A 70,819-nucleotide genomic window follows, 5' to 3' on the forward strand; every position below is an offset into this window, starting at 1 on the left:
CGATTTATAATAATTTACAGGATTATACTAATCTGTTCCAGGTGAATATCAGCCCTGAGGGTATGTGTGTATGTACACAAATAACAGAAACAGGTTAAGATATTTTTGTAATCATTATCAACATAAACTGAATACACTCAACAATTAAAAGCAGATACTTAGATAAATTTTTTTGAATCTTTAAAACAAATTGAATATCATATCCAAGAGACAAACCTAAAGAACAACAGAAATAGTGGGGGGCGAGGGGGGAGAATATATGCTAGACAAATACTATCTTAGAACATTAATAGCAGGCATAATTTTTTAAGGAGAAAAGTATTAAGAAAGAAAAGTCAGCAAAAGATAAAACAATTGTGAACTTATATGAACCTAATAATTTGCTCTTAAAATTATAAGGCAAAATTAGACCAAATTATGGAAGGAATTGATAAAAAATTGTTAACTTAAAAATAAAAAAAAATCTTTCAAAGCAAGAGACAAACAAGAGTTTGAGATCAATAAGAATTGCTTTATGGGAATCATTAATTCAGTCAGAAGCCCGAATAATGTTTCAATCAGGAGACAAAAGCAATGGATATTTATGAGAAGAGGAAGGGGAACAATTATACCAATAGAAGGAAGGCATTTCTATTGATGCAGATAACATAACATAATAATGTTAATTCTAAACAATGTTTTAAATTTTCATTCTAGTTGTCATCAGTCCAATAGTCATAATAACTGATTTCTTATTATCTTTGCAAGACTTCTTTGGGACAGAAGGTTGCTCGAGGCCCAGTTCGAAGATTATTTTGCCCTGCTTTTAACATTTCAAGGTTTGAGTCATAAGACATGGAGGCAGTTCTTCTGGCATGGCAGCTCCAGCTCTATTTTAAAGTGGCACCATTTATGTTATTGTTTACACTACAATAAAAGTAGAAAATATTAAACCAAATAAACAATCTAAATAATCAGATTAGCAAAATGGATGCAGAGATGTAGAGAGAGAAACTTGGTGCATGTAAAGAGTGAATACACATTTACAAAAACTGGGACATTTGAAAAAAAGTATGTATATTAGGCCACGCGGAGTCTCAGATAATTCTGAGAGCACATTTTTCTCATCTCCAAGCATTAAAGTTAGAAATCTAAGGCAAAATGTTTTTTAAAAAGCCTTAACTTTGAAAACAAAAATGAAAACCACCTTTCTAAATAATCCATGAATTAGGATGAAATCTTAATGGAAAAAAACCCCTCAAAATAGTTATAAATGAGAGATGACAAAAGCATGACATATTAAAACTTGTGATATGTAGCTAAAGCAAGATGTAAAGGGACAATTATAGTCTTATATACATTTATTAGAAAACAACTAAAGATTCTGAAAATAAATGATCCTAATATTCAACTCTAGAAACTCGAAAAAGAGCACCAGAACAAACCCAAAGAAGTAAGAAGGAACAGAACTTAAAGATAAAAGCAGAAATTGAATCGATAATTTTTTTAAAGAATTAACATAATTTTTAAAATTAAAAGTCAGTTCTTTGCCAAATCTGGCAAGCCTTTCTGGATCAGATCCTCTCACCTTCCTCTCGCTTTCCCTAGGGATCCTTTTGCAAGCCTCTATTATGTGGGGTATTTACGATTTATTAGTTTCTCCATTTAGACAAATACCTTTCTATAGAGCAAGGGAGTATTCTTTTGTCCCTCTTTCAGTGGCACTAAGCATAGGGCCAGTCACATTGGCTGTACTCAACCATTGTCAGTTGAAGGAATCAATGTAAGAAAGATTATAATACTGTACCGCTCAGAGCTGTATAGCACGTGACCTTTATTTAAGGCACTTACTTTTCTTTATCTCATTTGATGTGTCAGGGCCCAGGGCAGGCTGCCCCCAAATATTCCCCAATGGCATATTATTTCAAATTAAAATCACCTAAGAAGCAGCAAGAGCAGGATAAGCTCTCTGACTTTCCTCTGTCTCCCTCAAAGCAGGAAATAAATCTTCACGATAGGTGCCCTCCTTGCTTCTGAAGGACTGAGACGTTATCACAGAAATATAAAATCCAGTGTTGAAAATGCATGTATAAACAAACCTTGTTATTCCTTTACTACCCAAGGCGAAGTTTAGATTCCCCACTAACAAATATCCAAACCTTTCTTTGATTCCTTTCTAATGAACATTTTTCATCTTATCATTTTTTCACAAATTTATTGTTTCTTTGTCTAAAAAAATATACAAAAGGGGCTTAGTTTATCATTTCTTTGAGCCTCATTTTATAGTCTGAGCATCATATTGTGAGTCTCCCATGTGCACATGTTAAACTGTTTTTTTTCCCCAGCTAATCTAGTCTCATGCCAATCTTATTATTACTACGTCAGTCGCAAGTGAAAAGGAGGGTCCTTATGATTTTGATTAAATTTAGTTTTAAATCCTAGCTCTAGAGATCCTCTCGATAGATAGATAGATAGACAGACAGACAGACAGATAGATAGATAGATAAATAGGTAGACAGATAGACAGACAGACAGACACCCTACAAAGATCTAGCCTTTCTCCTAGATAATCAGCACTGCAGAAGCAGCAGAATACAGTAGCCAGGTCTCTAGGTCCACACCTGTGGTAGGCTAAAGATAATATTTTGACCTAAGTTATGTTTTAGCTCCTGAGCCCTAAGGTGGAATGACCCCCTGGCTACTTTCCCATGAGATCAGACAGAGAAACAAGGAAAAAGACCTCAGAATTGTTCTCAATACCTAAAGAAATGATTTATTAACCTTATTTCACTTCCAAGGAAACAGTTCTCAGCATGACTCCCAACACCCTACACTTGCCTTGTGATTTTGCCCTTTGTAACCTGTAAGGTACAGACAATGCTATACTGCAAACTCCTTCTGGTGTATTTCTTTGGGCCAATGCATGCTGGCAGGCTAACTCAAAAAACAAAGCAAAACAAACAAAAAATATGGGGAGTTATGGTAACACAAGAACTAAAGGAGGGCAGGGGGTGATTCTCTCCCCAAAAATTTGTTTATATGGGCCCTATTGGCCCTGAGAAGCGACTGAAGCAAGGGTTATTTTTATGGATTTTTATAGATCACTTTGAAGATTTTATAGGTAAGAAAATCAAGGCTGGAAGAACTCATCACTTCCAAGGGGCAGAACTGGAACTAGAACCCAGGAGTTTGAACACCAAGTCTAGAATCTTTTTTATTCACACAGTTTTCCCACAGAGTTGGGGAGTCAACACATTTGTTGAAAATAAATGGTTGAATATCATAATAAGGTGAGCACAGTGGTAGCTATTCACTGTTCTGGCCTCGAGGCAGTAATGTGTATGCTACATACAAAGGAATTCCACCCTAAATGATTTATTATTTTTTAACGTAGTATTTAAAGAACCATTCACTTAGCCACAAGAATAGTGAACCATTCAAAGAAGCTCGCCTTTGTGGCAGAGAGGTGAGGCAGCAGAGAGGCTGGGTGGGCGCCAGGTGACATTCATGGACAAATTCCGCGCCCCACTCTGAGGGTTCAGTGGGGGCTTCGCACCAGCGGCCTAAGTCTTCCAGCTACTGCGCCGACCCCGGTGACCCCGCCGACCCCGCCAGAGTAATGACCAATCTGTGGAGAGATCTCTGGTGCCCTCGACCCTCCGCTCCTCCTTGCAGCAGGGGTGAGGAGTTCGGGAGAGTGTGTGTGTGGGTGGGTTGTTTCCTTCGAGTTGCTCTGGGGCCTTTGGCCCCAGTTTCGCCTTCACCTGCTCATTCATCTCCAAAAATGCAGTCCAGGCCCGAAAAAAGAGCCGCGCCTTGGAGAGGGGGCTGTTGGAGAGGCCACAGAAGATGACTGGGTCCCTAGGGATCATTGTAGGGCTGCGCTAGGAGCCAGAGGGAGAGGGCGCGGTTTCCATCCAGCATCTCCTCCTCACCACCAGGCAAAGCAGAGGCAAGACCCTCCAGCTCCTTGAGCTTTTAAAAGGCAAACAGGACCAGCAGCGTTGTTTGTTTACAGCCACAAATAGGTAATATCCTAAATGTCCTTTGGAAAGGCGCTAGGTGATAAAAAATAGTGACACGTACAATGGCGCATACTGTGCAATTCTTAGGAAAAACCAAATTGAACCAGGTGCACTTGCATGGAAAGACCCTCCAAGGTATAGTGAGTAAAAAGGCAAGTCACAGAAAAATATTGCAAAGCTGCTTTGTAAACACTATATCTGATATCGGCCATCATTTATAAAATGTGCTCACAGAATTTTTAATCGCTTTCTTTCCTTTCCCTGGGAAAAAGCCCCTCGCCTTCAAACTCAGGTAATTACTCTGAAACTTGTAACTCAGGTTATTGATTAAGTAGCTCGGGTCCTCAGGTTATTGACTCAGGCCCTCTGGTTATTGATTAAGAATCACTGAAGCTTAGCATTCTTCTCAATCCATTGTAAGCAGAAATCACCTTAGGTCAGGCAGGGCCATTGTAGTTGTAGGGAGGAAGGAACCCTTAACCCAGGGCTTTCTTTCTTCGAGTAATGTATTAACCTAGTCTGTCTCCCCTTACCAAGCTTATTCTTTCCACTTAATAAGAAAATCAATACTAAGAAAATTAATAGATATGTGATTTAAATAACTAGTTTACATCTTCTTTTCTTCTTGTCTAGGGACAGGGCCGCATTTTGGTGGGATACATCCTTTGGCAGGAGAACTTGAGACTCCATTGTGACTGAGACAGGAAAAGAGCTCCATGAAACCCCGATAGGCAAGGATTACGACCCTCTTCAGCAGGAAGCAGATATAGAAGAAGAGACTTCATGTCCTTCAACAGCCACACTAATAAGAAGGGGTTCGTGGCTCTTAGAAAAAATTTAGGCAGGAAAGATAGGGGGTTTTGGGTCCCCTACAAAATGCTGAGGCCATCCTGTTCTAAAAAAGGCCCACACTGTCTGCCCACAATTAAGTAAGCCAAAAGGCATTTTTAGGCTAAAAAGTAACTTCCACAAAGAAACAGGTAGGCAGAGAATTAGGTACCAGTTTAAGACAGTCACTCGCACCATTATGGAGACCATAATGACCAAGGAACCCCAACTCACTTGAGCTTCATTATGCCATCATTATAATATAATGCACAAGCCCCAAAGTTCATTAATATCATTTAACAGATTGAATTCTGGGAATGAACATGTGCAGAAAGTAAATGATGAGTCACTGAGTCCTGTCAATCTTAGTTGTCAATCAGGGAAGCCCACTCCTCTAAGAAAAGTAACCACCCACAGTTAAGCAGGGATAAAAACCCCAAAGGTTTTGTTACTAGGCCCATGAGTCACCCTTCTTGTTTTCCAGCCGCTTCCACGTCTGGAAGTGTACTGTTGCTTACGTAATCTCCCTTCCAATAAAGCTATTCTTTTGCTGCTGCACTTAGGTGTCTTGTTCCATTCTTTGTTCAAGACATCAAGAACCTGGACAACATGTAGAGAAAGGAACAGAACCCTCACTCCCTGGTAACATATCTACATGACTATGCACACACATAACACAGAGTTTGTTGCAGAGGGAAAGATCTGGAAGGGCACACCTAAAAAGTGGGTTAGGGGACTGAAGAGTGAATCTCAGTTTTAAAAAAATATTTTATCATAGGATAAAATGTCTATTTCCCAGGAGCCCATCCTGGATAACATATTATATTTAGTTTTCGTATCTCCTTAGGCGTGTCTTGGCTGAGACAGAGTATGTCTCAGACTTGCCTTGTTTTGATAACTTCCATGGTTATGACGAGTCCTGATTAGGTATTTTGTAGAATATTCCTCAACTAAGATTTCTCTCATGTTTTTCTTATTAGACTGGGATTATGTAATCTTGGAAGACCATACTGGTACATACTAGCATTGTCGTTTTATCACTCTTGATGATGACCTTGATCACCTGGCTGAGACAGTTTGCCAGATTTCTCCACTATAAAGCTCCTCTCACCACCTCATTTCCGGTACTATTGGGTGATCTTTTTAATGTAGAAAGTTTTCTTTAAAGAGAGTCATGAACAATGGTACACTGGCCTGGAGGGGTTTTGGGAATCCCCTCCCCTAGAGTATAGCACTAGCGGAACCCATCATAGAAGGGAGGGGGGAAAAAAGGAGCTCCACGCTGACTTCGGGGAACTCCCAGCCGGGAGGAGCAGGGTCAGCGGCTTCCTTCCTATGGCTCCAGGAGCCGGCTCCTCGCCCAGTGGGCAAGGAAGGCTCTCACCTGGAGGCGGAACGGCTCGCAAACCATCCTCGTCAGTCCCCTGGTCCCGCCCTAGAACCAGCGGCTCCGCCCCGGGGTGCGTTTCCGCGGCAGCGCCTGGAGAGTTTTCCACGCGTCTGGCTCCTCCTCCCGCCCCTCCCTGACTGCTGCGGAGCCCGCGGGTCCGGAGTTCTCCCAGTGCCCTGAGTGCCCCCAAAGCCGGAGCCGGACCGAACTCCAGGCCGACCCAAGGCGCCGCGCTTGGGACGCCTGCGGAGAGAGCCGCTACTGCCCGCGTCCCCTTTCGCCCCACGCGGCCCCCCAGCTCCGTGACCCGAGGCCAGGTGAGTGAGGGTCCCCGGCCGGCCTAGGGCACGGGACTGGGCGGCGGCGGCGCACCATGGGCGCGGCGGTGAGACCCAGGACTACCCCGCCCTCCTCCTGGCTCGGCCCTGCGGCTTCCTGGTTGGCACAGCAAGGGTGGAGGGGAGAGGGTGCGGGTGTCGGGCCGGGCCAGGCCGGGCCTGGACGGGCTGCATCGGCATCATCAGCTTGATCAGTGGAGGGGACTGCCCTCCCGGTGGGACCCCCCCACCCCCACCCGCACCGCCTGGTCAGGGCCACATAATTGCGCCGAGTGGCCGGGGTCAAGGGCTCAGCAGGCTTGGGCCGCCCTGGGACCGGGTGATCCTGCGACCAGAAGACGACTGGCTGGTGTGGCTGGTGTGGCTGGTGGCCCTGTCCCCTCTGACACAGCTGAGTTTTCGAGCGTGTGTGTGCCTTTCCGGGAAAGGCTTACACTAAGGAGAGCTAGTAGAGGAGACTTCCTGTACGAACTTTCTTCCAGAACTGGAAGGGCACAAATTCGTGGAAACTGCTACTGTGGGAGTTCATTGTAAGGCACTTTATTTGAAGGAATGCGGGGTTCATCCCGGGTGCTGTGTTCACCTCTGTGTTTACCTTCTCTGCCTTTACCCCTTTTTCACTTTGGCGACAATTTCAGGGAAGAATTCTTGGACGTTTTTCTCCCTTGGGGTCCCAGCTCAGCCCTCTAACAAGGTAGAAGCTCTCTATTGTCTTAAAGGAGAGTTGTGAGGTTCCTCATCTAGAGAAGTTAAGCTAGCCAATGCTAACCCAAGGGGGAACAGTCTGTCAGGGACATTTTTGTCCCTGCCTCTCTAATCAGTGACCTTTCTGTGGAGATGGGCGTTTTAGGATAAACCCTGTTCTCTCTCCTAGCCCTTCAGTTTGTTCCCTGTTGCCCTGACCCAGGCACAGTAGTGGCATGAGGGGCAGATCCTCTGCCCTGCCCACACAACAGAAACAAACATTGCAGGGAAGGGCCAGGCTAAGTCTGGAAGCTGGACAGGCAGGGCATGTTACCTTGCTCACCCCTAACTGGCTCTCATTAAGGTCCTTCATTTCTTGCTTCAGTCAATTGTTGGGAATTCCAGGATTAACAGGTACCTTCCCTCAAGGCACTTTTAAAGCTGCAAGGTATTCCCCAATTAGAGAGGCAAGGCGAGGTGCCAGATCAACAAACATTGGGTGTCACCTTGGGCTCCTCATCCCTCCCTAATCTTATCTCTTACTAGTCTCCCTGCCTTTGGTTTCCTCCTCTTTAAAATGAGAGTCATAACAATACCTCCCTCACAGGATGATTGTAAGGATTAAATGAGTTAATATATTTCACAACCATATAGCTCAGGCACTGAACTGAACAAGTGGTGACTGTTATACCACACCTATGTGTCCCAGGTGGATGTCACTCAGATTAGACATAAGCTTACAGCAGACCCTGGTAACAAGTAAATATCTGTGAGTGTCAAAGATAATAATGTATTGCTATCACTTCCTTCATGGAGCCGAAGGTCTAGCGAGTTAAACTGCCCTTCTGACCCGTCCCTCTGTCTTAGCTCATGTTCTTCCACCCTCCTGGAATGCCCTCTCCTTCATTTCCACCCATTATTCACCACCCTCCTGGGAACCATCCCAGTGCCTGCTCCCAGCAGGAAAGGACAAGACATGCTGTGAGCCCATGCAGCTCTCTTTCTCCACTCCTTTGGCACTGACCTACTTCTCAGTACTAGCTTTGTATAGTATTTGTATGGCCACGTGTCTTATCTCTGTTCTGTCCTTTGTCTCCAGAGGGTGGGGACTGTTTGTTACTCATCTCACTGTACCCAGGATGGGCCTTGCCTAATGCGAATGCTCAGCAGATGCTAGTTGAGTGAAAGAGGCCAGGGAAGTAAGGTTTCTCTGTTGTTAAAATATTAGACCTTGAGATGGAAATGATTCCAGACTGAGAAGTGGGAGTAGGAGCTGACTGAGAGGCCAAATAGTAGGCCCTTTGACTCGTTTAGGTAGCTGGGGCAAGGATGACAGGGCCCTTTCTGGATTCCTGTTTCTAGAAGGCCAAGATAGATTAGTGATGCCTTGGTCACGTGATTTGGGGGAGGATGGGTAGTTTGAGATGAAAGAGTGAGAATTGAGTCAGAATAGGTTAGTGTGGGTTCTTTTTGAAAATTCACTGCAAAATGGGGGGCGGAGGGAAGCCACTGTGGGCAGGAGATGAGTGTGAAAACAATCTGTTCTGAGTGCTAGATGTTAGAGGCCCCAGGGCCTTTCTGGAGCTCTTCCTCCTTCTTTCCTCCACTTAGCTGCCATCTTTTCTCCTTGTAAACCTGAAGCAGTTCCTGGCACTTGGTCCTATGGGGACACTTGGGGGAGAGTCTGTATGAGTGTACCTCACAGTCATAGCCAAAGAAACACACTCGAGTTTCTCAGTTTTTTTTGTTTTTTTTTCTCCCTACAACACCCTCTCATCTCACTGCCCCAGGATATCAGGAATTTGAGTTGTATCTAGATAGGAAAGCTCTTAGAGGAAAGGAAGAAACTAAAGTTTCCTTGTTGAGAATTTGCATTTTTAAAAAGAGTTATTGAAATTCAGTGGCACTTTCTAATAACCAACAAAACAATGCCACTTTCGGCCTACTGACTCTGACCCATGTATGCTGTGGAATAAAGGTCCAGTGTTACCTAGTGGTTTCTGTTTGGGAGGATCCTAACAGTACAGCCTGAACGATGACTTGAACCACCGCTGACTGTGCTTCACCGATGTGAGAACTTAATGAATGAGGGCAACCAAGAAGTCAGGACAAACCATGTAGCCACACAGGCTCCCAATGTTCTGGATGGTAAAATGCCTACATCAAATGATTATTTGCAGAATCCGGTGAGAGGATGTTTACAAAAGTGTTTGAGATAAGTTGGGGCTGGTGATGACAATGGTGATATCTTGGGTGCATTACTGCAAGGAACCTTGAAGCTGGGGGTGGCATGTGCAGATGGTTGACGTCTATCTCTGATTCCTTAGTGTCTGGTCTTCTAGGGCAGCGGTCCCCAGCCTTTTTTGTCACCAGGGACTGGTGCTCCTCTGGGCATCTAATGCCTGATGATCTGAGGTGGAGCTGAGGCAGTGATGCTAGTGCTAGGGAGCAGTTGCAAATACAGATGAAGCTTTTCTTGTCTGCCTGCCTGTTGCTCACCTCCTGCTGTGCAGTCCAGTTTCTGACAGGCCACCGACAGATACTGGTCTATGGCTTGGGGGTTGAGGCTTGTGCTCCTGAATTTACCACGGCTTTAGCAGAACGGAAGGGAGGGATCACTCCTGAAATTGAGAAGGAAGTCAGGCGTCCCCAGCCTCTTGGAGCTGGAGCATGGGGAGAGACTGGCTTGAAGGTCAGTGAGATGAGAGCAATCTGAGGGGAGAGAGGAGAAGCTCAAAGGTCATTAACAGGGAGGTGGAGGGAGCATATGGCAGATTAAGCCCAGGGAGTGGCATCTCTGGGGGAAAAGGGTATGTATGTGGGGGAGCTGGTGGTAGCAGATGTGAGCTTGTTGTGTCCACCTAAAAGGTCACAGTTATTTTTAGGAAGTGGGTGACAAGGCTTGTTTCTCTTGAACTCAGCATTAGTGAGTACCCACTGTTTCCCTAGCCCCAGGCTGTGTGTACAAATGCAGGAGCCACCCCCACCCACCCTAGGTTGTCCCCCAGTTTGCCCTTGAGACATAGGACACAGGATGAGAACCTGTGTCTGGAGATGGGGAAGATCATGAATTCATTTTGGACATGTTGTGCTTGAGGTGCCTTCTGGATACCAAGTAGGCAAGTGGCTCTGGGGCTCAGGAGGGATCTGGGCTAGAAGAATATTTTTGTCTAGGTTGTGTCTGATGTTAAAAGCTTGGTGAAATTGAGGAACTCACCTGGAACAACTGTGAAAAAGAAGATGAACCGATAAATGAGCCAGAAAATGAATAGTTAGGGAGAAGGAAAACCAAGACATTATCCCACACAGAAGCCAGATGAGTCTGCTTCAGTAGGAGGGAGTGGCCAGCAGTGGCCAGGAAGTGACCTGAGAAGTAATGTGAAGAAGATTGGGCACCTTAGCTGCCACTTTTTGTGGGATGATTAGAGCAGAAGCCAGGTGGAATTAATTGGTAGGGGAGTAGCAGGAGGTGAGAATCTGGGGGTACTAAGTGTAGACAGCTTTGAAGGTACCATCAGCTTTGAAGGGGGAGAGAAAGATTGAGTGGTACTGGAGGAGGACTGCCTCGAGGGGTGTTTTTTTTTTCCCCCTCAACCCATTCTCCTCCCATTCCACCTGAGAAGTTAGCAGTGTGAATGACCTGTAGCAGAGGATCCCTCCATTCTCTCTCCAAGTCGTAGAGACACAGGCACCTGTAAAACTGCGTGTTTCCCCATATGGATTCATGCTGTACACCACACTCTGTAGCTTGTGCTTTTGATTAATTTATCATAGACAGTAACTCTGGGTGCTATTACTTCAGGCCAGTAGCAGCTGTGGAATGTTCTATATATAATGTTCAGATGTACCATAATTTATTCAACCTTTCCCTTATTGATGGATATGAGACCATTGACTATTTTTAAAACTTGGAACAGTTTTGAAGCAAACAACCTATAGGAGCTCGATTGGAATGTTATCGAATGTATTTATTTATAAGGATGAGAGAACATTTTTATATTAAATTTTCCAAATCAGGGACAGATCACAGACCTTGTAATATGTTTTTAATAGATAATTGTGAATGCGATTCTAACTGGATATGCTGGAATATAAATATATATAAATATACAGAGAGAATTTTTTGTATCCTTTCTACTTTTTTTGTGTTTCTCGGTCATTAATTTCAAACTTTATCTTTATTCATTCCTTCTTATTTTTGGCATATTTTGTTGCTCTACTTTTAATATATAAATTGGTTCATTTATTTTTAGTCTTTTAATTTAAAAAGCATATAAAGCTCCACATTTTCCATTGAGTACAGCACTAGCTAATGGGCTTTTGTATGAAATGGTCACCTTTCCATTGCTTTCTAGTTGTGTTATATAGATAAGTTTTGATCCAAGGATTATTTAGAAGATGGGGGTCCTGAATTTCTGAATAGTTTTGTGAGGTGTAGGGTATGATCGTATTTTATTGTTGACTGCTCTATTTGTTGGGTTATAACTAGTGAATGTGATCAGCAAAATCTCTTATCGAGCTGTATTAAGATTTTCTTTGTGGCCAACTACATGATCAATATTAAAAGGCTTCATGGACGTGAAAGAAGACTACGTCTTCTCTGTGGGACACAGACTTTAGAGATATCTGTGAACTTGAGCTTGTCCTTCATCTTGCTTATTGATCTGTTAAATTCTGAGAGATGTTTCAAAAACTCTCAGTAAAAATTCTTTTTTTAAGTCAGGCTCTACTCGTATTTGTTCTAGCTTTATGAATTTGGCCTTCACGTTTGATGGATGAAGATTTATCAAGCTATTCTTTGTGGATTGCACTCTGTGTCATTTGTTGCTTATTTAATGCTTTTGGCCTTTGGCCTTAAATTCCATATTATCTGTGTTTTAGGATAATATATTGCCAAGGATCTGGGAGAATCCCTTTTTCTTTACAGTCCAAAAATTAATAAATAAGTGCATTTTATAAGACAGTAAGTAAAAGGCTTAGAAATTTAGAGGCAGGCGTCAGTCAGAAGGGGATCAGGCATGCCCTTTGAGTTTCAATTCTGATTCATGTGGAGTTGGCAGTACTGGGTCTTCCCCATCTGCTTCTTAGTTCTCGGATTATCGTGAGCTCCCCCTTCTTGACTGTCCCAGTGGTCCCCTCGCCGATAACCAGATTTTCAGGAGGAATGGGTAAAATATGAGATTTGCCTGCAAACCCTCGGACAGGCCTGGTCCCTCTTTTCTCCCTTTGCGGTTTCTGCCTGTTTCCCTTAGGTACACGGAAATAAACAGCTCTGACTTGCAATTATATGTTTCCTTCCTTGTTTTGTGGCAGCAAGATGGACTTTCTCTGTTCCCCAAGGGCTATGACAATATAGTACACACAAAGGAGCCAGGGCCCAATGTCTGATGTAAAGACCTGGGCCCCAAGTCATACTCTTTTCTGTGCTGTGTTTTAAGTCACATGAACTGTTTAAAGGGTCTAGGATGGCTAAACCTTGTTGCACCATGAAATTCTAGTGAGTAGTTTTCCAAGTTCTGTTTTTTAAGATAAAGGCAAATGGCTGGAAAAACTGTCAGCCTCCTGAGGCAGTATTATTGAAAAATCCTCAACATATTTTTAATGTTAATATTTCCACTTCTAGTTTTCCCCTGTGTTTATTTCTTTTTGCCCAAACCTTAATCAGCACATGACTGCGGCCGGGGGAGGGAGAAAGGATGGTAGAAGACTGTGATGATAACAACAAACCTAATGAGGTGGCTTGTGTTTTTGGTAGAGAATTCAGACTGTTCACATACTAGATAGTCTTGATTTTATTTTTTACATCTTGTTTTCTGTTTATTATTATACTTGGATGTTATTTTCTGATTTCTGCTATCTTGGTTACATTTCTCATCATTGCTTTTTCCCACTCACCTGCATTAGGATTCAGGTTTGGCCATGAATTAAGAGAGGAGCTTATCTCTTTAGAAATTAGAATTCAAGGTTAATAGCTGTCTGTTCCATAAGGTTGTCCAGGCACCACACTCATATGTAGAAATGCTCCCAGCATTCTCTAGGGCTATGGTTTTCAAACTTGAGCATATATAAGAACGGTTTGGAAGGTTTGCTAAAACAAATTCCTGGGCCCCACTCCTAAAGGTTCTGATTTAGGAGGTCTGTGGTAGGGCCTGAGAATTTTCATTTCTAATAGGTGCCTAGGTTGTACCGATGCCACCAGTCTGCGGACCACACTTTGGGTTTCACTGCTCTTCGTCGTTTGAGGCACTTCGCTTACCTGTCGGGCCCAAGACGGCTGACTTTCACATCTCCATGACAGGGCCCTGCGTGGCTGCCAGGGAGGCTCTGAAACAGCCCATATTTGGGGTTGCCATGTGCCAGACTACAGTTAATGTACTGTTGTAGAAGAAAGAGGGACAGATGGTTTAAGGGGGGACAGCCAGAAGTTTCTGGAACACCACCCCCGCTGTCCTTAATTTGAAGCTACTACTGTGCTTTTCAGTGTTGCCATTAGCTAAGCCAGTGTTCCTCAGGTTAGGAAGTAGGAATGATGTCTCATGACAGTGACGAACCAGTAGGCAGTGCAAGGCGTGGTGGCCTTCGGTCGTATCAGCTGGTGAGGGAACGGGCAGGCCGCTGCCGCCGCTCTGAGAGTCCTCCCTGCTTTCTTCAGGCTGTTCCCAGTAGTCTGGCAGCCACACATTGTGCCACTTAGAGCTACCTCCTGATCTTACACGGCCCATGGGATTAGGGGGCCCCTCCAAGACCCAACTTTGGGATGGAGAGTATCTTGCTGTGCTTCCTCGCACAACTTGCCTCCCTCAACTCCAGATATTACACATATATTACTATTTCCAGTAGAGCTTGGGGGCAGAAGTCATTTGAACCCTGAACTGCACTGGGGCTGACGGTTAGGTGGCTCCTAATGCCCCAATGAGATCAGAACGAGTGGCTGCCAACCCTGTGCTCTGCTGCTGTTAACTCATAGAGAGGTGAACCTGGGGAGAAGCAATGTCACAGAGGCTTATCCGGAACAGATGACACTTTCTGTGTGACTCGATTATTTAGGAGGCAGCAGTCCTTTTCTCGTTCTGTCTTTCCCAGGGTAGCCTTTACATTTCCTGAGTTCATTCTCCAGCTGGGAAGGTGGAGTGGAGCCCAGAAGTGTGCTGAGAATGGGGGAGCCAGCCTGGGCCGTATGCATCTGCCTGGAAGTGGAGAAACATGGTTCTAGTGTTTGTCCTGCCCCAGCCAGTCCTGGAACCTCTGGCGGGCCCCTCTGCTCTCTGGGCCTCAACTCCCACCTCAGTAAAATGAACCAGTTGAACCAAATGATTTCATGAAGGCCACCTTTCAGCTTCACTGTTGTAAGGATTCCCGTGTGATCCAAATGCCAGTGCACAGGGAATTGACTTTTTATTTCTAAAAGATGTCTTTCAGAACCTGCTTGCTCAAGTTCAGTCTGTTGGTTGGACCTAGACACTGCCCAGGTGCCAGTCTCCCAACCTGTTTTGCCGGGACTTCTCCAGTCTAGGCAGCCCCAGGTACCAGCCCTGGAAGAGCAGCATCTGAGGCACTGCCTAGGTAATGATTGATAGAGGCTCCAGCTATTCTTAATTCATAATTCATGGCGTGTGGGTGGGGGGTTGAATGTTTAACAGCACCTTCTGTGGGCTTTTTGTTCAGTGCCTGGGAAAATACATTCAAGGTTGATGGAGCGCTGCCCTGGGGCTCCCTGGCTTGTTCCTGTGACCCATACCTCAGAGGTGAGGCAGAGCCCCACAAGGGCAAGGCACTGGAGTTCTGCAGTCCCTGCAGAGAGTAGCGCCACGTACCTCTTTCCTAGCAGAGTTATGGATGTTTATACACCCTTGAAGTCCTGTCTTTGCATGAGAGGGAGAGAGGGGAATGTCCTAGATGTGTCTTCTGCCCCCAGAATTCTTTGAGCCCACGTATCTGAAGCTCTGATCAAAGAGGCCATCAGAATAGGTGCCACCCAGGGTGTGGAAGAGATGAATCAGGGTACACTGGTGTCCTGTCAGTGTGTGTCAAATACCTCACTGGGCCTGGCTCTGTGCTAGCTGGTGGCAGAGGGAGGAGAGGCCTGTCCTATAGCCTGGGCACTGACTCTCACTGGGAGGCCTAGGAAAAAGTAATTCTGGCTCTGGCACTAGTTGGATGCCTGACCCTTGCTTGTCAAGAATCGTTTATGAACCTTAGTTCCCTCGAGGTGATAATGCTTATCTTATAGCAACATTGTGAAAGTTAATGAAGGATATATAATGAGATAATATACATGCCTCTTCTAGTTACTGGAAAAACAGTATTATTAGAACACTGGAGGACATAGAAAAAAAACATTTTAGGCCAAGTGCTGGTAAGTTCCAGGAATAGTGATCATTGTGGATAGAGAGATCAGGGTGGGCTGCCTGGAAGTGGGGTCTCATCAGGCCTAAAGGAAGGCCAGGATTGATATAGGTTTAAGGAAGAAGGCTTAAAGGAGACAGAACAGGCCAGTTTGAGGGGCTATCTGAGAAGAACTCCTGAAGATGCAAAGTGCTGAGGTATCAGCTTAGTTGAGCTTTGGACGTGCATTTCCTGCAATTTTTTTCATCACAGATATACCTCTGGGAACCTTCCATTTTCTTGACATGACAGGGTCATTTTCTTGACCCAGGGCCCTTTGGCAGAGCTTAGGATCCCATTTGCATGGGGGTCAGCCCATACCTGAGATCTGAAAGAGAATCTTCTCCTTCAGTACAATCTGTAGGCTATGACGGGGATTTATTTTCAGCTTCCAGCTGTACAAGGCTGGCTGGGGACCTTGTCGCCATTAGAAGAACAGCCCTCAGTGAGTGCTGTTGAAGGAACAAAGGGGTTCTATGGAAGGTAACCTCACAGGGTGATTGGATCATAAATTCCTAACTGGGCAGGTCATGGTGGGTACAGTCACACCCCTGGCCTATAACTTCTTTAGTAAAATGTTTATCTTTGCCTTAAGCAAGCCCTGTCCATTGTCTGTGCATCTAGGGTTAACACACCTTTGAAGTAAGTGGTAACCACCCTCAAGAAAGCACATAATCTGTTAACTGTCCTACAATCCAATCCCTGCCTTTATCCCACCCCATCCACGCCTTCTTGTACTCTTCCTTACGGTCCCTCCTTAACTACTAGTGCCTGAAAGAAGCTGCAAAATTATTACTCTCATGTTGTTGCCGCCAGCCCCCAATAGATACGGACCACCAGAAACCAGAGAGTTATAGGAAACACACTCTTTATTCAGCCAGCTGGGTCTGCCAGGGGTACACAGACCCCAAATTAAGCAGGCCTGAAGTATAGAGGTACAAGGTTTTTAAGCCCTAAACCCCATTTTTCATTCTGTCTGAACACAAAGATCTATTTTTCTTCTATTCACTACCTGTCAACCCACAGGTCGGATGTGCAAGCGGGGGTACAGAAGCAGAAAGCTTGTTGTTAGAATGTTATGTTCCCATGGGTGATAACCAAGCAGTAATTTACCAGCCAGCACACTCAGAGCATTTGAGATCTTGCTCTCTGGCACATAAACTCTTATAAAAATTGTCTACAGGTTGGAAGTTTTTTTCGTCGACAGTGCTGTTTGGAGGAGAGTGTTCCTGGAGGTTCTTGGCAAGACAGGGGTGCCTCGGCCACTGGGAGCAAATAGATAACTCTCTCAGGACTTCTGGGTTTAAAGGAACTGGGGTTTTCCAAATCTATTTGAACAGAACGGGAGGACTGGGTGGTGGTCGTATCAGGGCCTCCCTAGTAGAGGCCAAGGGACTTCCTGCTGCCTTTAGATCTTTAGTCTTACCCACCATCCCTCTCCCCCCAGTTTATTGTGAGAGAATCTGTGACAGACTGTCATATGAAGGTGAGGTGGCTCATGCATCTTAGCTGGCAGGGCCCTGGTGACATCTATTCCTTTGATTACAAATGCAGGTGTCTTCAGGGACAGCCCAGGTAGGGACAGTGGGCAGCTGAAGCAGGCATACCTGGCTGAAGGGAGCAGCTGCTTTAGCCATAGCTGTGTGCCACCACCCAGAAATGTAGGACCCTTGTTGACAGGTCTGCTGTTTTTCCAGTCAAAAAAAAAAATGAAGTCAGAGAGTCTCATTTGTAGCCCTGGCCATCCCCATGAAGAAATGTGTTAACTACAAACCCGTCACAGAGCCCCAGATTCTGGGCAGCACTTCTTTAATAGATGAGGGAGAGGGATGCCCAGGAGAGCCTTGAGTTTGTCCATCAGAGAGAATTGTTTTTGTAGACACTTCTACCCATCCTCAGCTCCGAAGATTGAATTTCCTGGTTCTGAACCTTATCTCCATTCTTCCTGGGAATGGCTCTTAACATTCACTGGTGTATTTTCCTGTAACTGCTCTATTCTGTTTCTCTCTCTGCCTAGAGAGAGGCTGGAGCGTGCCAGGACTTTGTTTTCCTTCTCTGTCTCCTGGGAGTCTAGCCCAGAGGTGGAATTATTATGAAGCTAATAGAAATTCAAACTCAGACTTCACCCTTTTTTGCCCCATCCCACCCCTTCACGTGCCTGTGACCCTTCCAAGGCCCTGGGAGGGGCCTTAGCAGTGAATTCACAAAGTTAAATGGTTTTGTAAAATTTATCAAAAAATGTTGTTATGTGTTCAATTTCTTAAAGAGGGCCCCTAAAACTGTACAGGTTCCAGGCCCCACATAACCCGGACCTCCCCTGTAGATGCTGGTAAACCCCAGCGATTGGTTGGTGTCCTGCCTTTTGGACGTGAGCTCTTAACTTGGGGGCAGGAGGTAGGGGTCCTGGGCCAGCCTTATTAGGATCTTGCTGTGTCACCTTGGCATGTCAGTTCCCCCTCTTTGGTTGTCAGTTTCCCCATTGTGCAATGATAGCAGAGGTGGGGGTGGGTGGGAGGTAACTGAGTCATCTCTAGGGCTGAGTGACCTTTGGTGATGCAGTTGCCTAGTTCTTGCATGACTGCCCTGCAGTCTACTGAGAACTTTTTCCTCCCTAGAGTAATTGCATTGCTGGTTGGGTGTGTCTGGCCTAGTCACATAGAGCACACTCAAAAGCATTGAGTCTTACCATGGTGATTCATGTTGACTGATAATACTAGTGAGCAAAGCTTTCTTGAGCTCTTATTGCCAGACCTGCAGGAAAAGAGAGTTCCCGGTGCCTCCTTTCTCAGTTTAGGAGGGTATTGCTGTGGTCTTAGTGGTTTGTTACGTCCCTTGTCAAAGAAAACTTTCTGAATGGGGTGACTTGTGCATAGATCTCTTACACCAAGAGAGCAGAGGCCTTTTCAAAGAAGATGCCATGGAAAGATCTAAAGGGAAGGAGAGGAGCAGTGGTCACTGTATGTATTTTCTATTGCTGCTGTAACAAATTACCACAAATTTAGTGGCTTAACAATCGCAACTTTTTTGGGAGTAAAATGTACATAGCATAAAATTTACCATTTTAACCATTTTTTAGGTGTACAGTTGTGTGACATTGTGAGTACATTCACATTTTTACATACCCATCACCACCATCCATCTGCAGAACATCTTCCCAAACGGAAACTCTGTACTCATTAAACAATAACTCCCCATTTCCCCACCCCTAACCCCAGACTACCACCCTTATACTTTGCCTGAATTTGACTACTCTGGGTACCTCATTATAAGTGCAATCATATTGTATCTATCTTTCCGTGACTGGTGTTATAAAACAAAATTCAACCAAGTAAATTTGAAGATCTAATTGGCTTTATTAGGGGATTTGTGAATCTAGCAGCTGAAAGGGTACTCTGAGGGGTTGTACAAAATGGAAGTTTTTTTGTAGGAAGAAGGGCGAGGCAAAGGAGCTATTAAGAAAAGATTATTTGGGGGCCTGAACAACTTTTTTGGGAGGAGGAGAATGGAAGGGTTTTTATCATGCAGATTGCCTCTTTCTTTGATAGGGGCGAGGCTGGGTGGAGAGGGCCCATGGACAGAGGTAATCTGGGACAGATTACCTCCTTCACATTGACCAGGAAGTTCCAGACCTATAAGATTATGTTTCTGATGGGGGGGCGGGCGTTGAAACTGCAGCTAGATTAGATATTGAATCTAGGTTTGTTATCATAGGCTTCTAGCATGAGCCATGCCATTTTGGGCCTGTGGTTCTTTTTCTTTAAAGCTGGCATATTTCACTTATATAATCAAGGTCAATCCATGTTGTAGTACATGTCAGAATTCTTCCGTTTTCCAAATAATATTCTGTTGATAGACATTTGGGTTATTTCCACATTTTGGCTGTAGTGAATAATACTGCTATGTACATGGGTGTGCAAATATGTTTGAGTCCCTGCTTTCAGTTCTTTTGGGTATATGCCCAGAAGTGGAATTGCTGGATCATGTTTAATTTTTAGAGGAACTGCCCTACTGTTTGCCACTCGGCTGTATCATTTTTACCACATGACTTTTGTGTCGTACAGTTTTGTCTCATGGTTCTCACAGTGCTTGTTGACAGGGTTGTATCTTTTCTGGAGACTCTAAAGGAGAATCTGTTTTTTTTTTTTTTTTTAAATCTTTTCCAGCTTCTAGAAGCTATCTGCTGCATTCCTTAGCTCAGAGCCCCTTCTCGCAGCCTAGGGAAAGAATTTAACACACGCCAAAGTTAAGAGTCAGGATAGTTTATTAGAAAAGGGATAACATTCCACAGAGTGTGGTCTCTCAGAGGCAGAGGGTGAGGGGGACCCCTCTTACTCTCTGGGAATTCAGTTCATACATCATTCTTTACTTTCTATGAGTTACAGTTTAAAGACTTTATTTACCCATTTCCTTTGATATGGACATATAGTGAGGAAGGGGAAGGGGAAGGGGAAGAGTATGTAGCCTGAAAGGTCTGCTGGCAGTTCCCAGCCTTTAATCCATAGGTTCCCCATGGTTTTCACCACAGGGAATGACTCTTGGTTCCTGTTTCCCCTCCCACAGGTGTGGGGAATGGGTTGTTAGCTCTCCCAGCAGAAATCTTCCTTTGTTCTGCAGGTGTCCTCCTGGCCTGGCTGCAGGGCTGATCAGCATATTGCAGTCTCTGAACGCAGTTTGAGTTAACATTTTTATTCTCTTGCCTCCTCCCTACATTACCTCTCACGCTCTTATCTTTTCCTTTTTCATCGTTATTTCTCCTTTCTTTTCATCCTTAGCACAACCAGGAAAGGACTCCTATAATTAGATAGGGCCCACCTGGATAATCTAGGCTAGTCTCCCGATCTTAAGGTTGGTAACCTTAATTACATCTGCAAAGTCCCTTTTGTCATGTAAGGTAACGTAGTCACAGGTTCTGGGGGATCAAGGTGTGAACCTTCTGTTGGGATATTTTCGAAGGACGTAATCAAGGAACCTGAGGGTAGTTTGATCTTGGGCTTTGAAAAGCCCTCCCCTCTTTTCCTTTTCCTTCCCATATTGTCCTGACCACCCCTCCCCCATGTGGGCGGGACACCTGGTAGAACAAGTTTGAGTGGTTGTCCAGGATCTATGATGACCCTTTTTCTCCTCTCCAAACATCAGAACTTGGCCTTTTTAGCCTCTTGAGAGAGAACAGCACTGGGTAAAGCTGGTCACAGAGTGAAGAGAGCTGTCCGTACTTTACAAAGGTCTTTCCTGTTTTTATTTCATTCAGCCCTCACGGTAACTCCAAGGTAGATGGGTAGGTCATACATATCTTTGCAGACAGCTTAGAAATTCAGAGATGTTAAGTTGTCAGCGTGTGGCGGAGTTAGGACCCAGACCATAGCTCCCAGGCTAATGCTTTTTAAGGAGTAAGTTAAAATTAACTGAGTACCTACTATCTGCTAATAAGCAATATGGTAGAAAGCTATATGTATGTATCAGTGCATCAGATCCTAACAGCCAAATAGTCAGATAGGTGTATATTTTCCAATTTTACAGGTAAGGAGAAAGCCAAAAAAGTCAAGCAACATGCTCAAGGTTATACAGCCAGCAAGGTGGCAGAGCTGGGATTGGAATCATTGTCATTGTACTTTAATCCCTGTGTACAACTAAGCCCCATGTGCCACCCTGGTTCCCTAGCAGCAGTGTTATAAGCTGTGGGCTGTGGGTAAAATTCATGCAGCAGAGCCAAGAAGTCTCTTGTGACTGCCCTGTGATGTTTGTGGCTCTTGATGGGGGAGTGTGAGTTGTGCGAAGATAGGGAAACTGATTTAGAGTGTGGGAGAGAGAGTAACTGGGGATGGTAGAAGGACCTGCAGAGAATTGGGGTTGGAGGTTCTGAGACCCAGTTTCGGTGATGTTTAGGCTGTGTAACCTCGGATGAGCTGCTCAGCTTCCCCCTTCCTCGCCCGGATGAGGGAGGGTTCAGAGAAGGAGCTCCCCAAGTTCCCTTCCAGCTAAGAAGAGGTCGCATTGTCCAGACAGTAACTGCTGCTGGGTTTGGAGTGTGGGGTACCTTTGTGGGCAGAGGTGATCCTGGAGAAACAACACGTGGGTTGGACTTTGCAGGAAAAGGAGGGATTTGAGAGCTAAGTGGAGCAGCAAGGGGGGCTCAGAAACCTTTGGGACTTGTGCTTGGTTAACGTCTGCTCATCCTTCCTACTCTGTCTCTCAGGCTGGTCCTGGGAGGAGCCCCTTCTGATCACGTGGTGTAATTGGGAGCAGCTCCCCCTGACCCCGTGCGGAAGTGGTGAAACAAAGACACCTGAACTGCACTTAGAAACACAGACCACAATTTCTCTTTTTTGAGGGGGATGGAGCAGAGTGTTTAGTGTTAATTTTAAGTTCTGATTACACCTTGAACTTAGGACTTGGGTGGCAGGCTTTTTCCGTTGCCCTCATTGTCTGTTGCAAGAACCTTGGTGTCTACTCGGACCGTGGCTTGAGTCCCCGTCATGTTCTGGGCCTGGATGTCAGCCATATATTGACACCATGTCTGGGTTCACCTTCTTCCCCTGTGGCCCACTTTCTATTTCTCAGGAATCCCGAATTGGGGTTGTCATTTGACTACGTGTTGGCACTTCCAGAATCCTGTTTGGTGTGGGCGGGTGTCAACAGGGACTCTCTCTCTGAACAGGAATGAGCCAGGTTTGCCAGAGAGCTGTGCTCTTGCAGGGGTTGGCAGGGAGACATCTTGTGCGAATCTTTGTGAATGTGAAAGTGGTCTTTTCTGTCTCAGTTCCAGGGACCTGGTCTGGAAAGGCAGCTGAGAGAAAATGAGTTTGTTCTTGAGGTGGGGGTGGAGGGGAGTAGAAATATAGTCGGTATTTACAGAGGATTGGTTCCAGGACCTCCAGGGATACTGAAATCCAAGAATGTTCAAGTACCTTATATAAAATGGTATAGTGTTTACATATAAGCCGCACATATCTGCCCATATAACTTTAATCTCTAGATTATTTATAATACCGAATACAATGTAAATACTATGTAAATAGTTGTTATACTATATTGTTTAGGGATCTACTTTCTGGAATTTTTTTTTTCTGAATTTATTTCATTCACAGTTGGTCGAACCCATGTGATACAGGTTAGAGTGACTCCCCCTGAAGAGAGATTCAACTCCTACACTGAGAGAAAGGAAGGGTCCTTGGCTCTACACAGGAAAGAATTCAAAAGTGAGCCAGAGTTAAAGACAAAGGAAAGTTTATTAGAGAAGAAATAACACTCCATAGACGGAGCGTGGTCTCCTCTCAGAGTTAGAAAACGAGACCCCGGGTATTTAGGAAATTGGGTGTATATGTTTCTTAGTTTCTATGCAAACTTACTGATTAAAGGGAGTAAAGAATGGAATGAATGGTTGGGTTTATCTATAACTTGTGCAGGGTACAGCTTGAGGTCTTCCTTTTCCTGTTTTTTCTTTCTGGTAAGGGCAAGCAGTTGTTGGTAGTCTCAGCAGGAATCTTCCTGGGTTCCTTGCAGTCTGGCTGAACAGCTAATCAGCCACATTCCAGGTCTAACAGCACGTAGAAGGCTCTGATTTCTACTTGGTTTAACATTTAGTCAATTTGTGTAGTTCTCATGCCTCTTCCCTATGTCATATAAATGCAGGACTTGAGGATATGGTAGGCCAAAGGTACTGACAACAGGCTCCTGGGTGCCCACAGGTCAGGAGCTTTGTGCAGGCCGAGGCCCTGCTTCTGCCTGTCCCTCTTTCCAGGCAGGTTTCTTCTCCAAGAGACCATTTCAAAGGAGCTCCCAACCTCCCCTCACAGTCAGCATCTTGTCTCTGTTCCCCACTTTCCTCATTCTTGGAGCTTGGGCCAGGCCCTGAGCACCCAGGCATGCAGAGGGGATGACAAGAAAACATTGCCAATTTCCTGTTTTTGGTTTCTTCTTGGAGAGATTGGAAAATCCAGCACAGCCATGCCCTGGACTTGCTGCTGCAGGGCTGGGCCTGGTATGGCAGAAGTAACCGGCAGACTTCACTCCTCCCATCGTCAGCCCTTCATACGATCCTGACTCTCCCACCTCTCCTGTTACTCCCCCACCCCCCACTCCATCTTCTCTCTGCCCTCACATTTCTCATCCTGAGTATTATCAAAAAGCCCAAGGTCCTCTGGGATTCTTTAGTCACGTTTGCTATTTTATACTGGGAAAACTGATACAATGAGAGATTAAGTGACATCATGAGAACATATTTGATGTGAAACTGTTACCATCGACATTTTACAGATTTGGAAAACTGAGGCCCAGAAAGACTAAGGAGCCTGCCCAAGATCACACACCTGGTAGAAAGCAGAATTGGGATTTGAACTAGGGAAGCCTGGCTTTAGAGTTCATGTTCTTCCTACCACCACCCCACACTGCCCTTAGTGTGAGGTACCTGGGATCATGGTGAAATCTGACATCTTGATTCCTGATCCCTTGCTGTTTCATCAATCAGTGTTTTTAAAGTTTCAGTCTTTGAAATACTAGTTTTTGGAGCCTGTGGGCTTTGTAAGGAGGTAAAGCCTAGGGGTAAAAGCCCTGGGCTTTGCAGACTGACTGCCTGGGTTTGAATTCTAGCTTAGTCATTTACCAGCTGTAACCTTGTGCAACTTAAGAATCTTTCCATACCTCAGTTCCCTTATCTCTAATATGGGGATCATAATCTTAGTATTCGCCTTCTAGAGTTGTTGTAAAGTTAAATTCCATGTAAAACACTTAACACAGTGCCTAGTACATAATAAGTAGTCGATAAATGTTAACTATTATTATTGCTTATTAAATTTGGGAAATTTGGTGATGAAATTAAGCAAGCTCTTTTGTTATAGGACTTCTCAGAGCCTTTATTACATTATTCTGAATTGGCACTTTTTTGGAAGGGATGTAGTAGGCAGCATTTTCCAAAATTTTTGGACAACTGTTCTTTCTCTCTTTTTTTAGTCGGGTACCTGATAAATTCTTAACTTGCAAGATGTTTAGTATCAGAGAACACAGTTCAGGAAGCACTGAGCTGTACATCATAAGTCTGTTATTGCTTGGCAAGACTAAGCTGGGGATGAGGATCTAGGTTAGACCTGAGCCAGACTTTGATTCTGTATGGAAGAGCTTGGGCTGTGCCGGGCCTCTCTCTTCCCCTCCCCATAGGTAGGTGATGTAAGCTGAGGCTTCTGAGGGTTTCTGGAACCGCCCAGCCATGAGCAATGACCTTGGCTAACCCTACTTCAAAGTACAGTTACTGCACTGTCTTCCTTTTGCTATTGGAGGAGGGATTTTGAAGTAGGTCACCAACTGCAGAACTGGCCGAGACCTCCAGACAAGCCAGCCACGCTCAGGTTAAAATGATCACAGGTTTTGCAGCATGGAAGGCAGCTCTGCTCTCAACATGCTGAGTTCTAGTGCGTTTGTGACTTGAGTAAGCCGTGTCTCTGGCATATTTTAGCTACAAAACCGAGGTGGTTGGCAACTAGATAAACTTCAAGATCCCTTCCAGTGTGGACATTTTAAGAGTCTATGAATCTAGGATGGGGGTGAAACCTAAAGAGGTGTCTCCTTCAGGAGTCATAAAACTTAAGAGGAGGGATGAGCCCTGAGAGGTGAAGCCCCCAGTTACACCCATGGGATAGTGAGATCTGTGGAGGTGGGGACCTGGCTCCAGGTCAGGTCCCTGGTTGGGATGTTTTTCTGTGTAAAATTCTTGGAACCAGATGACCTTAAACAGACATTTCTGACTTGGGCCCTATTTATGTGCGGCTTTGGGTTGTTGCCTCTCACTGTCCAGCACAGTGATCTGGGAAGGAGTGCCCAGTGCTCCCGGGTGGGGGGCTGGGGGTGGGGTGGGTATATGGAGGCCAGGAACTGCCCAGACAGGCATCTTCATCTCCCCAACAGCAATCAGGTTTGCCAGGTAGGAATGTAGATGACTAATTACAGTGAGCCTGACCAAACCTAGCTTTGTTCTGGAGCAAGGAGAGTTTGCAGATAAGCAAATAAATATTTTGTTTTTTAGAAAATTATACATGAACATACATATATATGAACATACATAAACTAATATATATGTACATATATATATACACACACACACACACAGACACTTATGCATATACATTTATGTGTGTGTATTATATTTTTTGGTCTTGAATTATACTTTAGAAAATGCTCAGTGGTGACCTTTGGGTAGGGGGTTAGAGGGGAGAGTGACTTTTGCATTTCACTTTGTACCTTTCTGTTCTGTTTGAATTTCCCTACAGTGTACTTGTATTCCTTTTATTTTTTAATTTTTTAGAGCAGTTTTAGGTTCACAGCAGAGTGGAGTGGAAAGTGCAGATTTTCCATACGACCCCCTGACCCCCTCCCCCGCCCCCCTGCCACACACATACGTGCAGCTCCCACCCCTCCTTTTTCTTCCATGTCCCTGGAAGTCGTGCAGGACACCAGAAGATGTTCAGGGTGCAGAGCCCAGCCTGTGTCTCCATCTCTCGTTGTTGAGTGCAGGTTCTTCTTCTGGTTGATTTTGCTTTTTCTCCAACACGGCACTCCTAGATTCCTGTGTTTGGGGACTCCGGCTAGTGCCCTTGTGGGACCCTTGAAATTTAATGGTATACTTGTGTATATACACACAGCTTTAGGGAATAGGCATATTTATGGTCCTTGAAAAATCCCCTATGTACCTGCTGTATTTTTTCAGCATTTCTCTAGTGCTCCAAGGCTTGGTTCTGATGGGATACTAGGTCACCCAGGCTCTGGTGCTTATCCTCAGAACATCCAGCTGGGAATAAGAGCTAGAGAGTATAAGCTAGAAAGTGCCCAAGTACCTTGAAGGAAGAGTGTTTCCTAGAGCGTGGAGCACAGAATCGCAGGGAATGGGGTACTTGTTTAAATTTCTGATTCCAGGGCCCATCCAGGTTGAAGGGCCCAGAATGACTGAAGCCCAGGTGTCTGCATTCTTACTGAGCTCTCCAGGTGATTCTCCTGCATGATAATGCAGTGTTACCCAAAGTGCTACCCAAAGTAGTCAAGCAGCGTCAGCATCACCAGGAAGCACATTGGAAATGCAGATTTGGGAGGTCTGTCCTAATCTGCTGATTCGGATATTGTGGGGGAGGGACCTAGAAATCTAGGTTTTAACAAGCCCAACAGGTGGTTGTTTTGCAGACTGTAATTTGAGAAGCACCAGGGCTACAGCTGGATGTCAGCTGCAGATAGACGGACCCAGTGAGGAAGGAAGGGTGATGGTTTTCCTGCAGTGGCCCCAAGAGAGGCAGGACCAGAGGCCAGAAGTCCTCCAGAGGCTGCTTTCTAAGAATTGGAGCAGACCTGAAAGAGACCAGCCCTCTGCCATGCATTCCCATGTCAAAGCGCCTGACCAGAACTGGCATAGAACAGGGATGTGCCCTGCCTGTCAGAATCACATCAGCAATATGAAGCATCCTATCCAGACACCCTTTTTCTTTGTGGAAGGACAGAAGTAGGAGAAAGGCATTGGAGAGTGCAGAAGGTGTGGTACTCGTGGATGCCAGAGAAAAAGCAAATCTGCTGGATTCTAATGCACTGTGTTCCCTTCTGTTGTGGACAGTGAGTGAGGTAGGACAGGCTTTGGGAGGGGAAGGTGAGCTCCCCTCTGAGCTAGGATATGGCATCCCCAGGGTCCTGAGAATGACTTCGCCAAGGACAGCAGGCCATGGTGGCTTCTACTGAGTAGTGGAGACCAAAGTTACCCAAAGACTGGATGATGAGCAGATTTCTTTATTTAAAAAAAAAGTGGTGGGGAGGAGGGGAGAATGTGGATGCATGAATCAGAGCTGCATGCAGATCCCTGCAGCTTCCTAGGATGTGTGATAGTTGGGTAGGCACTGGGAGCCAGGGTGGGGCGCCCAAGGTCACCCCAGACACTCTGGCTGGTTTGCTTTTCACCTAGGAGTTATTAGAAGTTAAAGGGGGCGGGGCTCTGAGCATGGGAGATGTGCTAGAACCCTCATTTGACAGAGACTCTCTATACTGCTGTGAATGCCATGGAGAAATGTGTCCTGGGTTGTGGTGGAGTTAGGTGGCCAGATAATTGGTTGAATACCTGTACCCACTGTTATTAGTCTGGAGAGTGGTCAGCAGTGACGGCTCAGGAGTGTTTGTCCTTGGCCCTTTCTATATCGGTGGATATAAAACAAAGCTATGTGAGAGTGCGCTGAGATGTCTGATGTAGGTCAGAATCCCAGGAGATGTCAGTAGGCTGCAGCCCTGGATGGGGAGGTAAAGGAGGAATTTAACAGGAATCCGCCTCAGGTCTCCATTGTCCGGAATATCCAGGTGTTACCAGTCAAGGAGGTGGAGAGAAAGAAGGGAGGGGAAAGGTCCTGCCCTATGCTCTCCAGACCACGCCTGGGGCTTCTGGTTCTGAAGAGACTCAGCAAAAGAAAGGAGTGGGTCACAGACTCAAAAGTATTTCAGGCAGGAAATGATGGGGAAAATGTTTTCTTCAGGAGGGGAAGACTGGAGGTCTCTTGGGGACAGGGGAAAGCCCAGGGACGAAGGACTGCGTCCTGATTAGACTCAGCCTGTGGGGCACTCCAGGGCGGAGCTCACTGCCAGGGGACAGATTCTGATGCTTGCCAGGAACTCTGAAGCCCTGGTGGGAATGAGCACAGTCACCCTGGGAGCAGGCTGAGGCTGACTTGCGGTCCTGCCCCAGGTGGGGCACCCCAGCTGCTAGAGTTTCATGGTATGTTGATATAATGATGCTAACCCCAGGCTCAGAGCTGGACTGCCTTAGACTGAATGGACCCTGTGTGAGTTATTCAAGTTTTGGAAGAACAGCCACAGCTTCCAGTGAGCTCAGAAATCCCCACCTGAATTGGGCCTTTTTAAAAGATGTTTTCTTAATAGGCAATATATGCATGTGGAAAAAATGCAAATATATAAACAGTAAGTTTAATTCTGGCCCCAGTTTTTTTCTCCAAAGGCAACCAGTGTTATCCAGTTTCTTGTTTATTGTTCTAGGCGTGTGTGTGTGTGTGTGTGTGTGTGTGTGTGTGTGTATACACCCACTCAGTTTGTTTTTCTTTTTTTAAAAAAAATGAGCTTAGTATTATACCTTGATTAATAATGATGATCATTTCGGGCGGGGGCGGGGTGACTGGGAGAAGCAGTGAAAGTTTAAAGCAGTACAACTTAGTCGTTGATAGAGGGTCACCAGGATGGGGAACACAGCATAGGGAATGCAGGTGGCAGTAAGGTAATGGCTATGTGTAAAACCAGAGGGAAGATAGAGTTATCAGGGGGATTGTTTCATAAACTATATAAATGTCTAACCAATGTACTGTATACTTGAAACTAATTAAAATAATAATGGCGGTCATTTCATATCCCCGTATATAGAGCTGGTAATTCTAAAAATAGCTAGAGTATCCATCGTATGGCTCTATTGTGATTTATTTCACCAGCCTCGTATAGGTGGAGATTTAGGGATTTGTTGTTGGTGTAACAAATAATGCTGCGGTCAAATTTGTGTGCGGATGTCATCTCACACAGGTGTAAGGGTTTGCGAAATAGATTTCCAGAAGTCCAGTTTCTGGGTTGAAGAGTGTGTCATTTTTAATTTTGACATCTCCACATTTTTAGTTGGCGATCTCAGCATATTAGGGAGAGTAAATACTCACTAATCGCCTGTTCACTTATTTGAGTTTCTCTAGTGGTTATTGGTCTTTATCGTACTGTAAAATATTTTTACGAAATTTGTCATTTCTCTTGTCATTATATTGTTTTCTTTATTTGTTTCTTGTCATGCAGAACTTTAATGTTATGTCTTTGGGATTCAGGCCACGTCTTACATTTAAATCTTTGGTCTGGCTGAAATTTATTTTGGGGTACGGAATAGGGTAGCATCCAGCTTTTGTTCTGTTTTTGTTTTTTTTTTTCCCCCCTCCCACCTGGCCGTGGCTGGGGCCTGTTGGCCTCATTACTCTGGGAGGAGATGAGTCATGGAGGGGGCATCTTTGGTGCCCAAAGCTTCTACGTAGTAGTGATCCCCAGAAAGAAAGATGTCAAGAACACAACTGCAGCTTACCCTGTCCTCTTGCAGGGGAATTCCTCCTTTCCCCCATCACAAGGTTCCTGGCCCACTCATCATTCAGATCCCCAGGGTATCTCCTCATCAGCGAGGTATGAGAGTCTGGCAGAAGTGTCTGGCTGGGGGCAGGACCTGGAGGGCTTTGTACTGATACCTCACCAGCCACAAGATGTCAGCCTGAAGGCAGCACCAAACAGCATGCCCAGTTCTTTGACATAGCTAAGAAGCCAACTAGAATTCCTGTAGGTGGATAGCAGCCTCTTGAGTGGTGTTTTTCAAAGTGGAGCCCCCAGACCAGCAGCACCACCTGGGAACTTGTTAGACGTGCAAATTCTAGTTCTGCTGACTCAGACTGTGAGTGGAGTCCACCATGTGTTTAACAAGCCTTCCAGGTGGTTCTGGTGTGCTGCAGCTGGAGAACCAGTGGCCTCTGCTGGCATGTAGCCCAGCATGGAGGGAGAGTCTCATCTGGGGCCAGCAGCTTTCCTCACACACCCTCACCTGTCATTGGTTGCCTCTGCAAACCTCAACAGCAGGAGTAGGCAGGTTGCATGACAGTTTCTGTGTGGCTGCTGTCGTGGGAGATCTGTCCTACCTGGGCAGTTTAATTGTCATGGGACACGGCAGAGGGATCTATACAAAGGGACTTTGTGAGAGTAGGTGTTCCACCCAGCACCAGCAGGTAACAGCCCCCAGTTCCAGACCTTTCTCCTCTTACTACTGATCTGCAAGTCACTTACTCTTTCTGAGTTCCAACTGCCTCTTAGAAACAAGATGGTGCAGCCTCCCTTGCCTGATTCCAGATCCCGGATCAGATGAACCCTCCTGAGGTCCCTTCTTGTTTCTGGGAACAATGCTTCCATACCAGGGTCTCTTGCTGGATGAACCAGAGGTTGGAGAATGAAAATTGTAGCCTAGGGTCTATCCAGTCTGGTGGCCTCTGTGAGAGCTTGGGGTATACAGCTTGGGCACAGGGAGACAGGGGCTCTGGTCCCTTCTTGGATGGGTGGTGATAAGGACACTGGAAGATAAAGACAAACAGATGTGGACCCCTGAGAATGAGGCAGTGCGTTCTGTCCAGGGGCGGGAGAACAGCCTTATACACATGCAGCCTCCCTTTGTCAGGAGAAATAGGATGGAAGGTTTTTCAAGAAACCCGCCCACCACTCATGGATGATAAATTCTATCATGGTGGGTGTGGACAAGAGTCTGGCTCTGAAGACAAGCCTGCCTCAATTGCTGTTTCTAGCTGGAGGCCCCAGCAGGTAGAGGGTAAATGGGTTGCCACAATCCAGCCTGATGCAACTTTTCCTGCAGGGGCCTAGCTTGTGGCTGTTGCTGTTCTCCCAAGAAGCTGCTGGTTTGGCTGATTGGGAGCTCCTGGCAGAGCCTGAGTGGCTTTCCTCTTTCTTACAGATCCAACCATGAGCTACCCAGGCTACCCACCGCCCGCAGGCGGCTACCCCCCAGCTGCACCAGGTAAGAGGGTCTGGGGGTCTGGGGAGGGGATGCCTTCTCTGCTTTGCATCCAGGAGTGGAAGGGAGGAGTAAGAATGCTTTCCAGTCATTTCCTCAGGACCCCCGGGCACAGTCATTTTTCCCTAGAGCTGAGGTCCTCCCATCTAGGCACTGAGGGCCCTGCAGGCCATTTGTACCCACCCTCCTGTTTACAGGTGAAGAACAGGCACAGAGCTGGGAGGCAACTCAGCCACTGTCACATGGCTTATCGGGGGTTAAGCTGGGCCATTTTGCTCTAAAAAAGGCTTAGCCCAGATCTGCCAGCTCTGGCCTCAGTCTTCTCTCTCCAGTAGGAATCCTGCCCTCCGTATCCTACCACTGGCACCGCTATCAGCACCTGAGCAGCAAGAAAGAGAACAGGCAGGTGATTCCAGGAAGGCTCTGACCTGAGTGTCCTAGAGCCCTAGAGCTGAAAAGCCACATTCGTGGCCCCCAAAGCCTTTTTGCTGCTGAGAACAGAAATGCATCTAACAGGCCAGCAGCCCACACTGTTATGCTGCTTGTCACAGTGACAGCTGTAACACAGAAGCTTATAGAGCACCAAGCTAAGCCCTGCATAGGTGTTAACTCAGTCCTCAGCACAGCAGTTAGTATCCTCACTTGTCAGCAGAGGAAACTGAACTAGAGTGGTGAACGTCTTGCCCCAGGGCACATACCTTGGTTCAGCTGGTTTCAGAGCTGGGGCTTTTTACTGCGGTTCCCTCATTGTTCCCCTTACAAGGACGAGTCTGTGTTTTCCGTGACCCAGGTACATCTACATCTACCTCCATCCTCCCGTCCTGCTTCTCCCTGCCTCTTATAGACCTGCGATAGCAAACAGCCACAGCTGCAGGACCCACCCCAACTCCTGCCATGCTTTTGCATTTCCCTGGATTCTCAGGCTCCCTGAGCTCATTTCAGCAGTGTCCTAAAATGACAGGTCCTGTGTCTGCACTCCCACTCTACAATGATGAGCCCAGGAGGGCAGGTTTGCCCTTGGCCCTCCTGCCTTCTCGGTACCCTACAGAGAGCCTTGGGAGTGTTTGCCGAACCCAGCCCCGCTTCCTCCCTGAAAGGAAGGAAAGGCTCCCTCTTCCTTTGGCATCAGGATTGGGTTAGATTTTCTTGCCTGGGTGTTTTCTATAGAACTGTCCCTCGGGCCATGCTTGGCTTCCTTTCCTGACCACCCGGGAGCTTGCTGTTTCTGCCTTTTTCTGTTGGGAGTCCAACCTGGTACTGACTGGCTTGGTGTTGCTTCCAGGTGGTGGTGCCTGGGGAGGTGCTGGCTACCCGCCTCCCAACATGCCCCCCATTGGGCTGGATAACGTGGCCAACTACGCAGGGCAGTTCAACCAGGACTACCTCTCAGGAATGGTGAGTCCAGCCCTCCTGCTGGGCTGCCCTGGGCCCACCCCTCCACGGCCAGAGGGATGAAGGCTGCTGGCTTCTGTGGTGTCAGTAGCGTCTGTCTGTGTGCTGGGTCCCAAGTTCGTTGAGGGGCATCTTAGGACATGTGGGTTTTTCTCAGGGCTCTTACCTGCTGCTCACTGTCCTTCTCTGCATCTTTGATTTGCTCAGCTGTGAAATCAGGGAAGGGGAAGGCATTGGGCCACACAGTCTCTCAGGCCCCTCTCAGCTGTGGGGGATTGGGTAGGGGCGGTGCCTACATGGAATGTGTATTGACAGCCTTCTGTGTGAGCTCAGCATAGAGTCGGGGAAGGCGAGAGTGGGTACGTGTACACGTGTGCATGTGCCGTGTATAAGTGTCCATGTGCATTTGTCTGTATTTGTGTGTGTGAGTGGGTATCTGGCAACGTGGGCAGACATGCAGCTTTTAAAATAGTATTATTTTGTAATCTGAAAGCAAATACATGCTGAAAGTAAACAGTGCAACCAGTACATAGTCTAATTTGTGCCAGGCCCGGTAGGGGCACTGCGGATATGTGAATATAACAAATCACAATCTTAGCCTCATGGTACTTCTTGCCACTGGGAAGAGACAGGCGATCACCATAAGTAAGCTATGTGGTGTTAGAGCAAGTGTGGGGGCTTTGGGCACAAGAACAGCTTAGTGGGTCAGAGTGCAGGTGAAGGGTATGTGGGACAGTGTCCTGGTTCTCAGACTCGGCTTGAGCTTGAAGTGCAGCTCCTGGGAGCCTGCTGCAGAGCTCAGGGCGGGGATGAAAGGAAGGGAGGGAGGGAGGGAGGGAGGAGGAAGGAAGGCACTGGTTCTCTTCACTGGCGGTGGGATTGGGCTAGACTTTCTTGTCTGGGTCTTTTCTGTGTGGTCTGCAGTGCTGTCCCTGGGATCCTACCTACTTGGCCTCCCTGTTAGTCTTAGGCTCTACTTTGTGGACTTTTCAGGCGGCCAACGTGTCCGGGACTTTCGGAGGAGCCAACGTGCCAAACCTGTACCCTGGGGCTCCTGGGGGTGGTTACCCTCCAGTCCCCTCTGGGGGTTTTGGGCAGCCCCCTTCTACCCAGCAGCCTGTTCCTCCGTATGGAATGTACCCACCCCCTGGAGGAAATCCACCCTCTGGGATGCCTTCATATCCACCATACCCAGGGGCCCCTGTGCCAGGCCAGGCCGTGCCGCCTCCTGGACAGCAGCCTCCAGGGGCCTACCCTGGGCAGCCGCCAATGACCTACCCTGGGCAGCCGCCAATGCCACCTCCCGGGCAGCAGCAGCAGCCAGTGCCAAGTTATCCGGGATACCAAGGAGCTGGGACTGTCACCCCTGCTGTGCCCCCAGCCCAGGTGAGTGCCAGCCTTGTGCTACCCTCAGTCCTAGCCCAGCCCCAAAGACCCAAGACATGTGACTTAGTGTCCTCTGCCAGCAAGGCCAGGGAAGGTGTGGGCAGGGCTTAGTCCTTCAGCTATAACTTCTTGTTTTAACAGTGTCACTTTCTCACAGACTCCCCAGCCCCAGTTTGTATCGCTGAAGACCTAGGGAGCTACTCTGTCTCCCAGTTTGATTAGATGTTCTAAGTGTGAGTTAGGTCTGAGTGTCCCGGTATGCTCTTCATTCCTCTGTTATTTACTGGCTGGGGTTTGTAAGAACTGCTCTGACTACTGGGTTTGTTTTATGCCTGACGGCTCTTAGTTCTCAACCCCTGGATGTGCTCTCCCAGGCTGGCTTTAGAAGATTTGTAAAACTTCCTTTGAGTAGGGGAGATTGTCCGCAGTTCCTTCGGCACTGCTCTTGGCTCGTTTTGCAGTTCATGTTTGCAGTTCTTGTTTGCAGAGCCTAGAATTCATTGCCATGGTTACATGGCCAAGCCAGCCAAGTGCAGGGCTAGTGGTATGCGCTTGATGACTATTTTTAGACAGGGTCCTCTCTCCTCCCTGTCCCCACGCATTTCCCCACCCCTGCCCAGCTTTCCATCCCCCGTCCCTGCCTTCCACCTCACCTTTTCTCTGAGCGTATCTCCTTAATTCTGTTAAAATTAGTTTGTACTAGCCACAGAAGATAATCTACCAGGAGACTGTTTAGGCAGGAAAATTCAAGTTTGCTGGGGAGTACACCTGTCAGTGTCAGGAACAAGTGTGGCAGGCAAGCAGGTTTTAAGAGTCCAGAAAGCAGTGCCAGGAAACCAGTGCCGGTCCAGGAGGTAGTCCAGCTGTGTGTACCATCGTGAATGTTGGACACCTGCATTACCCCCAGAAGGAGCACCTTTTTCCAATTTGCACAAAGGTGCTCCGTGGACTGGCCAGGCTGCTTTAGGAAGACCCTGATGTGTGCTCATGTATGCTATAGTGATGAGGCACTGGGGAGAGGCCAGTGGCCCCTGCACCTGAGGCCTCCCCTTCAGCAGTAAGTTGGGTCAGCCCTGGAGGACCTGGGTGTAGGCTAAATTTTCAGCATTAGGACTCAGCTATAGGTTGACTCCTAGCCATGGGATCCAGGCAGAAGCTTCAGTACCAGGACATGAGGACATATAATGGTCCCATTAGGGCCGCTCAGTGTAGAGTCCTCTGCGTTGTTGTTGGTGGGCTCCTTCAGGTACTCCAGCTTTTAGAGAAAAGGTCATCCCCAGAGTTTGGAATGGGGCAGTCTTGCATCTGGGAGATGCAGCATCTTACCTAAGTCTGTTTGAGCAGTTTGGAGGGCGAGGCACCATCACAGATGCTCCTGGCTTTGACCCCTTGCGAGACGCCGAGGTCCTGCGAAAGGCTATGAAAGGCTTTGGTGAGAGACCCTGGTGACTCAAATGCTCACCACCCCCCGTTTCCCCAGACAGTTCTGCAGTGGCTCTGTGGGCTGGGGTCAGTGGGTAGAGGCAGCCTTTGGGGTGCCCAGGGGAATGGGAGGACCCATGCCCAGGGACTCTCTAGCTATATAGCATCCCCACGACCACCAGCCCTGCCTACGCCCACCTCTTCTTCCTCCAGGGACTGATGAGCAGGCCATCATCAACTGCCTGGGGAGTCGTTCCAACAAGCAGAGGCAGCAGATCCTCCTGTCCTTTAAGACAGCTTACGGAAAGGTGAGTGCGTGCGTGTGTGTGTGGATAGGGAGGGGGCACAGGAAGGTCTGGTCCTTCCTGAATCGAGGCATAACCTCCAACACGGCCCTGCTCTCCCCTGCTTTTCCTTGGAGCTAAGTAGGCCTGGATTTCTTGAGTAGACAATAAGGCGCATTAGGGTGTTTCCTCCTGCCCACCTAGCCAGTGGCCTCTCAGCTGATGGGCATCTTCTAGGGGTAGAGGATCCACAGAGGGGTAAATACCAGAGTCTATAGGGTACTGAGGTTTGATGAGGCACCCAGAGTTCTGGGTTCTTGCCCTGGGTCTGTTATGACTCACGGAGACCTTGGGCAAGTCATTTTCCCTCCACCCCCACCTGGCCTGTGTCTCCTCCTGGGAACCCTGGCTGCTGCTCCTGCCCTCTTCACAGCCATCCTGGGAGATTTAGGTGATAGAAGGGCTTTGAAGGAAAAAGCTTTGAGTACTGAACAAATGAGTCTTAGATAAAAACTGGGTAAATACTGAATAGACTAGTGTTCTAGCTCAATGCTTCTCCAGCATCAATGTGCCACAGATCTCTTGGGGGTTGGGTTCAAATGCAAACTCTGAATCCAGACTGGGGCCTGAGATTTGGCTATTTTGCTGATGTTTCCAGTCCTCAGATCTGGGATATTGTCCCTGTTAGTTACCGTCTGTGAATTCTCAAAATAGGTTTGTTTGTTTGTTTGTTTGTTTGACTGTCCAATCAGGATTTGATCAAAGATCTGAAATCTGAGCTGTCAGGAAACTTTGAGAAGACAATCTTAGCTATGATGAAGACTCCAGTCCTCTTCGATGTTTATGAGATAAAGGAAGCTATCAAGGTTTGTTTTATGTGCGCCTGGACCACATGGTGTGTCTGAGCTTGCTCACTAGCTACTATTGTCACTTTAGCTCTTGGACCCTCTCAGGCTGAAGTCCAAGTGCCATAGAAAAGGTGACTTCTGGTGACCTCCCCAAGAGGCAAAGGAGACGTCATTTATTGTCAAGAACATCTAAGTTTTGCTCCATCTTAAAAACATAGTGGGAATTGGGGTTAGCGGAAGCTAGTGGTACAGTGATAAAGGGAGAGGTATGAGGCGTGGGTGGAGTCATCCTCATTCTTTGGGACTCTGTTATTAGCAAATAAAAGAAGCATCTTTGAGGACTTTATAAACAGAGCAAAGTGGATAATCAGTAATGAGAACAGAGATTAGCAGCTTGGCATGGAGAAGGATGGGACCAGGAGATGTCACTAGCAAGACCCAGGCAGGATTTCTCTTGTCTCTGCTTCTTCTTGAGTGTCCACTTCATTCCTCTGTCTGCTTCCATGCTTCTCCTTCCATGTCTGCTTGGCACAGGATCCCCGTCCATTTACCTGTAAGAGATTCAACCACAGAAGAGACTGGCTGCCTGAGTCCAGATTCCAAATAGAAGGCAGATTCTGATTGGCTTAGTTTGGTTCACTATCTTCCCCCAGTCCAATCAGTTATGACCAAGCAGAGGGACTGCTACATTCCATATACTGCTGTGACTCCCAAGACCCACAGCAAGTATCCTGTGGATGGGGGTGTGCAGCTCCCACAGAAGGGGAATCCTTGTGAATCAAACAGGTGCTTCAGAAGGAATCTTAACATTCCTTAGAGGCCTTATAGACACAGTGACTTTCCCTGCCCCCTAGAGGAGAGGCAGAGAATTCAACATCGATCCCGGAAGGGAGAGAGGACCCCACTGAAACACCCTACATGCTTTCTTCTACGGAGGGGGTCAGGTGGCAGTTGGGGAGGGCCCCTGGGAGTGGCCTCCAGATTTCTGCTCGGCCCCCGCCCCAGCTATTCATGGGTTGGTGTTGGTTGTGGGATGCTAGAAACAATACAGGTTGGGGTCATCTGTCACTGACTAGTTGTGTGTCCTTGAACATCTGTAAAATGAGAATGTGGCTGCTCTCTTGTGACATGTGGAGAGCACCGAGCCAGGAAGCTGACAGAAGCGCTTTGTCCATTCCAACACATCTAACTGTAGCGATAATCGTAAAATAGCTACTTTTGTGTTGTGCTTCCTGCATGACAGGCTCTGTTTTAAGTGCTCACTACATAACTCACTTAATCCTTATGACTTCCCTATGAGGTAGGTGTTAGTATCACTCTCATTTTATGGACAAGGAACCTGAGGCACAGAGAGGTTAAGTAATATGCCAGAGATCACACAGTTAGAAGCAAAGCTGAGATTCAAACCAATATAAGAACCAGGTTGGTGACCTTGTCTTTCACTTTCTCACTGTCCCTGACATGGGCATTCCTCTCATTCTTGTTGTTGCTGCCTTTTCCAAGAGATCTCCAAATGCTCCGCGGTCCACTCTAAGACTGTATTTCTATATACCTGTTCTTGCTTTAAACCCACTGTTTACCGTGTGGCCTTGGACAAGTCACTATACCTCTGATTCTCAGTTTCCTGATGGGCATAAAGGAGATGATCCTTCATGTGATCTCTACTCATCACCATGTCACTGTCATTATCTGGTACTTTTCTGGGGTTGTAGAGGAGTGCTTGGCTATACTCAGACCAGCAGCAGCAGCACCAGGGGTGTGTCTTTATTAGTGACTTCTGTTGCTGAGATTTGTACCCTGGGGGGTGGGGTAGGGCAGTGGCATGGCACCTGCTCTTTTTCCTGGATGCCAGTGCCCTAGGGAGCTGTAATAAGCCTGTGGTTTATTGTGTTCTCTGCAGGGAGCTGGCACCGATGAAGCCTGCCTGATTGAGATCCTTGCCTCCCGCAGCAATGAGCACATTCGAGAATTGAGCAGAGCCTACAAAACAGGTTAGGCTGGCCCTGAGACCCATGCCCTCTGCCCTCTGCAGATCCCTGTGTGTTCAGGGCTTGGCCACACCCTCTCCCAGGGCCTCTATTTCTTCCTGGCATTCATATCATTTCATCTTCTCACCCATGGGGCTTCAACCCATGGGGCTTTGATCAAAGACCCAACCTTGCCTGCTGTTCGCACCTAGGGCAGGTGACTGACGTAAAGGAGAGCTGAGGAAAACCTCTTGTTTGGTCTAAGCCTGACCAGAGGCCAGATCACCCTGAACATCACAGCCCCTCATAGATCTCCAATTGTGTGTTTCTAGAGAGCCATGTGGGCCACCTGTCTCCTTGAGCCCAGGACTCCCATGCCCTATTCTTGCTAGTGCCCACTGTTGACTGTGTTCGTAGTGGGGGCTACAAGGTGGGCTTTCTCTGTGTCTCCCAGAATTCAAAAAGACCCTGGAGGAGGCCATTCGAAGCGACACATCAGGGCACTTCCAGCGGCTCCTCATCTCTCTCTCTCAGGTACATTTCCCGTGGCACCATTCAAGGTTCAGGGCTCAGGGTTCACAGCAGAGAGGGTTCACAGGGCTCAGGGTTCACAGCGGAATCTGAGCAAGGAGGAAGAGGAAGAGGACCGAGGAGGGAGGGGTGCGACTCCAGGGAAAGGCTTTGACCACACAACCTGCTTCCTTTCAGGGAAACCGGGATGAAAGCACAAATGTGGATATGTCGCTTGTCCAGAGAGATGTCCAGGTGAGTGCGATGGCCAGACCAGGCACCCTACCGGGGTTTCCTGAGCCAGTGGGCAGGCAGGTGCTTTCTTCCTGAGCAAGGAGCTCTGGGATGAAAAGAGAACTGATAAGGAATGGGTTCCAGATGCTATGATTTTCAGATGGTCTCTGCTGCTTATCAGCTGTGTGGCCCTGAACAGGTCAACCAGCCTCTCTGGGCTTCAGTTTCCCCACCTGGAAGAGGGAACATATGACATAACAACTATCACAGCAGTTGGTAGATCACAGTTACGGATGTGAGACCTCATGTGACTTGATACTTTCCCTATTTGGTTGTGTATACCATTATGTTTGCAGATGGGCAGAATTCACACTTGCCTGTGAAGCTTTTGAAGGTTTGAGCCTAGAAACCAGCTGTCACATTAGTTGCACAGCCTTAGAATTCTACTCTTTTCCCCAGATTGGTGTGAACTGCAGACAAAGGAGGAAAAGTCACCATTTCTTCTCTTTGTCCAGGCATCTGAGTGCTTCTCTGGAGGAGTTTGGGTTTCCCACTAATGAATTCAGACCGTAGCAGTTCTGGCTATGAGACATCCATTCCCGTTTCTGGACCTAGGGTTAGACACCCTCAAAGCTCCCAGGCTCGGCTCTGGCCCCAGTGGGAATTTTCCTATTCCGATTTCCTGCATAAGCTATTTCCTAGCTGAGGCAGAACTTGCGTCAGTTTCAAGGTCTCATTCCTGCTGCTTTGCCTTCTTAGTTCTGGACCTGCACCTGTGTCACCTTGACCAGTGGGGTCTCTGAGCCCCTAATGGCTACCTTCTTCCCCTGGGTATTGGTGCCTTTAGATCCAGGAGCTGCTCTGAGGCCGGAAGGTACTTCAGAGCCATCTGGTGCAGGGGTTGCAAATTGGCAAATATTTTCAGGCTCACGCTTTCATAAGCTTACCAGGCACGTGCAAATTCTGTCCATTTGCAAATATAATGGCATATGCAACCAAACACAGGAAAAGTGCCTGCCACATAAAACCCCACATCTGTAACTGATTTATCAATTGTCGTAATATTTATTTTCTCACATGTTCCCTCATATAGTTAGAGAAGGTACTTTTATAGATTGGGAAACTTATACAGAAATCAGAATTCTGGCTTCTCATGAGAGCTGGATCTGGCAGCTATGAGCCTACATTCCTCTGTTGTTGTACTCAGATGATGCTGAGAAATAACCGCCACTGTGTGTGTTAGCTTTGGTTCCCCACTGCTCTCTGGCCTTCAAACTGGCCTGTTTCCCTCGGGTTACCCATCTGGACCCTTTGGGCCTTGAGGTTTGTGACCCCGAATCTAATCTAACCCTTCACATTGTAGAGACGAGGAAATGAGGCTCAGAGAGATCCAGCGGCCTGCCTAGAGTCCTATGGCAGTTGCGCACAGAGCTAGGACTCAAGCCTAGGCCACTCATCCCATGTTTTCCTTTGTGCTGCTGCTCCCTGGGTTGTGTTCAAGCTGTTCCTTGCCTGTCCTGGGTCCCAGTCGGCCTTGGTTCTCCTGGTCCTGAGTTCTCCTCAGCCTTAGAATCCTCTGTTGCCCAAAGAGGGGTGTATGGATGGTGTCTAGTTCCGCACAGTAAATGAAGCACAGTGGAAGCGCTGCTCCCCTCTCCTTCCCCTCTGGGCCAGCGGGGCCTGGAGTATCTGCCTAGCTCTCGTAGGTGACTTGGGCCTGGTGTCTGGCTTGAGGCTGCGCTGCATGCCTGTCTATCCCTCTGTCTGTTCAGGAGCTGTATGCAGCTGGGGAGAACCGCCTGGGAACAGATGAGTCCAAGTTCAATGCGGTCCTGTGCTCCCGGAGCCGAGCCCACCTGGTGGCAGGTAAGACAGTCCGAGGCCTCCCTGGGGCTGGGTAACGAGGGCAGACAAAGTATGGTGGGGAAACAGAGCTTGCAGGAACACTTGGCAGTTCTGCTTTGCATGGGGCTCTCACTTCCTTAAAAGTCTCCTGGTGGTGATTTAAAAGATCAGCAGGTCTCCGAGTTTCTGCAAGCATCCAGTTCTGGAGGAAAGCAAAGGCAGAGATGAGGGAAATGGCAGCCTTCTGTTGATTAGTATCTTTATATGCCAGGATGTGGAATATTAGACTTGAGAGAGCCTTTAATAGCACCTAATTCAATGTTTTCCAAGTGCGGCATAAAAAAAGAAACATAACAATAATACTTGGTAACATTTATTCATTCATTCAAAAAATATAAATCGAGCTCCTGCCATGTGCCAGAGGATCATGGAGTAGGTGTGGGAAGCAGTGGGAACAGCACTGTATAATCTCTGTTCTGATGGGGTTCACCTACCTGTTCAGGGAGACAGGCCGTAAACAAAAATTAAGTAAAATCTGTACCAGCTAGCTAGCCATTTAGAGAAAAATAACAAACTTGGAAACAGAGATGGGGAATGATGGGACTTGGGGGGCTGCTTGGGGCAGTATTCACTAAGGTAATGACATTTGAGTTAACAACATGAAGGAGTTGCAGGTACAAAGGCCCTGAGCAGGGGCCTCTCAGTGTGACCGAGAAACTGAAAGTTGGTGAGCCTGGAGCAGACGGAGTGACTGAGAGTGGTCAGGTCACAGATGACAGGAGGCTCTGCTGACAACTGTATGGACTTAGGTTTTTATCGTGAGTAAAACAGGAAGCCATCGAGGGGTCTAAGTGGAGGAGGGATGTGATTTGACTAATAAGGTTTTGCAAGTTCACTGGCTGTTGTGTTGAGAAGAGTGAAGGGACCCATGGCAGAGCAGGACACCTGTTAGGAGGCTGCTGCAGTATCCAGAGGAGAAATGGTGGTGGCTTGGACCAGGCGGCAGGTGCAGGCGGTAAGAAGGGTAAGATTCTGGCCTCTGAATTGGGTGATGAATTGGATGTGGAGTATGGAAGAAAGAAAGCAGGCAAGGATGTGATACCAGCATTTCTTCTGGCCAACCCAGTGGAAGAATGAGACTGAGAAAGCTGTGGACGGAGCAGGCTTTAGGAGGGAAGGAAATAGGATTCTCGGGCTAGAGATATCAGGTAGGCAATGTAAGTCTGGAGGTCAGGAAAGCTCTGGGCTAGAGATGGAAGTTTGGGAGCTGTGAATGGGTCAAAGGTGTTTGAGGCTCTGGTACTGTAAGGGCACTATAATGGAGAATGAGTGAACATAATTTTATCTTGAGTCATTATTTTAATGAGTATAGAACATATAAGTAGCACATCAAACCCTGGTTTCACAAACGTTATTAGGAAAAAAAAGAGGAGCTGATCTGAAGAAAATATTGAGTAATGGAGATTGATGCAGATATAGCATAAATCACGACATCGATATGTAAATGCCAGAAGTTTGGGGAACAGTGAAAGGAACTGAGACCCAGGCTGGGGGAGAGGGGATTTATATTCTGCGTCAGAACTAGAGTTAGGACCCAGGGCTCCATGGTGCCTCCTGCTTCCCTGGGAACCTCAGTCACTTCTCGTGAGTGTCGGCTCGTCCTGTGTTAGCTGGGGGCTGGATGGGTGTTGGCTCAGAGTCAGATTGAGAATGACAGGACTGACAAGACGGACGCATGGAATAATGCGGAGAGGGTGGCGTGGAGTGGAAGTGCAGAGATCTAGAAGAGAGGGATCACTATTGTGTATTCGAGGTGGAGCTCCTAGGTGGGGGATTGGACATGGTTTAGGTAAGCAGCCTGGTGAGGGCAGTCCAGGTAAACGGACCCCATGAGCAGGTGTGGGAGATGGGGTGCACATGACTTGTGCGGTGAAGAACTTCGCTGATTTGAGAGCTGGGCAGGCGTCGTCAGTGGGGCTGTCCAGGTGCTGGGAGCAGAGCGGGAGAAGTGGGCTTGAGAAGGGGCAGAGGCCTCCTCACCATGTGTCCTATGTTAGTTTGCTCTGGCTGCTGTAATAAATACCACAGACTGGGTGACTTAAACAACAGAAATTTGTTTTTCTCAGAGTCCTGGAAGCTAAGAGTCCAAGATCAAGGTGTCAGCAGGTTTGGCTTCTTCTGAGGCCTTTCTCCTTGGTTTGCGGATGGCCAGGCCACCTTCTTGCTGCATCCTCACCTGGTCTTTCCTCTGAGTGTGTATCCCTGGTGTTTCCTTGTGTGTCCCAATTTCTTATAAGGACACCAGTCAGATTGGTTAAGGGCCTTGTTTTAACTTAATTATCTCTTTACAGGTAATTAAGTATCTCCAAATACAGTTACATTCCGAGGTACTGGGGGCTAGGACTTCAACATATGAATTTAGGAGGGGGACAGAATTCAGTCTATAACATATCCCTTCTCTCTTCCCACTAGTTTTCAATGAGTATCAGCGAATGACAGGTCGAGACATTGAGAAGAGCATCTGCCGGGAGATGTCCGGAGACCTGGAGCAGGGCATGCTGGCCGTGGGTAGGTGTCTTGGGCCTGCCTGCCTGCCCACCAGGGACTGGTGTGTGCTGTAGGCTCGCTGGGTGCTCGTCATGCTCTGATTGAGGGGCAGTGCAGTGAAAAAAGCGCAGGATCTAGGATTGCTAAAGCCAGCATGCCTAAGTGCTGGGAGTCATACTGCTTCTCGGGTCACCATGGAGCTTTATCCCCAACTCTTCTAGAGGTGTCTTGTTTCTATTTCAATTGCAGCTCTGGGAAGGGAGCTGTAGTGTGGGTATTAGAGGGAAAGCAGCCAACTGCCCTGCTGGAGATGACTCATATCCTGCCAAATTTCCTCTAAAAATACATCCCTGTAGGCAGTTGTCAGATATTTGTGATGGAAACACGTGGTTGCAACAGCAACACATGCTCTTGCTAAAAGAAAAGTTGGCCTAGCTCCCAGGACGATGCTGTGCTGCTGGTGGTACCCGTGCCCTGCCCACTAAAGCAGGGACTAATGGGCTCCAGGTCCCACCTCCCATGAGAGGTTGGCCCCTCTTTACACCCACTTGGGGAAATCACAGTTTACCCATCTTTCGCTTTGCTTTTCTTGGAGCTTTCTGATAGGGCAGATGATGATCCTTGTTTCTCCACGTGTCACTTAAATAGGTTGCATGACCTGAGAACACTGGGGAGACGTTCATCCCAGTTGGCCATCCTTTCTCCATAAGGGTCACAGCATCTCCAGTTCACCCGCTTCCACCTGAGCAGCAACACGGTTTCTCATCACCGTTTCTCCCCTGCACAGCCCCTTTCAGCTTGTTGGCTGCCAGGAAGGAAGTTGGGTTGGTGTCTGGGCCCTGCATGTTTTTATTCCAAAGAACAGGAGCCAAGACCATGGATAATCGAGCTTGGAGAAGGAGAAGAGAAGGATGGCTACAGTGATGGACTAGGCCTCCGGCACCTAAGAGGACACTGTACTCCATGCCCCCGGACTGATAGTTTCCTGCACATCAAGTTATGCTGTGTTTCTCTCTTCTAGTGAAATGTCTCAAGAATACCCCCGCCTTCTTTGCTGAAAGGCTCAACAAGGCCATGAGGGTACGTAACTCCCACGTGCAAGGTCTAGGTGGGGGGTGTCTAGCCCCACTTGTGACTGGGACCAAGGACTCAGGGTAGAAGGTAAGGGGAGAGCCACACCTCAGCCGAGAGGACAGAGGGCCCATGGGCAGGAGGGGACCAGAGTGTCTGGAGAAGGCGGGATGGTGAGGAGGCCCTTGCTCACACCCTCCGTGGACTCTCTTCAGGGAGCGGGAACAAAGGACCGGACCCTGATTCGCATCATGGTGTCTCGCAGTGAGATTGACCTCCTGGACATCAGAATGGAGTATAAGAGGCTGTATGGCAAGTCGCTGTACCATGACATCACGGTATGGGCCTCTGCGGGTCACCGGGCTGCCTGTGGGCATCCCACTCGGCTGCGGACCTCCCTGGCCTCCTCCACTATCCCCTGCAGTACATGGGCGTCTTGTTTCCTTTCTCCCTTCAACTTTCACTTGTTCATCCATTCACCTCCAAACTGATTGTAAGCCCCTGAGGGCAGGGTGGGTTGTCACCCTGCTGTCACCCCCATGCTGTGTCCCCAGATCCAGCATTTCTGCTACTCAGTGAATGGATGGGGGAGGGAGTTCCAAACAGTGGCATCAGAGGAAACAGGACCTTCCCCACCTGCTGCCTGGCCTTCATACTGGCCACCCTTTGATTCTGTGACTGTACATGAGACTCATGTCCCAAGGCTCCCTGGTGTGTAGCTCAGCTCACTATGAGTCACTTCTTTCTCTCAGCTTTGTTATGGTGAAGGCTGCAAGAAAGGCAGTTCAGAGTGAGGGTCATGTCATGCTGCTGGGGAACCAGTTCTGGCTTTTCTGCTTGCCTACTCTGTGATCCCGAGTGGCTTCTGTAAACCTCATTGAACCCAGTTCCATCATTCTTGAGACAATTACAATGACGGGTTCCCCAGGAGTGTTGAGTCTTGAATGAGGCGGTCCACGTAAAGCATACTGAGTGATGCATATGAGTGTCTGACAAGTGCCAGCTATTCCTTTATCACCATGTGCTGGAACCAGTCCGGCAAAATACGTTCCTGTTGGTGGTCTCACAGTTAAATTATGAACTCACATGAACCTTGCAACCGAAGTCATTACGACCAGGTCCTGATTTCAGACTCACTAGCACTTGACGTTGGGCTGAAAGAAACTAACTTCCATTTCCCTGGCTATAAAAAATGATGCTTTTGGTAGCAGAGAATTAGTAATTATTTACAAAGTAATTAGTCACAAAGCGGGGCTGTGGGCATCTCGAAGAAGCTATAGGCCTTGCCCTCAAGGAAGGAAATAACAAAGGAAATGATTAGAAATTAGCTCAGCATGGCCTGGACAACCCTTCTGAATTAAGTCCCATGGACTCAGATGAAGGAAGAGCAGTGTGAACTGGGATGCCCAAATAATAACAGAACCCTCCACTGCAAGGTCATGTCACAGTACAGTTTCTGAGTGGGACATACTACTGAGTGCAACAAAAAATGCACCGGGAAAATGCCACATTAGTTAGCTCCGAATAGGGGTTTTTCTGACTGTTTAAAATTTTTTCGTGTTTCTTTTTCAAAATCTGACTGATCATCGGGGTGATTTCAGCTTTCTGTTTATTAAAAGAGAGTTGAGGAGGCTAAACTGCATTGTCCAAGGCCTGGGCTGCCCACGCCGCCTAGTGTGTGAGCCTCCGTGATTGCAGTGCTCTTGGCCGCTCGGGGACCTGCGTGATGAGGCACTTCACCGGGGTGGGGCCTGCCTCTCTGAAAGGGCACGTAAGACAAAAGAAAACAAGGGGCCAGGAGGACAAAACTGATGTACTTGTTTTGTGACCAGGGAGACACTTCAGGGGATTACCGGAAGATTCTGCTGAAGATCTGTGGTGGCAACGACTGAGTGGTGACTGGAGGCTCACTTCTGTCCACCTGCCAGCTACAGTGATGCCAGGAAAAGGCCAAAAGAATGCCCATTTCTATCAAACCCACAAAATAGCCCCCCAGGTATCCCGATGCCGACAGTCCGTGGAGCCTTGGCCCTGTCCTCCACCCGCCCCTCCTGATCGTGTGTCCTGTTTGTGCCGAAGGGCCTGGAACTCTCTCAGGTTGTCTTTTCCTCCCGACCCCACCCCTCACAGCCACTTGCTGCTAAAGTAGATGTTTCGTTTCCTGCCTCATGCAATCATTCCTCTTTGCTCGTAGCTGAGACACTCGCCTTCATTTTAGTCATGTAATTTTACGTTTATTTGGAGGCATTCTGTTTTTAGTCATTGCCCAACAGATGCATATGAGTCTCTTTGCTACCATGCACATTTGGAGTGAGAGGTTGGGTGGGGAGCCCCATGTCCTCACTGAGGAGTAAAAGGGAAGACCTTTAAGGGTAATTTTTGCATCTGGTGAGAATGTGTCATGAACTTTGTTATTGCCAAACTCACTGCTTTTTAGAAAAGAAAAAAAGAGCCTGAAAGTCATCTGTTCCTTCCACCACGTAAAACCACGAGAACAAAGCCAGCTCCCTGCCAGGGACAGAGCTTCTCTTAATTGAGAATGTGCCTTAAACCTAAATGTTACTAGCCAAAAGCTGTTTCTAAATTAAAGTCAGCCAGCTCTGGAACATTCTGGAAATGTCTTCGTGATGCCAGCTTGTTTTCTTCTGCTTCATGATTCTACCCTGAAGCCCAGGGGTCCAGCCTTATTAACCAGTGAAAATTTATATGACTTTAAATAGAAACTTGTGCTCAAGAAACTGAGGATTAGTAATTTACAGGGACTCAGGTTGTGAGGACCCAAGAAAGGGAGGTTCCTGCAATCCAAGTTCTGGGCCCAGACACTGATAAGGCACAGGGATTTTGGTCATATACAGACACAGTAAAGTCCACTGAGAGAGAGATAGGAAGAGTGTGGTCCTTCACCCAGGTCCTGAAGGAGGCGCACAGGTAAGAGGATGTGTACATGACTCCTGCGTAGGCCTTGCATCCAGGGGCCAGAGAGGCATAAGATCAGCCCCTTCCTTTGGAGTGGTCCTAGCTGTGGTCCTGAGGGGCCCCTTGTCCCTTGGTTGATGGTGTTAGGAGAAGATAAATCCAGAAGGGGCAAAGTTTCTAGAAATCATTGTTATGTCTAGAAGCCTAGAGCGTGCCTTGCTGGTCATGAGACTATTCACTCCCTTTCCGACCTGCTAAGTGGGAAGTTTAGAAAGGAGAGAATCCAGAGATCGACCTGCTGGGCCCTGGCCAGAGCCCCCAAGTGTGGCCTGTCCACAGAGTAGACATCTGCTCGGGGATACTGCCTGACTCCTCACAGCCCTCTGGACATAGTGAGAGGAGAGAGAGGATAACCCACGGGGCAGCCATGAGCTCAACACTGGCCTGGAATACCAAGACCTGCCTTCCTCAACTAGAGAAGACCAATGTGGGCACTGGACTCCATGGCAAGCCCTACTCATCACTTCAGCTCTGCCCCAGTTTCCATGCCTGGAGCCTCTTGACCAAGACCCAGCATGCTTGGCTGAGGAGCTCCTTCCCTAGGGCAGGCCCCTTGTCCTTGGGTGCCAGGTGGGATCTGCCCAATAGGATGGACTCCTTGGCACTGCACGACTCTCCATGAACTCAGGCTAACCCTCTGGCCTCCAGACCTGTGCCAGGGCCTAGATTCAGTCTGCTCTAATGTGACTGTAAATGTCCTGTGACATTACTTTGCCCTGTTGTCTGCACCAGAGGTTTCAGCCTGGTGCCCAGCAGGCAACATCTAACCTGTACATGCATTTCCTTTTGTCTCCAAAGAGTCTTTTTAGACACTTGAAATTGTTGCCAACATTAAACATTGAAAGATTTCATATTTTAAAAAATCTAGACTCTGGCTTCTCTTGAAAAATCAGAAATTCTGGCAATACTGGCCCAGCATTCCTGCATAGCACTTGCTGCTGGAGCCCAGTTGCAGCTGTCCCCTTTAGAAATGTACTCTCCATTTCGCCACAGGCTCCACCACTCCCTAAGGTTTTATACCATCGCCCCTGCAGGCCTTTGACTTTGAGACCCTGATCTATGCATTTGGGGCCACCCATGTTTATCCTGGTTCTGGTTCTCTTTGGCTCCCTGTCCCTCATGTTGCCTTCTTGGACGTGTCCTTGGGACCCAACCCATAGTATGTATGGGCTGGAGGACTGTGAACTCATAGCTCTCTACAGGGCCAAAGGGACCTACTGCCTTTGAAGGTCAGTGGGAGGTGGTTGTTAACATTGTCGAGTATGCTCAGGACACAAAAAGATGGGGAGGGGATATTTGACTTGTAAAGGTCATCTTTCTGGGAGAGGGCTGCACTACATCTTTTGCTGCCTCCTAGAGATGTTAGTCAAGGCCAGTCAATGCTACACATCTAATGTCACTTCCGGAATAAAGGATGAGGCATGAAATGAATTCAGCGCTGAGTAAATTTTCAACAGCTGTGGGTCACTGGAAGCAACACTCTGTGTTAGGGGTAGGGCTGGGACTAGAGTGAGGCAAGTGAGTCACTTGTCTCAGGCACACAATTTAGGGAAGGAACCTTGGAGGTCTCACTTCGCAGATGGGGAAATGGCCCTGAAGTGGTGGTTCTCAAACCTCAGTGTATATCGGGATCATCAGAGGAGCTCATTAAAAGTGCAGGTCCCTGGGCCCCACCCTCACAGGTTCTGAGCAGGCATTGGGGCCAGGAAACTGCATCTGTAGTTATGATTCTGATGCTGAACTGAATTCTCCTACACCAAGACAAAGAACTTTTGAGACGAGAGGTGTTCACACCGAGGGCAGGTCAGCAGGTGGCAGGGTGTTTGGAATTCAGTCAAGTGATGGGAGATAGGACAAGCTCACTCTCAACTTTAGGAAGAGAGAGATCTGAGAGATGAACCTTTGCAGATACCCATGGTCCAAGCAACAGCTTAGGCCAGGCCATATCCATGCTCTTGCTCTAGTGGAGAATTATAGTCCTAGCCTAGGACTTGGCCTCTTTTTTCTGCCATCAGCTCCTTGTTGATGTGGAGTCAGATCTAGAAACAAATCATTTCCCCAGGCAGGTAGCAGCTTAAATATTCACCTCACTACACCCAAAATCTCTTTTTACCTGTGTTTCTCTAAGAGTCAGGGACATCATTACTCAGTCTTCCACTTGGCCTCATGCAGGGTCCCCTCTCAGCAAAGCATTCAATCAATCAAGTCCCCAACTCGACGAGGAGCTCTTGCCCTCAGCCCTTGCTCCTAGGAAAGCTCTCCTTAGCCTAATACTGGCGTTCAACCTGAACCTGGTTCTTTCCCAGCAATCAGAGTTGACCTAGTCCTGAAGTAGAGCACTGGTCCAGGAATTGAGCATCCCTATTCTGATCTCAGCTCAGCAACTGACTTCTTGTGCAAAGCCTGGAAAAGTCACTTCCTCTCGTTGGGCTTCTGTTGCCCTTTTGTAAAATGAGGAGTAGACTAACGTAGAGCTTTTGAAATACCAGTGTGGTCAGCAAAAATGATGAAGTAGGGAACTCAAAGCCTGGGGTGAGCAGGAGACAAATTGAACAGATTGGGGAGGAATGACTGGAGATGAGACGCTTTGGGGAATAATGGTTTGGAAGAACTTCCACAAACTCCTGGGATTCTAGAAAGGCATGAACATGCCCAGGGCTGGGCTCATGCTTAGCTCTCACCTCTGGCTGACCTCCAGGCTCTGCACAAGCAGGAAGTGAAGGCTAAGGCAGAGTCATAAACTGCCTGGCTGAGTGTCAAAAGATATGCCCCAATACACAACATATCTACAAAGACTGGGACATTTCTTTGAGTTTTTTTGGTTCCAGGAGTTGAAGGAAATTTGTCGAATCACTAGTGACAACCGAACTAACTGAATAGAAGCTTCAATGGCCACACCTTACAAAGAATATAAATGTTTAAAAATTAATTTTAGAAAAGTCATTAAACTACAGCAAATACAACAGTAGCAACAACGAATGGGGAGGGGAAACTGATTTCAGAGTTGTTACATTATAATGTTCAAAATGCCCAGTTTTCAACAAAAATTGAGTCACGCAAAGAAACAAAGTATGAACCATACACCGGAAAAAAAAAAATCTGTTCATAGGAACACAAAAACCCAGATATTGCATTTACCAAAGACTAAACTCTTTAGAAAGCTTAAAAAGCTAAAAGAAATCATGAATAAAGAACTAAAGGAAACCAGAAGAATATTTCACCAAATAGTATCAATAAAGGGACAGAAAATATGAAAAGGAACCAAATAGAAATTATGGAGTTAAAAAGTACAATAATAAGTGAAAATTCACTAGAGGGATTCAAGAGATTTGAGAAGGCAAAAAAAGAATGGGCAAACTTCACAATAGGTCAATTGGGATTTCCCAGTCAGAAAAAATGAAAAATGAATAGCCTAAGAGGCCTGTGGGACACCATCAAGTGTACTAACATACACATAGTGGGTTCATGGGAGAGAAGAGAGAAAGAAATATTTGGAGAAACAATAGCTGAAAACTAAATTTGATGAAAGACAATCTACACATCCAAGATTACACATTAAATATAAATGGAATAAACTCCAATTAAAAGGCAGAAATTACTAGACAAAGGATATCAACTTATATTCTGATAAAAGGGTTAATCTATCAAAATAGAACAATTACAAACATCAATGTACATAACAATATGGTCCTTGGAAAATTTGAGACAAAATCGATAGAACTGAAGGGAGAAATAGTTCAACAATTATTGTTGGAGAATTAAACACCCCACTTTCTCTATTGGATAGAACAATTAGACAAAAGATAAACTGGAAAACAGAAAACAAAACTATAAACCACCTAGACCTAATGGACATATAGAACAGTCCCCCCGACAACAGAACATACATTCTTCTCAGTTGCACATGGGAAATTCTCCAGATAGCCCAAAACTAAGTAAATTTTTGAAAATTGAAGCCATACGGAGCTATAACAAGAGATTAAATCAATAATCAAGAAAACTCTCAACAAAGAAAATCTAAGGACCAGGGGACTTCACTGATGCATTTTGTCAAACTTTTAAAGAAGATATAACACCAATCTTTCTCAAACTCTTCCCAAAATATAGAGGGAACACTTCCTAACTCATTCTGTGAGACCAGTGTCATCCTGATACCAAAATCAGACAAAAACATCTCAGGAAAAGGCCAAAAATCCTCAATGAAATAACTAGCAAACTGAATCTAGCAGCATATTAAAAGGATTATCCACCATGACCAAGTGGGATATAGCAAAGGAACACAAGGATCATTCAATATACAAAAATCAATGAATGTAACACATGTTAATAGAATGAAGAGGGATAAAAACCACACGATCATCTCAATCCTGGAAAAGCAATTGAGAAAACACCTTTTCATGATTAAAATAAAAAAAAAAATCACCTAAGAAAACTAAGAATATAACGGAAATTTATCAACCTAAAATAAAGGGCGTCTATGAAAAACCCATAGCTGACATACTTAATGGTGGAGAATGCTTTCCCCTAAAATCAGAAACAAGACAAAGTACTCGTGCCACAACTATTGAACATTGTATTAGAAGTCATAGCTCAATGAGGCAAGAAAAAGAAATAGAAGGCATCCAAATTGGAAAATAAGAAAAACCTCTCAGATAACATAATCGTATACATAGAAAATCCTAAAATATCCATACAGAAACTAATAAAAAATTCAGCTAATCTGCAGGATAGGATACATGATGAATGTTCAAAAGTCAGTTGTATTTCTTTCTATACACTAGCAATGAACAATCTGAAAAAAATTAAGAAAATAATTCCATTTACAATACCAAAAAGAATAAAATACTTTAAGGGTAAATTTAAGGTGGTATAAGATTTATGTACTGAAAAATTCAAAAATATAAAACGTCCTGTGCTCATGGATTGAAAGATAGTATTGTTGAGACAGCAATACTCTACAAATTGATCTACAGATGTGATCCAATCCCTATCAAAATTCCAACTGCCTTTTTGCAGGTATGGACAACCTGACCCTTAAAATACATATATAATTGTAAGGGAATGGTCCCCAAACAACCAGAACGGTTTTGGAAAAAAGAACAACAAAGTCAGGGAACCCATACTTTTTAATTTCAAAACTTAGTGCAAATATATAGTAATTCAAACTGTGATACCGGCATGAAGATAGGCACATAGACTGATGGGGTAGAATTGAGAAATCAACCTAAACATCTCTGCTCAAGTGATTTTGACAAGGATCCCAGGACCAAGTAAAGGAATGAAGTTGAATATCTACCTCACATCATATATAAAAATTAACTCAAAATAAATCAAAGAACTTAATGTAAGAGCTAAAGCTATAAAAATCTTAGAAGAAAACACAAGAATAAATATTCATGACCTTGAATTTGGCAATGGTTTCTTAAGATATGACACCAAAAGCACAAGCAACAACAAAAAAATAGATAAATTGGACTTCATCAAAATTAAAACTTGTGTTTCAAAGGGCATTATCAAGAAAGTAAAAAGACACCCCACAGAATGGGAGAAAATATTTGCAAATTATATATCTAATACATAAAGAACTCTAAGAACAACAAAAGGCAGCCCAGGTTTTAAAATAGGCAAAGGACCCGGATAGTTATTTTTCCAAAAAAGACATACAAATAGCCAACAAATGCACGAGAAAATGCTCAGCATCACTAGTCATTAGGTAAATACAACTTAAAACCACAATGATATATCACTGTATACCTAGTATGATGGCTATGATAAAGACACGTATTGGTGGGGATGTGGAGAAACCGAAACCCTTATATACGCATTGCTGGTGGGAATGTAAAACAGTACAGCTGCTGTGCAAAAACGTTTGATGGTTCTTCAAAAACTTAAATAGAGTTACCATTCAACTCTGCAATTCCACCCCTAGTTATAGACCCAACAGAGATGAAAGCACATGTCCACACAAAAACATACATGACTGTTAATAGCATTATTCAAAAAGTACAGCCATAAAAGGGAATGAAGTACTGATACAAGCTATAACATGGATGAACCTCGAACACATAATGCTCAAGTGGAAAAAAGTCAGACACTAAAGGCCAGATATTATATAGTTCCATTTATATGAAATGTCCAGGAAAGGCAAGTCCATAGAGACAGAAATATTAGTGTTTTTCAGGGACAGTGCGAGGGGATGTGGGAAGTGATGCTTAATAGGTACAGGGTTTTCTTTCAGGGTAATCAAAATGTTCTGCAGTTAGAGAGGTGAGGACTGTACAAAATTGTAAAGCCACTGAATTTGTACAGTTTAAAATGGTCAAAATTTTGAATTATGTGTTATGTGAATTTTATCTCAATAGAAAAGAATTTTTAAACTTTAATGTGCATATAGATCCCCTAGGGATCTCATTAAACAGTAGATTCTGATTCAGGAGGTTTGGTTGGGGCTCCATATTCTGCATTTCTGACAAGCTCCCAGGTGAGGCCACTGCTGCTCATCTGTAGCCATGTTTTGAATAGCAAGGCTACCCAAAACACCCGTCCGCTGTGTCATCTTATGATTCTGGATCTCAAGTGCTTCACCTCTGTGAACCAACTCTGCCCTGTCTGCTCCTATAAAGAAAGAGGGTGGGTACACACAGACAGACAGGGGTCTCCCAGGTCTGAGCCTGCAGGGGAGTGTGGGCCTCAGGGCATGGGAGTAGATAGACAAGGGGCTACAGCTATAGGGGTCATTCTGTCTGCAGACAGAGGGGACCGAAGGAGTAGCTTTTGGTTTTCACGGAGCTAAGGAAGGAAGGTCAGGATGCCCAGCTCCGTTCTTAGGTGTATCTCTTCCAGCTGCTGGGCAACTTGGGCTCTGGTGTTCAAAAGTGATCTGAAAGAAAGGGGGCGACTGTGAGTGAGCAAGAAGGGGGTGCTGAAGGCACCCTGCCCTCCCCTCCAGTTCCCCGGGTACTCCTGTGTCAGAGAACACAAGGCTCAAGCTGGGAGCAGGGTGGCCATCCCTCCGCTGTCAGTCTTTCCTGAAAGTTTTGTGGTGGCACTGGGGTATTTCTTAGAAGGGAAATGAAAGGAATTGAGGAGCTTGGAGGGATGAAAACAGCTAGTGAAGGAGGCAGGTGCTCTGTGTCAAGGTGGTAAACTGGGGCCAGCTCTGCCGGGACCCCTGACCTGATGCTGGGCTGCAACAACCCCGGAGTGGGGGTGGGGGCAGAGAACATTTGGGGTGAACTGGGGGAGATGCCTTTCCACTTCCGTCCCGAAAAAAAGCTGGAACCTCTCCCAGCTTGCTCTAGGTTACACCAGTGTGGTGAAGCAGTGAGCACCCATCCCATCCTGCTTGCCCAGCCCCGGAGGCTGTCATCTCTGCCACCTGGGCCACTTACCATCTCCAAGGAGGTCGGGGGTTGGGCTGAAGGGTCCTGGGGGCAGGTTCCAGGCCAGCTCCTCCAGCTGGCCTAGTAGGCCTTTCACTTCTGCCTCCAGGTGCTCCACCGTCTTCTCCACCGTCTAGAGCGAGGAGAGATGGGAACAGTGGTGGGTAGGGGCAGGAGGACTAGAGGACAAGAGCAGTGCCAAGTCCCGCTTAATCAGGAGCATCCGGTGGTTCAGTGTGTCAGAACTATGTGCCAGGGGACCTGGGTCCTTCTTGTCCAGCCTCTACTCTTGCCTGCTTCTCAGTTCCCCAGATGATAAAATCTAAGAGAATCCCTCTCTGATGCCGCTCCTGGCTCTGGCACTCAGCGGTTTTCCTCAGTCACAGGCCTGGCAGGAAAAGTCTAGGATTCCTGTTCCCTTCCTGGACTTCACTACTGATATATGACATTCCTTTTGTTGTCCCGCCTCCTGGTGGCAATTTTGCCAAATGACGGGTTGGGATTTTGAAATGGTCTTTATTTAGGGTTCTTAACATTTTTTTATTCGAGCATTAAAAATTAAAGTTTTGATGTAAAATTTATATATTTATTAATTCACCAAATAACACAACATCAGATCTTAACTACTGCAATTTTGACATACTGATTAGAATAAATGATATGTTGAGATATTTGCAATGACTACAATGGGATGAAATTATCTGTGATATCTACTGATGACAAAATCAAAGTACCGTTACTACTTTTATGGTTTGTTGTGTTTTTATAATGAATGGGAATGCTAAGGTTTGTGAAAATAAAGTGTAATTTTTTCCCCATACAAGTTTATGGACCCCAGGTTACAACTGGCTATATAACAAAACACAGTGACTGAATTTCCACCTTTTCATCTGTAATTATGCAGAGATCTCTGGCCGACATAAGCAAGGCCCCAAGGGAAGCAGGGTCTGTTGGGGGCTGGTCAGCCCGCAGGCCCAGATAGGGCAGGGAAATGATTAATGAGGTGGCCAGGGATTAGGACTGGCCTGGATTTTCCCTATTTCTAACACAAGGTTGGCCTGAGCCTTATGAAGCCGCCAGCCTGGCAGATGGTCCTGAAGATGCATGTCCTCCCAGGTCACCCTTATTACCTCCTCTATGATGTCTAGACGGCCGTGCACAGCCATGTGTGTGTCACACCCTGTGTTCCGAGTGAGGTCTCCTCGGGTGGGGATGAAGGGTTCAGCAGCTGTGGGAAAACAAGTCTTGTTACTGTAGGACCCTTGGTTTCCCTGTAACACTAGAGGCTCCTGTGAAGCACTGGGCTCAAGTGAGGTGGGTCCTGAAGCCAGTCAGGAAGAGAAGCAGAGGAAGGCCCAGCAGGGGTGAGGGAGCGAGCCTGGGGCTGCCTTTATCACTCACTTGTGCCTGTGGCCCTGGTCACCTACAGATCCAGGTGAGCTTCCTCGAGGAGGTGCTGCCTGAACTGGGTAAGGTGAGGAAGGGAGGGAAGGTTTCTGCCAGGGAGAATAGCATGTGCAAAGATAGAGAGGCATACATAGCATGGCTCAGTGTTCAAACCTTCTGGAGTCGAGTGGCTAGAAAGTACAGGTGGCAGGAGATGAGATTGGAGAGGTGGGTCATGGAAATGAAGCCAGAGGCCCTAAAAATCCAACCACGATCCTTGTCTGGAGTGTTACTTTGACTGAAGAGTCACATAATCACATGCGAATTTTTTAAATACAGAAAATGGATTGGAGAGAGATGTTTTTGAAGGCAGAGGTTACTGGAGTAATCATCATAAGAAGTGATAAAAGGAGGCAGTAGCAGTAGGAATAGAAAGGGAGAGGAAGAAAGGGAGTGGAGATATTTTACTGATAGTGTTGACATTGGTGACTAGTTAGTAATAACTGACATTTGAGGAGTGCTCACTATGTACCACATAGTGTGCAAAACAAATACGTTCACTCATTCAACCTCTACAATACTCTATTATTATCCCCAATTTACACGTAAGGATATTGATGCATAGAGGGGTGAAATGATAGTCCAGTGTCACCCAGCTAATAAGTGGAAGATCTGAGATACGACCTGTTCAACCCTTGAGTCACCATTTTTCTCCCCAATGTTGGTTCCTCTCTGCTTCTTCCTGGTGCTACCAACTCTCACACTAGATGTTTTAGAGCTCTGGTTCTGAGCTCAGGTTTCAGCGTTGTTGGCTCCGAGATGTGGGCATGAGTTGGCTGGAACATTGGAGAGTGCAGACACTCAGGAAGGAGGATACTGTCCCAGAAATGATGAGAAGCAAAGAGCTTTACAGAGGATTAAGCGTCAGCATGACCTAAAGCAGCCTGGAGGTCTAGCAAGAAAAGGATGGGAAAACAGAGCAACAGGAAAGCCATCACTAAGTTCCAACCCAGCACTTTTAGCAGAGTGGTAGAGGCAAAGGAAAGCAAAGTTTACATTGCAGGCAGATGAGAAGAGAAGGAGAGGTCAGGAGGTAGAAACTTGGATCCTGGAAAAACATTTTCATGAAGTTGGCTGTGAAGGGAGATCAAATCACAAGGTCTAGAGAATGTTTAATATTGTCGGTTCTGCTTTTTAAGCACTGAAGAAACATGGTCATGCTTAGGAAGACAGGAGATCTAAAGGAATGCATTTCCTGAAGAAATGAGGGGCCATAGCACCCAAAAAGGGTGGTGGGGGCAGGGGCGACACAGGAGGGAATGTAGCAAAAATGGGTAAAAGTTCTACTTTGAGGTCCAAAATGTTTAGTTAAGTTCCCACCGATGGCCTCTGTTCATTCTGTAAAGAGGAGAATTATCTGCTGAAAATTCATATAGGGTTAGGAAAGAGGAGAGCTTGTTGTTGAATTTTCAGGAATTCTGTGAGTGGGTTGTTAAACAAGGCCACTAAAATGGGAGCACAGTAAGAGCATTTAACCTTGGAAACTGGCAAATACTGTTTTTCTTTTCTTTTTGTTTAGAGCCAGTTTCCCAGTGCACTCTGTGAAGGGGGCTTGAACAGAGGGCTTCCAAAGGGGATGAGGAGAAGAGGAGGGCATGCAGGAGGACCATGAAGAATGACCCCACATCAGTGAGGAACGTGGGAAGCACAAATCCTCTCCCACCTCAGCAGGCTGGGTATAGAGTAGCAAAGACAGATGGCTGGACGGAGCTGAAAGCTGGGAGTCTGCAGGATGAATGTGGTGGAGGGCAAGAGAACAAAGGAAATGAAGATTTGACCAGCAAGGGGTTGAGGGGATGAGCTATGGAGTCGAGCTTGGATAAGAAAGCAAAGAGGCCAATAAGAGGGCCAATAAATTGGGGGATATGGAGGTGCTGAAGAGACTGGAGGCCTTGATGCAATGATGGGAGGAACAGGAGGCATAAGTGGTAAGAGATATTGCAACTTTAGCTTTTAGAGGTAGAGTAGCTTCAAAGTGACAATATCAATGTTGTGGCCATGGATATGACCATCTGAAGCAGAAGGTGGATAAGAGTCACTGGACTTAGATCGATCTCTCTAGGTACAAAACTCTTATAACTGTAAGGCCTTGGTGTTAGTTGCGTTGTCCAACAGGACATTTAAAGTTGCTCAGAAGGTTGGCAGGTCTTGAGGTAAGGACGAAGACATTAAGCCATCTTGTTGGTGATGAATGTGTCACTTTGAGAGGTTGAGTGACTTGCTCAAGGTCACATAGTCAGCAAATGACTGGACCCCGCTTTAGCAATCTGGCTGACCCCTCCTTCTGGAGCTCCCTGTTCTGAGATTCTCTGGTTCTGACTCTCTCTGGATCCCAGCTCTTCTACTCAGGGGTGAGAACCAAGAGCAGAGACAAAACTTCCTTCCACTCTGAGCATCTTTTGTTGGGAATGATTTGTGTTTTACATTTATCTATTTCATTATTTCCCTCCATTGAACTCAAAAAGCTTCTTCAAAGCTGTGGTACATATATACAATGGAATATTACTCAGCCATAAGAAGAGATGAAATACTGCCATTTGCGATAACATGGATGGACCTCGAGATAATCATGCTAAGCAAAATAAGCCAGACAGAAAAAGCTCAAAATCACATGATATCATTTGTATGTGGGATATAAACCTCAAAGCAACAAAGGAACAGGATAAACAGAGATTCATGGACATGGACTATAGACTAGTGGTTACCAAAGGGTAGTGGGGAGGAGGGAGAGGTAGATGAGGTAAAGGGGGTCAAATATAGGGTTTAGGGGGAGGGTGAAGTGGGTAAAGGGGATCAAATATATGGTAGCTGAAGAAAACTGGACTTTGGGTAGTAAATACACAATAGAATATACAGATGTCGAATGATAATGTACACCTGAAAATTATATAATTGTATGAACCAATGTTACCTCAAGAGACAATGGTCTTCTTATTGGCTTTGGGGAGAGAGGGGGACATTATAATGGTGCTTTGGTTCCTTTTTTTAAGGGAGTCTTTTAGAGATCCATACTGAAATATTTATAGGTAAAATGCTATAATGTCTTGGATTTATTTCAAAATAATCCAGGCCTGGGAGTGGAAGGAGGCATGGGTGGGAGTATAGAACAAACAAGATTGGCCAAGACTTGTAACTGTTGAAATTGAGTGATGGGGACATGAGAGTTCATTGCACTCTTCTCTCTATTTTTGTATATGTGGTTTGAAATTTTCCATAATAAAAGCCAGTTGTCTGATGGGTTGTTAGCAAAAAGCACCAGTTGTCTGATGGGTTGTTAGCAAAAAGCAGAAGCCACTGAGCCTCGCCTGCTCTCTTCCAGACCCTTATCTACTCTCCCTCACCCCCTTCCCTCTGTTCAGGCCAAGAGGAAGCATTGCGACCCCGCAGGCCAAGTGGGGATCTGCCAGCTTTGTAAGTTACGAATAACATGAATCTGATCCCCATGTTGGCCTAAAACTTACTGTTCTTCATGTATCTGTGATGAGGTCTAACTTGGCCCTGAAACCCCTCTAGGGAAAAGGCTCGGCTGAGGTTGTTCTCCACATCACACAGCACTAATCTCCCACATCTGGACAGAACTGCACCCTGGGCTCCACCGCCCAACTGTCCATGAGCTCATTCATGACAAGCCTCTTGGCCAGCTCACATGAGAGAGAAAGCAAGGGCGGGGGCGGGGCCATCACAACCACCCTGCATCGCTGCTCCCTCTCCCATGTGGGTCCCCATGGCATTGACCTCAACGCATGATAGCAGAAAACACACTGGGCAGCCCCGTTCTCAGCCTGGCTCAGCCATGAATTTGTGTGGGCCTGTGGGAAACTTTCTGCTGCCTCCTTTGTAACACGGGTGGGGTAGGCCTGAGTCACTGCTGCCCAGATATACCTCATCCCTGATGCTGCTCTGTTTTCAGAGCCTGCTGAGAGGCCTCAAAAATTAACTACAAGGACAGAAATGGGAAGAGTCAAGGACAAGTTGCTTCTTGGACCAGAAATTCCAGTAGGGCAAGACTTGGGTGCCTGCCATTTTTTTGAGCTTGTGCACACACCACACACACAAGTTTTGGAGCCTCGGCTTCCTCATCAGCAGAAAGGGGCTAATGATAACACCTGCTTCATGGGGCTTTTAGAAAGCTCAAACAAGAGGAGTGGAAAAGGCCGGAGGATTACCACAATCAACTTTGAGCAGCCGAGGCTGTGGTCCCCAGTATTCCTCTCTCCCCTCCACTTCCTCCCTCCCTGCCCCAGCCAGTTGGGAAATGGACCTTCTTGGATGCCGGGTTGTTTTCCCTGGCCTGGCTCCTACTCAGGGTCTTTGTGCATGCTGGACGGTGGCCAGGGGTGGAACGTTGTGCACTGGTGAGAACAGACTGCCAGTGGAGGCTAGAGGCCCAGGAGGAGGTGCTGGGCTTACTTCTCCAGTTAAAGAGACACGGCCACTGGGTCCTCCTCAGAAGGCGGGAAGGACGGCCCCCTCCCACTTACAGCCAGAGGAGACCTTTCGCATTTGGGACCCAAACACTAAGAAAGCTCCCACAACTCAAATGATTTCTGCCGCACTAGGTGATGACAAAGTACTTTCTCAGTGTTGGCCCTTAAAGGTGCTGCTGTGCATCCTGAATCATCAGAAACGCTCTGCTCTGACTCTGCTCTTGTTGCCTGGGGGTTAATTATATTTGACCACATTTAATACGATAGTATAATAAATTTTACCACATCCAATATTTGAATGAAAATTTGTGATTCGTTCAAAACCATTAGTGGTTTTTTCTTTTTTTAAGCAGAAGACCATTATTTTTACACGATTATGTGAAGAACTTCAATCTGTGGAATTGCTCTGGCTGAAACAGGAGAGGGACCTTCAGGCCCTCAAAGAGAAAGCTCAGATTCTGAGAAACAGTTTTGTTTTGTTTGTTTTATTTTGTATTGTTTTGGGAGAGACATGTCCTGCTCCCTTGGTCTCAGTTCATGTTCCAGATTGGTATTTGAGCCTTGCCAATCACTCTGAGAGCTTAGCAATGTACCCGGTAAAGTTAGAATTTTGCTTAGGATACAAGCTAGGCTGCTGTAATAAAGAACCCCCCTCAATTACACATGTGTTTATTTCTTTCTCAGGTATCAGTTCAAAGGTAGACTGGCTGGTGGTCAGGGCCGGCAGGCAGCTCTGCTCCCTGAGGCTGTACAGACACCAAGATTCCATCTATCTTTGAATACTGTGCTTTTTAATCCACTGGGTTATAATGTACTAGAACACTGCAAAACCCCACAATGCTGAGAAGGTCTAAGAAGCCATCGAGGATAAACCACTCTCTCTGTGTTGTGAAAAGAACACAAGGCTGGGAGTTAGAGACACAGTCCTATCTCCAGTGCTTACTGACTACCCTCTTTGCCTCTCACTAGCTTCCTGCCTGTAAGGGATCTGCCCTGCTCTGTCTACTTTGTAGGACTGCTGTGTTGATCAAAGGGGATCCTATACTTGAAGATGCCTTAGAACTGCCAAGTGATATGAAATGCCATGTAGGGGCATTTACCAAGTGAGCTGAAGATAGAGAAGGTCAGTGAAAGCTCCTCATGGTTTCCCTCCTCCACACGGAGCCAGTGCTCTTGGCTAGATCACTCCAACCAGCTCTCCTCAAGATGGGAAGGCATCTGCCCTAGAATTTAACCTGTGCAGGGGTCCAGGTTTGTGAGAGGCTTCTCTAAGAAGCACCTGGTTCAGCACCTGGCTCTCTGGGCTCTTTTAAGCCAATCTCACTTGCTGGATCCTTGGTTTCTTCATCTTTGGAATGGGCATAACCACAAATTGAGCTACTCTCAATTTGTGATCACTTATTATACACCAAAGTTTTCGTTGAGTCTGTACATGCATCATCTCAATTAATACTATCAGTGAGCTCAATACACTTACGTTCTTTTTTTACAGATTAGTAAACCAAAGATCAAGAAGGTTGAGTAACATGTCACAGATTAAACATCTAATAGGTGGTGGGGACAGGATTTGAATCTGATATGTTTGATATTGTCTATGTTATGCCTTGGCAGTGGTGTGATCTTCTTTAAGTTAAGGGCCTCTGCTGCCTCCTCTGTAAAATGAGGGGATGGACAGGCCTGGGCCAGAGGACCTGTACCCCTGATACCTTTGCAGCTGTCTTGAGGCCCCGCGAAGGCCCACCGTGTGCCTTGGATCCAGTCTTTGAGTGCTTTTCTCCCCGCAACATCCATTTTTTGTAAGAAGAAATACTGATCCTCACCACAACCCTTCAGCATCTTCCTCTTTCACCCACAGCAAAAAGCAGAATCCCAGCAGAAGACAGATGTCTGCAGGGTCCTGCAGTGGTTGGTGATGGACATGGAGAGCTTCCACGATGAGCCCCAAGGCATGGGTGAGAATGGTTTTACTAGTTAAAAGGATCAGTCTCTAGGACTTCAGATCCCTCTGATAGCAAAATAGGAAGGAACTCAGCTGAAGCTCTACAAGTGATTCTCTACAAATGACACGAAACACTTTGCTTAACTCAATAAGAACTTTTACAGATCAACATAAAAAATCCCAATACCACAATCAGAAAGTCAAAAACAATTCACAAGAATTAGCAGAAGTGACCAATATGAATTTGAAGGAAAAGTCAAACCTCTGTAGTAATCAAAGAAATGCAAATTAAAGCAATAAAGACCATCTTAAGGTATTCTTGCCAAAAAAAAAAAAAAAAAATCTAAGTGGAATTAGATCAAGCTTCTAGATCTACCAGTTTATAGACAATATAGAAGAGAGAAGGACACTTAAGTGACACCTGGGAGATGCGATCAGCTAGAATCTAAATGTGAAAAACCATAGGATAAACAACTCAGTTTCTTCAGCAAATAAATTTTAAGAAAAAAAGGAGGAGAGAGAAACTACATATTAAAAGAAACAAAAAAATAATAATAACAATAATAATGATAATAGTAATAAAAGAAACTTAACAGACATATGAATTAAAAGCAATGTATGTACCTTATTTGGATCAAACAAACCAAATGTAAAAACATGACACAATCAGGGACATTTGAACCTTGATTGGATATTTGATGACATTAAGGAATCCTTGTCCATATTTAGGGTAGGATAACGGTACTGCAGTTATGTTTATGAAAAGATCACTTATCTTTGAGAGATACATAAGGAAGTATTTAAAGATGGAAATATATGATGTGTGGAATTTCCTTCAAAATAATCTGAGGGAGGGGAAAAAAAGTGGGGATTATAGATGAAACAAGATTGGCCATGAGTTGATACTTGAAGTAAGCTGATAGGCACACGGGATTCATTATACTATTCTGTTTTTACAGGCATACCTTGCTTTATTGTTCTTTGCAGATACTGCTTTTTTTACAAATCAAAGGCAAGAACCTCCACCAGTCAAAAGATAATAAGTTGTAGAAGGCTCAGATGATGGTTAACGTTTTTAGTAATAAAGTATTTAAAAATTATTGTATGCACATTTTTTTAAGACATAACACTATTGCACACTTAATACAGTATAAACATAACTTTTACATGTATTGGGAAACCAAAGAAAAACCGTTACTCACTTTATTGCAATATATTTGTTTTATCGTGGTGGTCTGGAACCGAGCCCATAATACCTCCAAGGTATGCTTTTATATTCTAAAGTTTTCATAATCAAAAGTTAAGAAAAACAATAGTATGTTGTCTGAAACCTGAAAGGTTAGACACAAAATTATTGAACTCAATGTGAAATTACATTAATACATTGATACGTTCCTCTTTTTTTCTTAATCTGTAGCAATGAGCATGCATAATCTGAAAGAAAATGTTTAGAAAACAGTTTTAAATTAAAGGGGATGTACCAGTTGTTGCTAAAGGGGCCACAAAATGCCATTTATGAGTGGTGTCCAGCTCCTCCCTCCTGGGGAACACAGACTCTGTGAGAGGCACCCAGAGGGCCTCTCCCTCCTGCATTCCTCAGCCCCAGGAGGTGGGGATCATGGGGGAAATGTAAGGGTGAAGGAAAGAAAAAGGATTTGTGCAGAGTCACACCTCACATAGCCTATGAGGTCTTTTTAACAGGTGAAGAAACTGAGGCTCAGAAAGACCAGTGGAGCTGAGGGGATGAGAGAAGGAGACAGTGTGTTGAAATATGTCACATGCTGGGTGTTTTCTCTTTTGTCCAATCCCCTCAGACAGCTCTGTGGGGTGGGTATCATTCTACCCAACTTACAGAGGAGGAAACAGCCTCGGAGAGGTGAAGTGACTTACCCAAAGTTACTCTGCTGCCCAGGATCAGGACTGGCCTCCATTTTTTCCCAGGTGCTCACTCCCACAGTTCACTGTGCCCTGAGATGAACTGGGGGAAGGGGCCTCCATCCTAACTGCAGGGCACTTTGCCTGGATGACTCAACATCCGCTGGCTCTAGCTTAATGGGGGAGCAGCCTGGCTTAGGGGCAAGGGCCTGACTGAGGGGCAGGAGGCCTGGATGCTTAGTGAGGGCTCTGCCTTGGCACTACCATGAGCTCTAAGCCTTTCCCTGAACAACTGGGATGAGCACCAGCTGCCTCTAGCTGAAGCCTGTGGGAGATGTTGGGTAAATGGGAAAGTGGCTTGTAAACTGTAGAGTACTGAACAATATGCAGAATTTTGGGGTGGAGGAATGAGCAACTATGCTTACAGTAAGTATACCTGCAGCCACCCAACCTGAGCCTCATCTGAGTACTAAGAATGCTGTCAGGAGAAGGTAGAGAGGATATTACAAGGCAAAGAACCCAGCCGCACAGCACCCAGAGGGCCTCTCCCTCCTGCATTCCTTTCCTCACCCTCCAAGGCAGCTCAGACCCTCAGGGAGCTCTCTGGAAGCCTAGAGACTGGCCAGCTCACCCAGACTGCAGACCCCCCTCAGGTTGCTCAATGGGTAAAGCAGCAACCTTTCTCCTGGGGCTGCCTGCTTGGCCCCTGACTGACTGGCTGTGCTGGGCCAGGCCTCGGTCATCCGCTTGTTGGAGAGCAGCTTCCAAGGCAATGTGGGGTAAAACCAGGCCTGGCACTTCCGTGGGCCCTCTGGAGGAAGCTGGGAAGGAGTGGCAGGGGGGCCGTCCCACCCTGCAGACTTGACCTCCCACCCTTTGATCTTGTCACCCCCTTTATTTCCGTTGGAAACTGGGTTTCTCCATTTCTATTCCTTTTGGTCTTTCAAATCTTTCTTTTTTCCTCAACATTCTCTCTCCTTCCCTCTCTCCTAACCTCTGTCTCTCTCTGTCTCTCCCCAGTTCTTTGGCCATGTTAGTTCCTCTATTTCTTTCTTTCTTGTTCCTTTTTCCTCTTATATTCTTTTTTCATTCTATCCCCGTTTATAGTTCACAGTTCACACCCACCTGTTTAGCTCCGAGGTCTCTCTTTCTTAGCCTCTACCTTTCTCTTTTTATTCTTTCCTCTCTCCTCCAATCCTCTGTCCGTCTGCCTTTATTTCTCTGCCTTACTATCTTTCTGTTTTGTTTCACCATCTTTCTCTCTCTCTTTCTCCATCTGGCTCTCTTTCCATCTCCCTCACTCCCCCTCGCTTACCCACCTCGGCCATGCTCTCCCCGGCCCCCGCCCGCCCGGGCCCCACTCACCAGCGTCGGCGCCCGAGGCGCGGAGCAGGGCGAGCCCGGCCAGCGCGCAGAGCAGGGGCTGCATGGTGCCGTCTGCCCGCCGCCGCCCTCCCCGGGATCGTGCCGGCCCGCCCGGGAGGAAATGCTCACAGTCCCAGCCAAAATTCCTGGGCGGCTCCGGGCTTTCTGGCTCAAGCGAACCGCCCCCTCCAGAGGCCCCTCCGCACCCCGCGAGCCGCGCGGAGCCCCGAGACCCCGCGGGCGGGTGGCGGACGTGCCAGCCTGGGCGCCTGCTCGGGAAGGCGCCGCCCTGGAGTTCCCGGGAGCCAGGGCGCACAGGAGAGGGAGAAGGAAGGGTGGGTAAGGGTGAGGGAGTGGGCTCCAGGCGACTGCTCCCGGGGCTGAGCTATTTGTTATCAGCCCATTTTACATGCCGGATGACTGAAGTTTAGAGAGCAGTACCTTTCTCTGTGTCACCCGCAGCTATGGCACAGGATCTGAACCACTGACTGACTGCACAGAATGTGGAAGCTTTTCTCTGACCGCGAACGAATAGGTAACTTAACTCTAATTACATGGGACAGTGTCTGGCCCTGAGAAGTGGTATCTATCTTATATAGAAACGTACTGGTCTGCTAAAGGTATAGTGATAATATTCAATAAAAGGTAAAATCATGGCTTTCATACAGATGTAAAATGAGCATGTGCTGAAGATTTTAATTAACCGATTATTAATGCGGTAACCAGTAAGTGGTGACAACCAGATCAAAAGACAGACACAGACCTGGAATATTGACATGAATATACAAATAGAGATAAAACTGGCTTCTTCCACACAGTGAGGGAGGAGAATTAATTGAACTTTTAGCATGAATAATTTGCATACCTATAGACAAGAATTATTTTGCTTTGCTATCTAAAACTTACAGACTCGAAAATGTCTTAACAGCAATGAAAGGCCCAGAACCCTAATAGAATCAGAGTCAGAATCAGAATCAGAATCAGAGTTAGGGTGTTCAGCAAATACTTAACCTCTGTTCTACATAGTGTCAAGTAGACTCTGGGGGAGGAACAAAACGAAATAATGCTCATATTCACATATGTCTGCCCTTAAGGAGTTCCTGGTCTAGTAACCGTCATAATATTAATAAGCAATAGCTAAGCTTTGATCAATTTACCTGTATATACACCCTCTCTCTGATCTTCATTGCAGCTCCATAAAGGGCACATTATTACGTCCATTCTGCAGATCAAGAAATTGAGGCTCACAGATATTAGGAACCTTGCTAATAGTCACTGAGCTGGTATAATGTAAAGTCAGGGTTTGAATCCAGTTCTGCTGCTTCTGCAGTAATAGTATACTACAAACTGTGTAATACTGTAGGTAATACTATAAACTGTGTCCCTGAGAGATGGGTTGTCTTCATTCTAAGCAGGCCCAGAGTAAGAGCTGGGTAGGTTTTACAGTGAACTTCAAATCTACCTCCCTACAGTTTAGAACACATCCACAGGACACACCTACCCAACAAGTGCAAAAAAAAAAGTTGTTTTAATGAAAACAAAAGCTAAAGCTAAAGCAGCCCTAACATCTGCACTGCAGAGCCTTGAGTGCATCACCTGGCTGCAAGTGGACTGCCTTCATCACCAAGCCCAAGAGAATGTCTTTATCCAGCAAGGGCCCCAATCACAATTAACTGGAGCCTTGCATATCAAGCCTGCTTATCTTCCTTCTCAGTTCCCAAGTGTGGCTGTGCATCTGTTCAATACAGTCACCCCACTAATAGTAATCCTCATTTCTCACTTCTTCCTCCAGTTAATAGCCTAAGGCACAGAAATTTTGGTTCTGAGTCAGCAGATAGGGGACAGAGTCTTGGATCTAATTTTGATGAAGCTCTCATGGGGATTAAGATGACCATATGAGCTGGCTCAGAGAAAGGATTTATTTCAAGAATGCCAAGAATTTCTCACACTTGGCAGTAGGACATTTCTCTACAGGTTAGTCAGGTGGGATGTTGTTAAGAAACAGCCAAACCCACAGGGATTCTTGTAGCTCAGAACCAGTTGACTACCTAATATTTTGAATTTGCAATAAAAACAACACATATACAATACAGTCTTGTGGTAGAATCATAAAGTAAGAAAGCAGACAGAGGAAAACATGAAATTCCTACCTGTCGCTAACTCTCCCTGCCCTGCGATTCCAGCCTGGTCTCCTCGGCTTGGTGGACTCTTCCAGTTCCTTGACTATGCATTCCCTATCTATCTAATTAACATATATTCAGACACAAACAAGTGTACTTGGGATTGAATAATAGATATTTTGGGGATTTGCTTTCACATTTATGTTTATCTCAGTTATAACATCCAGTCTTAAAGATTATTCTGTTAGTACATGTAAATATACTTCATTCCTTTGAAGAGTTGCAAATTATCTCATGAATGGATGGACCATTATTTGTCCAGACAATCCCCTACTGATGGATGTATTGCTTGTTTCCTTTTTGTCCTGCCCGATATAAAACATGCTTCAGTGAAAATCCTTTTGATGCAGACAGGGCAAATTTCCCCGAGTAGGGGGGAGGCCAAGCCCTGCACCAAGAATAGGGTCCTTTGGCAGAGAGTGTAGAAAGAATTCAAAATGCACGCTACAGTTGGAGTCAAAAGGAAAGTTTAATAGAAAAGGGATAACACTCCACAGCGGAGTGTGGTCTCCTCTCAGAGGCAGAGAGTGAGAGGGACAGTGAGAGGGACGTGGAAAGGCAGTGAGAGAGACAGAGTGAAGGCATTGAGAGAGGGACCCTGAGTGTATCAGGAATTCAGTTTATATATCATTCTTTGGTTCCTGTTATAATTTATAATTTAAAAGACTTCGTTAACCCATTTCTTTTGATATGGACATACAGTGAGGAGGGGGGTGAGTATGTAGCATGAAAAGGTAAGAATAAAAGATCTACTGGCAGTTCCCAGCCTTTAATCTATAGGTTCTCCATGGTTTTAGCCATAGAGAATGACTGTTGGTTCTTGTTTCTCCTTCACAGGGGTGGGGAATGGGTTGTTAGCTCTGCCAGCAGAAATCTTCCTTTGTTCTGCATGTGTCCTCCTGGCCTGGCTGCAGGGCTGACCAACATACTGAGGTCTCTGAATGTAGCCTGATTAACATTTTAATTCTCTTGCCTCTCCCTCTACATTACTTTTGCATATATCTTTATGTATATATTACATACTCTGTATTTCTAAAAGGCTAGATTTCTGGAAGAGGAATCATTGAGTGAGAGGGCCTTTTATATTTTGCTGGATATTCCTCCCTTTCCCCCACTCTCGGTAATCCCACAGGAGGGGCCAGGCCCTGAGAGCATTCATTATTCCAGGGGGCCCCCAATTAATCCTTTTCTATGTTGGACCTGTGTTGCAGGGGGCACCATTTGCATAAAATACTTCTACAGTGGAGAGACTTGAAGTAGATCTGGCAGCTTTGTACATTCTCTAACACTGAATATCTAGCTTTTAAAATTTTGACAATTTGATGATAAAAAATGTTACCTTGCTGTTATTTTGATTTATATGCTATTTATTATGAGTGAAGTCGAGCTTTATTTGTCCATTCAAATACTTTTTTTCTTCCTTCTCTTTCCTTTACATATTCTGATTATTAATTCAATGTCTGTTATATATGATGGTAATGTTTTCTTCCATTCTTCCATTGTCTTTAACTTTCTTTGTGGTATCTTTCATCATACAAAAGTTTTAGATATTTAGGTAGCCAAATCTCTCAGTATTTTCTTTTATGGCTTCTAGGTTTTATAACCTGTTTACGATTCCTCACATCAAGACTACAAAAATATTTACCAATATTTTCTTCAAATAGTTTAAAGGTTTTTTAAAAGGCATAATCTCTAATACACCTAGACTTTTTATGTGATTGCAAGGAAAGATTCAAACTTAAAATTTTTTCCCAGATGGACATCTAAATATCCTAATGATCTTTATTGCATAGTTCATCCTTTAGCCACTAATTTGAACATAAAACTAATTGTTGGTTAGCTATTTATTCCCGAGTGGAGTTCCAGAAACACTCTAGCCATCATGTCTATCATAAAACCAAAGAAACAAAAATGAAACCTTATGATTTCAACAAACATTGAAACTATTATTTGATGAAATTTTAAATAGTCGTTCTTTTAGGTAGTTTGTCAGGCATGAGCAACAGGAGCCAAGGCCCAGCTCTGTAACCATAGAAACTCCCCCTGAAGACCTTTCTTAAGGACCTCCCAGAAACACCTCCCTTTTAGGGTTATAAATTGTGCCCAAATCCTAGAGCACAAAGGCCATAAAAGCTGCTGGTTAAATCAGCTGCAAACGCATGCACAGAAAGTACTACCCTAACCTGCCCATAACTTCAGCCTCATTATACCATTATTATAATATCATGACTATGCCTAGAAGTTCATGAATCTAATTATAACAGACTTAATTCTGGGTAAGAACATGAGCAGTAGGCAAAGCGTTATATTGCAGCCAGCTGTCAGTCAAGGTGACATCACATATGGATCATCTAGGATCTCCCGTCACGGCCCAAATATAAATAGACCTTCCCATTTCTGCATTGTTACAGCTCTCCTTGCTGAAAACTCGCTCCTCCCTTTGGGGCGTCCTATCTTATCTCTTCACCTCTCAAATTCTACAGGGCTGCAGCCCTCCCTAGCGTGGCCCATCTCCTTCTAAAATGTACTTTCAATGAGTCTTACTTTTTC

General features: G+C 46.1%; 2 protein-coding genes across 2 annotated transcripts; one reads left to right on the forward strand and one right to left on the reverse strand.

The window, feature by feature from the left end:
• The first annotated feature begins 6,310 nt into the window (after positions 1–6,310).
• ANXA11 (annexin A11) lies at positions 6,311–47,300 on the forward strand. Its single transcript, XM_039872218.1, has 15 exons — positions 6,311–6,539; positions 31,114–31,176; positions 32,456–32,568; positions 33,559–33,951; positions 35,296–35,383; positions 35,587–35,681; positions 36,410–36,523; positions 38,406–38,496; positions 38,927–39,006; positions 39,181–39,237; positions 40,989–41,082; positions 43,534–43,629; positions 44,630–44,688; positions 44,895–45,017; positions 46,512–47,300. Exons 2-15 carry the CDS (start codon positions 31,122–31,124, stop codon positions 46,569–46,571), a joined length of 1,518 nt encoding a protein of 505 aa, XP_039728152.1. The 5' UTR covers positions 6,311–6,539; positions 31,114–31,121; the 3' UTR covers positions 46,572–47,300.
• A 6,461-nt stretch (positions 47,301–53,761) lies between these two features.
• Positions 53,762–66,370, reverse strand: PLAC9 (placenta associated 9). The gene is made up of 4 exons (XM_039872219.1): positions 66,090–66,370; positions 56,168–56,265; positions 55,047–55,170; positions 53,762–54,535 (listed from the first exon to the last, which is right to left on the reverse strand). Exons 1-4 carry the CDS (start codon positions 66,151–66,153, stop codon positions 54,525–54,527), a joined length of 297 nt encoding a protein of 98 aa, XP_039728153.1. The 5' UTR covers positions 66,154–66,370; the 3' UTR covers positions 53,762–54,524.
• Positions 66,371–70,819: the final 4,449 nt, after the last annotated feature.

This window comes from Pteropus medius, unplaced genomic scaffold (genome assembly GCF_902729225.1).
Source record: "Pteropus medius unplaced genomic scaffold, Ma_sr-lr_union100, whole genome shotgun sequence".
Taxonomy (NCBI): Eukaryota; Metazoa; Chordata; class Mammalia; order Chiroptera; family Pteropodidae; genus Pteropus; species Pteropus medius.

Bases quoted from the DNA above. Each gene is read 5' to 3' on its own strand.
- PLAC9 (XM_039872219.1), bottom strand. From the start codon at position 66,153: ATGCAGCCCCTGCTCTGCGCGCTGGCCGGGCTCGCCCTGCTCCGCGCC. The intron at 56,266-66,089 runs GTGAGTGGGGCC...GTTTTCCCACAG, and splicing joins CGCCTCGGGCGCCGACGCTG to CTGCTGAACCCTTCATCCCC. The intron at 55,171-56,167 runs GTAATAAGGGTG...TCCTCGCTCTAG, and splicing joins GTCTAGACATCATAGAGGAG to ACGGTGGAGAAGACGGTGGA.
- ANXA11 (XM_039872218.1), top strand. From the start codon at position 31,122: ATGAGCTACCCAGGCTACCCACCGCCCGCAGGCGGCTACCCCCCAGCT. The intron at 33,952-35,295 runs GTGAGTGCCAGC...CTGTTTGAGCAG, and splicing joins CTGCTGTGCCCCCAGCCCAG to TTTGGAGGGCGAGGCACCAT. The intron at 35,682-36,409 runs GTGAGTGCGTGC...CTGTCCAATCAG, and splicing joins TTAAGACAGCTTACGGAAAG to GATTTGATCAAAGATCTGAA.